Source organism: Palaemon carinicauda, chromosome 5 (genome assembly GCF_036898095.1).
Source record: "Palaemon carinicauda isolate YSFRI2023 chromosome 5, ASM3689809v2, whole genome shotgun sequence".
In the NCBI taxonomy this organism is placed as follows: domain Eukaryota; kingdom Metazoa; phylum Arthropoda; class Malacostraca; order Decapoda; family Palaemonidae; genus Palaemon; species Palaemon carinicauda.
Window position 1 is genome coordinate 113709050 of NC_090729.1, and position 72089 is coordinate 113781138.

Genomic DNA, 72089 nt, shown 5'->3' on the forward strand with positions numbered 1-72089 from the left:
ATTGAGAGAGAGAGAGCAGCTTCTCACTCAATATTGAGAGATAGAGCAGCTTCTCGCTCAATATTGAGAGAGAGAGCAGCTTCTCACTCAAATTGAGAGAGAGCAGCTTCTCACTATTGAGAGAGAGAGAGAGAGCAGCTTCTCACTCAATATTGAGAGAGAGAGAGAGAGGATGAGAGAGAGAGAGCAGCTTCTCACTCAATATATGAGAGAGAGAGAGAGAGAGGGAGAGAGAGAGAAGCAGCAGCTTCTCACTCAATAAATATGAGAGAGAGAGAGAGAGAGAGAGAGAGAGCAGCTTCTCACTCAATATTGCGAGAGAGCAGCTTCTCACTCAGTATTGAGAGAGAGAGAGAGAGAGAGAGAGAGAGAGCGTGCAGCTTCTCACTCAATATTGAGAGAGAGCAGCTTCTCACTCAATATTGAGAGAGAGGAGAGAGCAGCTTCTCACTCAGTATTGAGAGAGAGAGAGAGCAGCTTCTCACTCAATATTGAGAGAGAGGAGAGAGAGAGAGCAGCTTCTCACTCAATATTGAGAGAGAGCGCTTCTCACTCAATATTGAGAGAGAGAGCAGCTTCTCACTCAATATTGAGAGAGAGAGCTTCTCACTCAATATTGAGAGAGAGAAGCTTCTCGCTCAATATTGAGAGAGAGAAGCTTCTCGCTCAATATTGAGAAAGAGAAGCTTCTCGCTCATATTGAGAGAGAGAAAGCTTCTCTCTCAATATTGAGAGGGAGAGAGAGAAGCTTCACACTCAATATTGAGAGGGAGAGAGAGCAGCTTCTCACTCAATATTGAGAGGGAGAGAGAGCAGCTTCTCACTCAATATTGAGAGAGAGAGAGCAGCTTCTCACTCAATATTGAGAGAGAGGAGAGCAGCTTCTCACTCAATATTGAGAGAGAGAGAGCAGCTTCTCACTCAGTATTGAGAGGAGAGGCAGCTTCTCACTCAATATTGAGAGAGAGAAGCTTCTCGCTCAATATTGAGAGAGAGAAGCTTCTCGCTCAATATTGAGAGAGAGAAGCTTCTCTCTCAATATTGAGAGGGAGAGAGAGAAGCTTCACACTCAATATTGAGAGGGAGAGAGAGCAGCTTCTCACTCAATATTGAGAGAGCAGCTTCTCACTCAATATTGAGAGAGCAGCTTCTCACTCAATATTGAGAGAGAGCAGCTTCTCACTCAATATTGAGAGAGAGCAAATATCAAGGCTTTCCTCAATACTGAGAGAGAGAGAGAGAGAGAGAGAGAGAGAGAGAGAGAGAGACTGGTAAAAAAGCCAAAACAGTAAAGAGTTTGAATTGAAATTGAGGATAGGCCTAGTGTTGGTGTACTGTAGGTAGTCTTGGGACCTGCATGTTTTTTTTTTTTCTTTCTTTTTTAATCAATCGGCTATTTTATTTTATTCAGTGGCGAAGGTAAGTGTCACGAATTTGTTACTCTTGTTACAGAATACAGTGTATAGGGACTGTTAACTGTTTTTTTCTTCTGTATACAACTGAAATAGCCTCTGTATCATGGTCTTCTACTGTCTTGGTTTAGAGTTCTCTTGCTTAAGGGTACACTTGGGCACACTATTCTACCTTATTTCTCTTCCTCTTGTTTTGTTCTAATTTTTTTATAGTTTATATAGTAAATATTTATTTTAATATTATTACTATTTCATTTTCCCTTGTGTCCTTTCATCACTGGGCTATTTTCCCTATTGGAACCCCTTGGGCTTATAGCATTCTGCTTTTCCAACTCTGGTTGTAGCTTAGCAAATAATAATAATAAATAATAATAATAATAATAAATAACGCTCTACTCAGAAGTGGCAGTGAAGGAATATAAAATGTTTGCATGACAATATCACTATTGAAAGACTTTTAATATTACATAAATTACGAAAAGTTCTAATTCTTGACCCATAATTTCTTGTAACGGCTAATTTTCTGTCTTTGGTACTTCATTGCAACTGTAAAGCTCTATTTGATAGACAGCCAATATGTAAATATTATAATCCTTCTGACGCCCGTATTGTAACAAGAGCTCGTGGCTGTTTGGGTTTGGTGAGGAAAGATACAGTAAACTGTATCTTCATTTGTTACCGCTGATGGAAGCAAGACGAGCGTCTTGTGCTGTGACCTTTTAGAAGAATATAGTTATGGGCTTAGCATCTTGTCTTCCTCAAGGATGTCTTGCAATCCGGAGTAGTACACCTTGTAAAACTTACAATGAGAGACAACTAGATCATAGGTCTAAATGTTTTTTTTTCCTACTGGGGTTGTATCTTAGCTAGCAAGTACTAATAATTAATAGGAAGGCCATAAGGCTTTCTGTATTGCAAATTTGAAATGCTCAATTAAAGCGTTCTGTAATGGAGTAGTTACAACTAGATCTTAGGTCTAAATGCTTTTTCATTCCAACTAGGGTTGTATCTTAGCTAGCAAGTAATAGTAATATGAAGACCATAAGGCTTTTCTGGATTGCAAATTTGAAATGCAAAATTAATGTGTTCTGTCATAGAACAAAATCCTTCACTCGGTTGATAGAAACTTACATTAATTTATAAAAGAAACCCTTTTATTCCAGTCTAGAATGAAAGTTTTGCAACTAGCGTTGAAAAGATTCATGAAATACAATTTATATATAAGAATCAAACAGTTTGCAAATTCCTTCACGTAATTAATCTGTGTAAAATTGGTGCAACATTTTTTTGCGATGAACGTGAGTTCTAATTTTGATTCAATGAAAAGTATGAGTAATTATGAAATTACCAAGCATTACTTTCATTTAAAGAATGTCATGTAGTTAGTATCGTGTGCTATTTCTTTATCAAATGTAAACTAGAAACTAATTATTATTGAAGACTTATAGCCTACCGTTATTGCCCTAAAAATCTCGCCCGTGAACAATGCAGTATTTTCAGCCACTCATGATATATATACTTCATGAATCCACAAGTTCTGTCAAATTCCTCTCTCGCCACGAAGCCATTGTACTGTAGCACATTCTCTCTCTCTCTCTCTCTCTCTCTCTCTCTCTCTCTCTCTGCGTTATTTATTACTGTAGTCATCTATCGTAATTCGATGAGTATATTCAGGTGCCTATATATTTTAATTTTATCTCTCAAGTCGTTCTAAAATTCTAGTCGGTTTCGACTTCAAAATATGCACATTTTTTTAGGCTCCGTAGACGTATTAATAACAGTAGATTGAAAATATTGATTAAATACAAATTCGATCGACTCTATAGTTTGTGTAAGATTAATCTCATCCTGTCATTATTCATCTAATATTACAATGAAAAATACTTATAGAAAATTTCCTAATTTGTGTTACCATTTAGTACCATTCCAACAATGACTGGTTTTACGGGTAAGCAAAAATTCTCTGCTTAAATAAGTCTTGCCAGCGTCGGTTAATATTTTAGAGATAAAATTCCTTTGGTTTTGGCGTTTTTTTTTTTTTATCTGATAACGACGGAAGTAGAGTTAAGAGATTGTGGCCAAGGATGTTTTGAGTGAAGTAATTTGATTTTAATAATGGTATTATTTTTTTTATTAGTTTTACTTTTTTTTTCGATAGGCCTACCTGTGGTGGATGTTTCCCTTAAATTGTGAGAAATTAAATAGAAAAAAAACTTTCTCCTAACGTAAATTCTTATCGGAATTTTTAATTTACAAAAATAAAATTCTTAATTATTAAGATAAACTTTGTAATTTTGGTATGGAAAGCAAAAGTTTGGAAAAATAGGCTTTAGACTGTTTATTATTTTTACAAATATGGTTTTTATAGATGTATATAGAGACTAAGAGTCCTCTCTCTCTCTCTCCTCTCTCATCTCTCTCTCTCTCTCTCGCCTCTCTCTCTCTCTCTCTCTCTCTCTCTCTCTCTGCGTTATTTTATTACTGTAGTCATCTATCGTAATTCGATGAGTATATTCAGGTGCCTATATATTTTAATTTTATCTCTCAAGTCGTTCTAAAATTCTAGTCGGTTTCGACTTCTGAATATGCTTATGATTCAGGCTCCGTTGACGTATTAAAAACAGTAGAATGAAAATCGATTCTATAGTTTGTGTAAGATTAATCTCATCCTGTCATTATTTATCTGATATTGTCAATGAAAAATACTTCTAGAAGATTTCCTAGTTTGTGTTACCATTTAGTACCATTCCAACAATGACTGGTTTTACGGGTAAGCAAAAAATTCTCTGCTTAAATAAGTCTTGCCAGCGTCGGTTAATATTTTAGAGATAAAATTCCTTTGGTTTGGCGTTTTTTTTATCTGATAACGACGGAAGTAGAGTTAAGAGATTGTGGCCAAAGATGTTTTGAGTGAAGTAATATGATTTTAATATTGGTATTAGTTTTTTTATTAGTTTTACTTTTTTTTCGTTACCTGTGGTGGATGTTTCCATAAATTGTGAGAAATTAAATAGAAAAAAAACTTTCCTAAACGTAAATTCTTATCGGAATTTTTAATTTACAAAATAAAATTCTTAATTATTAAGATAAACTTTGTAATTTTGGTATGGAAAGCTAAAGTTTGGAAAAATAGGCTTTAGACTGTTTATTATTTTTACAAATATGGTTTTTATAGATGTATATAGGACTAAGAGTCTCTCTCTCTCTCTCTCTCTCTCTCTCTCTCTCTCTCTCTCTCGATTGCGCCAATAGTTAAATATGCTTTTGTCTAAAACTTATAAATTACGAAGGGCATAATTTTTATGGATCTATAGTTAACTATGTGTGTATGTACGTATTTCGAAATAACATCCGTAAATGAACGAAACTACACCTATGACCTTTGATAAACTCCACATTAAAGAATAATTAATACACGAGCTATACCAACACCTGGGAAGACGAGAAACCAGCGGCATAAGAAAAAAAAATATATAACAGTTCAATTCCTGGGAATTTGATACCCATGAGAGTTTTCTCATAGCTTCATAAATGCCCAGTTGTTTGGGTCGTTTTATTCATTTAAAACCAAGCACTGTCCGTCACTGAATCCAGTCTTAATTTTTTTCTGTTCTCCGAAAGTTTCGTTCATGGAAAGATAAAAGACCATTATGGCTGTATTAATGTTTTATTTAGTGGTTCGTAGATCTGCCATATATATATATTATATATATATATATTATATATATATATATATATATATATATATGTATGTATGTATATATCAGCCTAAGTCCACTGTAGGACAAAAGCTTGTTAGACCCATGAAAATATGATTCAACTATTGTAAGCCTTGATTAAAATTATAACAAACATGCACAAATCAATTGAATGATCTATTAAACAAAACTATGTACAAACAAACAAACAAGTTATGGAAGAAATTGCGGTAACGGGAGAAAGTTTACACGTAGAAATTGACGGCTTTTTACTGTTCCGTGAAAAGTCATGTGGTCTGCAGCCTTGGGCCTCTGAAGAGATTCCTGATTACTAGACAGATTTATCATATAAGAAAGTCGTGTAGCACGTTGTTTTTATTATTATTATTATTATTATTATTATTATTATTATTATTATTATTATTATTAGCCAAGTTACAACCCTAGCTGGAAAAACAGGATGCTAAACAAGGGGTCCAACAGGGAAAAATAGCCCAGTGAAGAAAGGAAATATGGAGTAAATAAACTATATGAGAAGTAATGAACAATCGAAATATATTAAGAACAGTAACAACTTTAAAATATATATTTTATATATAAAACTATAAGAAGAGACTGACGTCGAGCCGGTTCAACACAAAAACATTTGCTACAAGTCATAATTTTTTTTACATTGTGTCAGCTCAATGCGACATAAAATACATGAAACGGAAGCTGTATTATCAATGTATCTAGAGGAGTAACAGTTCAGGAAAATATCAGTCAATGAAAGCCGTTTCCCGCAACACCAAGATGAGGGTGATCTGTTGACTGGATGACTGACACAGTCGTGCGGTTACCGAAAGGTTTTGCGTCATACTCAGTCTAATAGTCCATTATCGGATTACTGTTGTAAGTATAAGGAGGGGGGGGGGGTAGGATGGAAGTTGACTCACGCAGCTAGTGAATGTGACTGATATAATCGCTCAAAAACGCGAAACTATGGCTTCTTACGATTCATCGTCTATATTTAGTCACGTGGGGCCATAATAGGGTTGAGAGGTTGTTACTTTTATAAGTGTCTTCTCTTTTGTTATGGGAGTTGTATGACTTACATGGCTTCTGAAAATCTCTCGGTGATTTCCTGTGTCGGGTGGCATAAGTAGATGCTGACTTCAGCTCTAGTTTTGGGTCGTATGGTATATTGCAGGTGCAGGGGTGGTGAGAGTTATGAAATTTGTTTAGGCTCGGTTCTGTTCATATATTGGTACATTTCTTGTAGTTTGTCACTTTATTATTGTTATCATCTAGGCTACACATCTAGTTGGAAGATGCAGCATACTACAAGCCCAAGGGCTCCAGCAAGGAAAGGAAATAAATAAACTGTATGTTTGAATGAGTGAAAAATATAAAATACAATATATTACATCTACAAGCGAATTGAAAAAATTAGCGTGTGCAAAAAATTGAATTAAAATAACGTCGAAGTGAATTGTACAAGCAAAGGTATATTTACTCTAACCATCACTGGGTTATTTAAGGCGGGTTTACACAGTCGAACGGTTGGTCGAACGCAATTCGACAGACAAGTGTTTGAAGCAATGTTCGAACGTGTCGGACGGTTTGAAAAGTCTTTTCTAGCATGACTTTTGTGGGCGAGGCTTCATTGTCCACAAACCTCATTCTCAACGAGCCGATTGACAAGCAGGTTCGACAACCGGGTTCGACGAACCATACGACTGTATAAACCACACTCGAACCGTTCTTCAAATATTTTATTTTTTCCTTGTTTCCCTCCTCTCACCGGGCTGTTTTCCCTGTTGGAGCCCCTGGGCTTATAGTATCCCGTTTTTTTTCATCTAGGGTTGTAGCTTAGCAATTAATAATAATAATAATCCTGATGCATTTGTACCAGACTCCACCTCTTCGAACCGTTGGACTATCAGGTTCGTCAACCGGGTTCGACGAACCGTTCGACTGTGTAAACCCAGCTCGAACTGTTTAAACGATCAGGTTCGACAACCGTATTCGACGAACCGTTCAACTGTGTAAACCCAGCTCGAACTGTTTAACGATCAGGTTCGACAAACCGGATACGACGAACCGTTTGACTGTGTAAAACCCCTCTCTCTACTGTTATTGTCAGTGGGTCAAGGAATTTATAATGTTTCTTCCATTGCCGTTATCGATCGTGCCACAAAACTTCAGAAGCCAGACTTGGGTGGGTCATCACCCCTGAAGCTTCGTCAGCCACTTGCTGCTGCTGCACTTGTTCACTTCGTGTGTCTGTCTATTATATTGTTACTTAACATGCTCTCTCAAACGAAGGCCTGTGTGGATGACCTAATATCACAGAGAGTTTTATTCGGATATATATTGTGGATGTTATAGGCAATATTGTATCATATTATACCCTTCCTTTTTTTCTATATATCTACCGTACTTTATTTATTTATTTATTACTATTATTATTATTAAATGCCAAGCTACAACCCTAGTTTGTTAAGCAGGATGCTATAAGCCCAGGGGCCCCGACGGAAAATAGCCCAGTGAGGAAAGGAAACAAGGATAAATGAAATATATTAAGAATATTAACAACATTACAATAAATATTTTCTATATAAACAATAAAAACTTCAACAAAACCAGAGGAAGAGAAACTAGATAAAACAGTGTGTACCCTCAAGCAAGAGAACTCTAACCCAAGACAGTGGAAGACCATGTGTTATTTCATTAACTCGAAATGGCATTTAACCTTCTACATGGATTAGGGTATTTACATATGTGCGTGATTTTACATAAATGCCACATGAGTTAGCCGTTTTTATTACGTTTGACATACTTTTGGTTATGTAAATCGAGTTCCTGAAGACTTAGAAGAAGATAGGTCTAGGAATTTAGAGGTCTGTGTGGTGCATAGCAAAACCCACACAGGCTTCCCATATTAGTAAACTGAATCTTAAACTAATTTTCGATTTGGTTTAAAAGAATGTTGCATTTATAGTTCAATAATTTCTGTTCCCATTCGCTGGATTAGAAATTATATAATTTGTGACTGAGGAAATCAAATATGACTTTTACTTGAACTTGCATTGGGTATGTACATGTATACCGTGTTGCAAAAGCATATTTTATCTGACAAGACTTACTGAATACTGTACATGATTCTTGAAAGTGAATTGTATTTTTACTGATTTTTATTCTTAATTTACCCTCCACTACTCCACAACTGTTGCATGAGTAGGCCTATATCAAAAAGTATATATATATATATATATATATATATATATTAGTGAACTGTGGCCTACCTACCCCAGAAGTTATAACGGTATCGTATTATAGTTAAGAATCTGTTAGTGGATAAGGGTGTGGAGCTTACATGATTATAGGGAACACCAGCTTTGCCCAGCGGTCCTGTTACCTTTTTTTTTTTTTTTTTTTTTTTGACAAGGGAGGGGGGGGGGGGGCCGGGGTATCTTCGCGTGAGAAATCTTACAATATAAAATAAGACCTAAAGTAATAATATTTATAATGGTGTATTATTTTATTACAACTTATTTTCTTTTATAAAATCACATTTCATTAACAAAGCCAGCGTATATCTTTACTAGATCGAACCACGGCCTATGAGATGCCTTCATAACGTCCCTGACTGGTGAACGCCAGACGGGCGTTCGATTCCCGCTCAAACTCGTTAGGTTCTCTGGTAGCTGCAACCTCACCAACCTTGTGAGCTAAGGATGTGGGGTTTTGGGGAGCCTATAGGTCTATTTTCTGAGTCATCAGCAGCCACTGCCTGTTCCTCCTTGGTCCTAGCTTGGATGGAGAGGGGGTTTGGGTGCTCATCATATGTATATATGGTCAGTCTCTAGGGCATTGACCTGCTCTATATGGCAATGGGCACCTGTCCCCTGCCTGTGCCATTCACGAGTGGCCTTTAAACTTAAAACACCGATCTCAGCATACAAGGAAGAGATTGTGGCGAACAACAGACATGTGACTTGTCTTGCATTGCAAATTTGAAGGCTGCAACTTGCCTTGTTTTGCACACGGAGTGCAAAAACACGAATCAAAACATTGTATGTTGATGTAAGTGGTGAAGGTTGTCCCACCCTGAGAAAGGATCACTCCCATACTAATTGATTTAAACTGCCTATTAAATCAGAATGTGTTTAAGATATGTGCAATAACCCATCAAGTTATATCAGTACCGGACGTTCAAAATATCAAAGAGAATTTCTACATATGTAGCCAAAAACGTTTTGACAGGAGAATAGTTGCAGATGGTTTCATATTATTGGAATATAGAATATGTTTACTGTAGTTTCTATAGTTTTCAGATATGCGACACAGACTATACAATAATCTCCCACTAGACGTTCGAAAGACTGAAAGATATCAAGGCTTTCAAGGAGGAAACTGAAGTTTTTTTTTTTTTATTGCTTCGACAATGTGGATTTGATAATCAAGCAATATGCTGTGTGAAATGTTCAATGTCTTGGAATGTATAAGATAAAATTAATTACGAAAGGTCCTGTAGAGAGTAGAGTTCTGCAATATAGGCCCTTAAAAGTAAAAAAAAAAAAAGTCTTAGTGTGGGTTTGTGAAAGCTAAACGCATTTAGACCAACAATTCCGAAATCATGATATGCTATTTCCCTTAAAATATATAGGCCTATAGGCCTATTTTCCTCATCAAAGCGGTTCACCTTCATTATGTTAATAATCTATGTAGTTCTCTAATGCATAGTGCAACTACAAGTGTAAGAAATTAATCTCTTGCAATCCAGCGGAGTTTAGTTTGTCGAAAAAGGTTTTTTTTTCATTGCATTTAGTGCAAACGGAAGTTAACTGTTCCGACTGACTAACTCTCCCAATCGAGATTCGGTTGAGATCGACTGTCACCGAATGCTTTCAATTCGACTCTCCTCTGACACTATTGCAACTTTGAATTTCACATTGTATCGTGTATTCGTAAGAAAAAAATCTCTACGAGAATCAGGTCTTTTTGAAAACTACCAAGAGAAACTCGTGAGGTCTCAAAAAGTCTATTATTTAAGAGAAATTTATGTATTGGTTTGCGCTTTTCTATAATCGGTCCAAGAAGTAAGTGTTGAGTTATTTAATATAAATTTCTTACCTATATAGTTCTAGGAACAGTTAAATTCTTTAGGCTAGACATTCATGTAGACTTTCGTTTTACTGGAATGTCTTTGTAACTGAGAAGTAGAAACTGGATAATATATATATATAATATATATATATATATATATTGTAGATTGTAAAAAATAAATAGTTAAAATTTATTTCGTTTGATGCAGTAGTGTATGTGATTTCCTTTAAACATTATTGATATCATATAATTACAAATTGTATGATGTAGCATGTATAACGCCTTAATATGGAAAGACCTTAATCAAATTTCAAATAATTTCTCTAATTCGATAGAGCAAAACTATGATTTCTGCTATTAGAAAGCACCTTTTAATTTCCACAATTCGACTCAAATTGTGAAACCATAGTCAAATACTACATGATAAAAAAAAAAAACTACTTTTTTTGTAGATGCTTGCTAATTAAAATTATATTAATTTTGTAGACCTATCTTTCAAAAACCAGTTTTGCAGGTTAATAAACTCCATAATCTTTAGGAAACTGGCTACAGCAAAAATGCTAATTCATCTACTGTTTATTGTTAAATTAAATTTTTTTTTATTGTATAATTTTTTTCTTTTATTCTAATGAAACTGAAGAAATTTGACACATTCATTGTTTGTATAGATATATGAAAGATTTATTTTGATGTTGCTACTGTTCTTGAATTATTTTATTTTTTATTGTTAATCAATTCTCTTGTACTTTATTTCCTTATTTCCTTTCCTCACTGGGCTATTGTCCCTGTAGGAGCCCTTGGGCCTTTAGCATCCTGCCTTTCTAACTAGGGTTGTAGCTTAGCAAGTAATAATAATAAATCTTAGTTTTTTAATTATAACCATCTTAGGTGTGGGGTGTTGACATTGTGTATGACACATAAGTGTTCCTTTGTTTGAATAATATAGGCGCTTTGTTTACATAATGAATATGCTCTATTTTTCCGTGGTGCACGGTTAATAAAGACGGGATATTTGAAAGCAAAGGTGTGCCTGTTAAATTGCCTTTAGTTACATCTGACATTATAGCAGAGTTTTGTCTAAAACGGAGGGAAATGTTTATATAATTCGATGAAAATATCTTTGAGTTCTTTAGATTGCCAGTAATTTCTTTCAATAAAATAATCATCTTCATCTCCTCCTCCGTCCATTGACGCATAGACTTTAATTTTTCAAAAGCTTTAAATATCGCCTAACATGCATTTATTACCTGACCTAAGAATAGTGACGCTTGATTCTCAAGCGAGATAAGGAAAGCGCGGGAACTTTTAGAGATACACCTTCTTTCCCTTCTGGCGTAATGGCTGGCAGGAATGTGTGTATGACTCATATTTCCTGCCTTGGGGGATTTTGCCGGGGGAAAAAAGTTACCTACGTCATCGTTTCCCTGTGATGCTGAATATCGAGTAATTCACTTTACCAGATGCTGTTTTTATGTTTATTCTACGTTCTACTTTAGGCTCATGATTTAGTGACTGGGACTAGGATCACTCTTCATTTATGGAGCAACTGATGAAGTAATTATCCAATCCTGCCACGGAATTGAGTAATTGCTATAAGTAGTACCGAGGTGAGAGGCCTCGTTACCTATAATTAAGCCATTGTATTATTAAATTGTTTCTTTTTAAAGTGGGGGCATAAATTATAACTATCTCATGCAGCAAAACTGTCGTGCATGTTGAGGTTTGGTGACGGTGAATCCTACAGGACAGGTTAATAAACCTAATATCGAGCAACACGTGGTTTTATATGCATTGGTAGTACTCTGGGCCCCGTTATTGTAGCGGTAGCAAGTTGATCTGTTTACTGTCAAACCTGATTTCAGCTCGGTAGAATATGGATCTCTCTCTCTCTCTCTCTCTCTCTCTCTCTCTCTCTCTCTCTCAGAGAAGTATCCGGATAATCTTTTAGGTCAAGGTTGTATATCTGAGATTAAGGCCTATATTGAAAATCATACGTCTCAAGATGCTAGCTTACACCTATAGGCCTACGGTTAAATTCCAAAGGATTATTAATCGACATACTTTTATCTTTCTAGGATTTTCAACTCTCTCTCTCTCTCTCTCTCTCTCCTCTCTCTCTCTCTCTCTCTCAAAATTCACCTACATTAGTTGAAGGAAAAACAATTTATATATCCTCTGCGCCCCCGTCGGTACGGTATAGGTTGGGAGCATATCCGTTACTCCTAACTCCTACGGAATATTCCGATCTAGCAGCAGCTAAACGGGGGTGTCATCTGTCAATTGCCCGTCTCGGGCTTGCTTCTCCTTACGCTGGGCCCCTCGACGTCCGCCCACCCAAATGCCACCTCAGAAACACATGTTTTGAGTTTATTGTGCGACTGTGCAACAATGATTGTAGGGCACAACACTGCACATATAATGCAAGAAGCAGGCGAGTCTTGAGACTCTCTCTCTCTCTCTCTCTCTCTCTCTCTCTCTCTCTAGATATGTTTTCTTGAGATTGAAACTCTCTCTCTCTCTCTCTCTCTCTCTCTCTCTCTCTCCAGACATGTTTCTTGATATTGAATCTCTCTCTCTCTCTCTCTCCTCTCTCTCTCTCTCTCTCCAGACATGTTTCTTGAGATTGAATCTCTCTCTCTCTCAAAGTGAATGGAAGCGAAAGTTAGCCAAATTGTAAAGAACGTTTTTTTTTAGTACTGTCTTCACTGTATACGTTTGACCTTGGCATCTTAAGTTCTTTAAGAAGTTACAAATCCACATTATGATATACTTCCTTCCCGTATTATGTATTTAATCGCAAAATTGAGGTACACGAAATAGTGTTCGTCCAGGTGGAAAATGTCACCAAGATTGCATGTCGCCTTGAAAACAATGTCACCAAGATACATGGCTTGAAAACAATCAGTTTCTCCGAAGTGATATTGGTATTGTAATCGAACACTATTATATTACTGCATTTACGTATGACACATTACTGACGTCTAAGTGCAATGACCTTGGTTTCTTGTTAGATTTTCTTATAAATGTTAAAGAAAGATGTTGGAATATATTAATTTTCGTTAAAGTTATTAGATGATACTCTCAAATTACCTATTTCCGCTCATTTAGAGCTTTGTTGGCATCGCTATTGAATCAAAGAAGAAACTATAATATTGGGAACCCTGAAGATAAATAAAATTAGAATAACATTTAAACTATAATTGATTTGTATTATGATAGGATATATTTAGTTCAAAGCATCAATTTAATTTAAAATACGAATTAAATCGTAACACAAAAGTGATGAAAGGTTCGCAGACACTCATTTGACTAGAAACATGACAGCTTAGCTTCAGACGGGCGACACCACTCGGTAAGGCGAGACGTAGTGCTTCTCGTTTGACGTCGAATCACTCGTTTAACAGGTTGACGGACGTGTTGAACCTGTATTAAGTGACATGCAATAAGTGTAGTGGCTCCCTTAGTGCTGTGCTCCAAAGAACAGGGCCCTTTAGTGTACTCTCGTAGGCTGTGGAATGCGAAGTATGTCATTCATGTGCACACAGCTGATTCTATAAGATCCTCCTTTCGTCTGCTGTAGATGAAAGGGATCAGACGGAGGGCGTTTTATTTGTTTGTTTCGACGATGTCATGATGTCTGCTCCAAACGTCGGCGAATACCGCGAGTGTCTCCAGCCTATGGGATGTTTGTAGTTTGGGATTATAACATCGGGGGTCTGATGGAGCGAAGAAATGTGAGGTATTCCGGGGGGGGAAAGTGAGTGTGTGCCAGGTGTGAGAGACGAAGAATACCGATAGTCGACTTGTCCCCCCTGGGGCAAGTCACCACCGCCCAATTTGAGGGGGGGCCGCCTTTAAGGGGGTGAAAATTACAATGACCATTCACCATGTTACGCAGTAATATGTATCTAGTAGGCCTGTTTAGTAGCACTGTTTATGCTAATATTTATAACCATTAGACATTTATGCTATAACCAATAGACTCGTTTATGCTTATAACCAGTAGAACTGTTTGCCAGTTAATGCTATTATAACCAGTAGAGATATTTATGCCATTATTTATAACCATTACACCTGTTTATGCTGTTTATAACCAGCAGGACTATTTTCTCTATTTATGACCAGTATACCTGTTTGTTATTATTCATTATCAGTAAGTCTTTATGCATAATCAGTAGGCCCATTGTCTTAAGTTTTGATTGATTGTCGAGTGATTATAAGGCCTATGGTAGGAAGTGGTCAGTGACACGCAGATTGTAAATTTGTTGAAAAAGTGTTTCATGTCATTATGTGCATTTTAAAACCCTTGATTACATTTTTAATAGATGGGTTTCTCATGCTAGGAGTAATGTTTGATTAAATGGTTGTGGTGGCCGATGTAGTAACGTCCCTTACTGGGGTTTGAGTCCCGCTCATATCTGTTAGTTCCTTTGGTCGCTGCAACCTCACCATCCTTGTGAGCTAAAGATGGGGGTTTTGGGGAGCCTGTAGGTCTATCTGTTGAGTCATTGCCTAGCCCTCCTTGGTCCTAGCTTGGGTGGGGCGCTGACCATATGTATATATGGTCAGTCTCTATTGCGTTCGTCCTGCTCGATATGGCAATGTCACCATTCCCTTGCCTCTGCCATTCAGGAGTGGCCTTTAAACCTTAAAAAAACCACAATGTTAGTTTGCTGCCTTAGACCTTCTCCAGACTGATAAATTGGATTAATCTTCTGTTGGGTTAATTTTTCATTAGTGCATCTTAGGGTAAATTTTCCATCTGTCATAACCCTTAGGTTAATTTAACACCTTTAAATTACACCATAATAAATTTCCTCTAAGGCTAAATTTGATCACCCTAAATATTACCACTGGTGTTAGAACAAGTTATATAGCCTCTAGGTACTAAAGGTTAGCGTAGCCTAGTCTACCTTAGTGCTAGTCCACCATTTTAAAAAATTACCATACTTTAACTCGAAGGGACATAGAAGCTGTGTAGCTCGAATGACTAGCAAATTAATCTTTTAGTAATACTACTTCTTGGGGTTAGCTAGGTTTATTGTTTCATCTTGGATTAACATAGGCCGGATGTTAATCGTATATTATACCATATTCGCAAGAATGTTTTGCCAAAAAGTCCTGTCCCATGTAGGAAATATACTTGGATTAAAACCTACAACTTTCCGAATTTACTTTCACGAAGCCTTTGGGAAAGAATGCTTTGGTGAAGCTATTCTTATGTTGCTCAAATGTCTTTTAACTTGCCAGTTGACCTGTATGCATGTTTAATGCTCTGGCAACGATTAGGTACTCACCAGTGAGGTAGGCGTGGCAACCTGTGTTAGGTTAGTTAAGTCGAGCAATGGTATTTTTAGATGCTATTATTAAAATTCTGTACTGCCAGTTTTTTAATTCAGGGAAAGGTGCATAGATGGCAGCATACAGTACAATGACATATGACTTAGTACTGAATAAGGCACCTTATGTGTTCAAGGTTAATTATGTCTATAATAGTCCACCATCATGGCTTTAAAAAACGAACTTCAAACTACAAAGGTCTTTTGACTCAGGTGAAGTCAAACTGCCATGGTGACCACACCTCAAGGTAAATTAAAAACCAGTAAACCAAATATACTGGATATTATTCTTTTATTGTTTGGAGCAGGATTTTGATAGTGCATCATTGCTTACTCATAACTTCAGGGTTGTGGTGGCCGATGTGGTAGTGACCCCCTACTGGTGAACGCCAGACTGGGGTTCAGTTCCCACTCAAACTCGTTAGTTTCTTTGGTCGCTGTAACCTCGCCATCCTTGTGAGCTAAGGCTGAGGGATTTTGGGCAACCTATAGGTCTATCTGCTGAGTTATCAGTAGCCTTTGCTTGGTCCTCCTTGATCCTAGATTGGGTGGAGAGGGGCTAGGGCACGGATCACATGTATATATGGTCAGTCTCTAGGGCATTGTCCTGCTCGATAGGGCAATGTCACTGTCCCTTGTCCCTGCCATTCATGCGCAGCCTTTAAAACCTTTAACGATAATTTAAAAGTAGAATAAACAATGTAGGTGAATTGTTGAGTCTAATAAGGTTAGACAAAACAGCGCCATGCTTTAATGGTTATTGGCTATACATGGAAATTTCCTCTGTTCATCCTTGCTCTTCTGAGTCATAAACAACTTGGTCAGTAATGAGATATGCAGTATTTATTTGATGTGATCTTCTTGGTGAGAGAAGTGTATATGTGTAAAGTACCATATCCCTCCAGGCATTATAATTTAGTAGGTTAACCATGAAAGAATAAAGCTTCCACTAAGCTGCCTAAGTTAATGGGTGCATTCTTACAGTAGGTGTGCAAAGTTTGATAACAAAAGAATTTCCCCCAAATTAAAGAGGGCAGCATTGTAAACATAGGTGGACAATGACCAATTAAAGTCATAACTATTTTAACTGTCCAAGCTTGGCTCTTGGGAAGGTCATTTAACAATTTTTACATTGGTAGATCTTATACACATTTACAGAACTGTATTAACCTTATGTAGAGTAAAAGATTAGTGCAGCTACAGTGTTTCATACAAATTTTGAATGTGGATAAATTTTTCAACAATATTTATATTTAAAAAATTTAAAGATATATTATGGAGTAAATATCTTGAAGACAATGATGCAAGTAACCTTCCATCGTTTTTGCTTGCATCACGTTCTTAACCCGGTGAATCCTATAAGATGGGGTGGCCGATGTGGTAATGTCCCTGACTGGCGAAAGCCAGGCTGGGGTTTGAGCCCCACTCAAACTCGTTAGTTCCTTTGGTCGCAGCAACCTCACCATCCTTGTGAGCTAAGGATAAGGGGTTTGGGGCAGCTTATAGGTCTATCTGCTGAGCCAATGTCTGGCCCTCCTTGGTCCTAGCTTTGGTGGAGAGGGGACTTCGGCGCTGATCATATGTATATATGGTCAGTCTCTAGATCATTGTCCTGTTTGATAGGGCAATGTTACTGTCTCTTGCCTCTGCCAGTCATGAGCAGCCTTAGAACCTTTAAATGATTAGCATTTTTACATCAGTGATTTTTACCCCCTTCATCCCAATACTGTATTTTACATAAAGGAATTTTCTTTTTTTTTTACAAAATAGTGTAGTATATAAAAAATAAAATATACAATAATTTTGTTTAAAAGGTACTGTGGTACAAAATTCGCTAATTTTTTGTTTTAAAGGTCCTATGGTTTGAGTAATGAATAATTTTTTTTTTTGGGGGGGGGTCAGTGTAGAGGTACAGTGTAAAATAGTAACTGTAAAGTCTATATCATGACAAATGAAAAATCATTGTTAAGCAATTAATTGCTTAAACTACTGTACGGAAGCACAGCTCGAGAAACTCAGTGGTTTAAGAGCATGTGATGCTAGTGCAGGTTATTGCCTTTGGCACACGGGACATTGTGGTTGGTTAATGTTCCTCAGACATACGGTTATTTGATGGTTCATGTAACTTTCTCCCTGGTTGAGCATAATTTTATTATCAGTTGTGCAGTTTTGAGATTTTGTTCGCTAATTGTTAAAAAGTTAGCCTTGGTTAGTCACCTGCTGGTCATAAGTTATTTTATTGTCTGTATACATAATCTTTATGGAAATTTCCTATTAAATGCTAATTTCCCTTTATTGTTATTTGCTTTTTCAATACCAGTCTTATAGTTAGAGAGTGCACTGTGGTGACTCAACTTTTAGAAAATGTGGTCCAATTTTGTATTAAGAATTATCTATAGTTGATAATGATTAAATGCCAAAATGGCTGAGGGCTTCTGATTTAATAGGTAATTATAAAAAAAAACTTCTGCAAAAAAATAAGAAACACTCAATATCGCCTTCCAGTAGTATGTTTTATGCGAGTGTAGGTCCAAATGCTGAATCATTTAATGACTGCTGTATTTAATTTCAGGTGTAAAGAGGATGAAGTGAGAGGAGCTAAAATCAACCAGCCCTTGGAATTACAGTCTACAGATTGTAGTTAACAAAGTGCTCGGTGTGATTTTATTTTGATGACTACTGGCAATACTTTTGTCAAAGAACCTTAAGCTTTAAAAAAAAAAAAAAAGATAAAGGCATCTGTTGCTTACGCACTACCTAATGCGCACGTGTCGTGTGCATGACCCGTCTTTACAAATGCTATGCATATTGACTTCGACTATTAGTAATAAGCCCAAGTAGACTTTAGTGAACAAATCCTCAACCTTTCGTGTGTCGGTGAGATATTCCATTGCAATTGTCCTGGAGAAAGTGAAATGTTTAATGTGTCCTAGCGTTAGTTGCAATCGGAATTATATTATGTGCTGTTCTACCGAGTAATTGACAAAGTCTTTGACATCATTATGGCCACCAACAATGCAAGTATTGAGAAACTCCAAGAGGAAGTGCTGAACTCGCTCCAGTCGCTCATAAGCTCTTGTGGTGGGGAATGTCAGGCTGATACACTTCAAAGTGAGTATAGTATTGTTTTGTAAGAGTTTAATATTTTAGTGATTTCTATTACGGTATTTGAAAATAGTATGTGTATTGCACCCTATATGGTCATGATTCTGAATTTATCAAGACTTGAGCATTAAATATTTTGTAAAAATTATAACTATTATTGATTGCCTGATTGATTCAGAGTTCTCTGGTATCCTTACATCAGAGGTCATTGATGCTGAAATTATTAGCGATTTCAGGGTTGTGACGATAAGTATTGACTCCTTACAAGAACTGACGTTGGATGCTCTTGTTCAAAATTTATAATGAACAGCAGAATGATCTTGTTCAAAATTTGTAATGAAACGCTCATACCAGTAGCACATAATGATGCACATAGTTCTTAATTTACCTAGTTCGTACATTCAAGAAGTTGTAAGTTGAATTTTGTAAAGTTTTGGTTTAGGGTAAGCTTCACCTAACTTAATCCCTATGATTTTCAGCCAGAAAACTTCAAATTAATCAATCAGCAGGGAAAGTCAAGAAATTGTTCAGTTTCATATGGAAAATGTTGTCTTGCTTACTGCATTAGATTAATATTATTTTATTCCAGTATTTCATAATGAACTCGTAATACAATATCTGAAATATATGATTAATGGGATTTGTGTATCTGAATGTTGTAAGTCATGGTCCTTCTTGTATTGATAGGCTGTTCATCTGAATTCATTGATCGGTGGCTGTCCTTTCCATGAATGACATTGAAAAAGAGCATAATTTTTATACACGATTTATTTCTTTAGTTTTTCGTTGTCAGTATGAACTTCCCATTTGCAGTTGGAAACTGGAAGAAAAGAATATAATTATTTGTTTGCTGTTTTAAAGGTGTTAATGCTGTTATTTTGCATTGCAGAGGACTACAGAGATCTGCTGGGTTCAGCTGTCCCAATCAAGAAATTCAGTCATGGAACATTTGCCAGCTTTTTACTTGCCTATCCAAAAGTAAGTTTAGTTATTTCAGTAATTGAGAGTCGAGATCTTTTATTTTCACTACCGATTAGTATAATGATAATAGCCTCTTCAATGGTAATTAATCTTTGTTAAGGGCCAGTCCTTTGACTCCAGGCAATCAGAACAAGAGGCCTATTTTCAGATTTTCTCCTTTCGACTAATGTGCCATTAGTGCACCTCTCATGGTGCACTGTAGGCTTTTACCTTAGTTGTACATTGGTGCTCAATGGACTCGCAGGCCCCTGCACTCGGTTATATAGCCTAATTATATAAATCCAGTCCCTCAATGGTGCTAGGTTATAGGGTAATTACTTGAAGAGCTCTCGCCTGGAGGAGAGAGCGAGATTGTGATATTTATATTGCTTTGTGAAATATTGAGTCCTCATGTAATAACTTTACTCCAAGTTGAGGTGCTATAGGTCTTATTGTAATTACCATTATGTTACTGGGAATCTTGCAAAAACCAGAAATATTGAGGGTCGTCCGTATAGATACGGAATGCAAACAGTTTTAAGAACTTTCATGGTAATTTGTTCCTTTAGGTCTTTGACTTGTTAACCCTTTTACCCCCAGGCTCTTTGGAAATTTCCAACTCTTAACCCCCAAGGGGTTATTTTTCCCCTGCACATTTTGCAGTATATTTTATTAAAATTGCTCTAACAGCCTTAATTTTTGTCATAGAGAGGTCAGGTTGGTCTCATTCTCTTGGAAAATGCCTGATTTTTCTTAAAAAATTATTAAAAATATGAAAAAAAAAAAAATTTATGGCATTTTTTAGCAAGGACGTACCGGTACGTTCATGGGGGTAAAGGGATGAGTTTAGTGAAACGTACCAGTACGTCCTTTGGGGGTAAAAGGGTTAATTATACCCGGACAGTAACAATTTCTCCGTATGCCATATTTCACTATTTTTATCTCTGTCCCTCATTGGTCTTCATTGCTTTGCTCTGTTTATAAACAACAAAATTGCGAGACATGGTTGTTTTTGCTGCCACTGATCCAGGCAAAAATGCTCGTCCACCGAGATTTGCTGTTTAACAACTGAGCCTCAAGGCAAGAAGGTTATTAATGTTTATTGAATAAACCAAAGCAAGTGCTTGGAGGCATATTTTAGCGTTTATCCTGATTATAGAGATTTTAAAATGGCCAGTGATTACTAAAATAGATTAAATCTTTTTCACATAAATGAACAAAAATGACACCATCACAACTTGACTGGATATAATAACATTAAACGTATCGTATCCAAGGGTTAGAAACTTCTACTTAAGATTAACTGCTGCCCATAGTCAATATATGGAACAGATTAACAGCTACTTTAGGACCTAGTACTGTACTGGATATTCTCGTTTTTGAACAATTATATGAACACAATCAACTTCACTTTTTCATTCCTTGAATGTGTCATTGAATAAACTAGTAATAGTAAGTCTTTAAAGCTACTTGCCAACTTCTAATTTAAATTACTTGCAGGTTTTTGTTTGTACGAATAGAGGTGGACAACTGTATGTTAGGTTGAAAGATGACAAAAATGCTTCGCATATCGCCAAATTTGCAAGAGAACAGAAGAAAGCTACACGTAAAATAAAAGGGAAACCAAAGGTGCAGTATCTTTTTAGTGTTATGGTATATCTAGGAAAAACTTGACAATTTTATGTATGCAATGGGTACTATATTATATAGTATTTGTGGTATTACAGAAAGTTTTGTATAAATGAATTTTTTTTTTTTTTTTTGTATAATTAGAGTTAATATTAAACCAATACTTTTTAGCCTGGGAGAAGACCTGTCTTTTCATCATGGATGCCAGCGCATGATATAAGGCAAATTAGTGCAGATATTCATCAAAACTGGCGTGAACCTTTTAAACCTATTCAGACTACTACGAATGGTCCCCGTTCAAGGAACCCCAGGGCCACCATTGAGAGAAAACCGTCTTTTCCTGCTCCACAGAGGCAGTTTGGGAAACCTTTTAGGTCACAGGCCCCACCAAGAAGGCCTGATTATCCTCAGGCTGTTACGAGAAATGCACCGTTAACTAAACCAAGGTTCTCGCAACCAGATAAACCAAAATCACCTCCGCCCGGGAAGCCAAAGTCTCCACCACCAACCGTTACAAAACTGCCAACGACGGGGCCTGTGAAGTCAAAATTGCCACCTACAGTAAATGTTAGATCACCTTTATTGCCCACACCACCAATACCAAAGAACAATCCTTCAGCATTGTATTATAATGATGGCAATTTTAGTTTTCCCAGAGCCATTAGAGATAATCAAGATAAGCAGTATGCTCCTTACTTTGAGGTAAAGTCTCGCGCTCTCGTATATTAGTTACAAATATGCATTATGTGACTTACGTCATTGGGACATTTGAAATACCTGTATTGTACTATATGGTAAGAATATATAATGCCATTTATTTACCATCGTTACCCTTTTATGATTTTAATTTATGAAAAATTGTTCATCAACTTGAAAAAACTGCACAGTAGCAGTTCATCATAGTTTGAATGAAAATAATATATAAATTTGAGTTGTAAATCCAATCCATGAATTTTTGCCTCAATTTCCTTTTGTTGAAAAGTTACTCGACAGGATTCTAAAAGCTGTTGAAGGTGATTTCCAGTTGTTCGCCAAAATAATAAACCTTTCGTTATTTATTATGGATATTTCTTTGGCTGGAAGGTAGCCAGCCTTAGCTGCTGGTTGATATTGTATGCTAACTTTCATGTTTTATTTATATATTCAAATTTAAATATTTTAAGGTCCCTCCACGATTCAAGAAAACTGAGACTAAGCCTGTCGTCAGAACGTTCAAGCAAACTTTGGAGGAAGAGATCAAGCGTAAAGGCATCAAGCAGGACCTGGTATTCCGTTCCATTCCTTGTGGCAAGAAAACACAACATTGGGTATCCGTTGTCAATGTAAGTACTTGGGTTAAGGTGCCTTTGTTTTGCCGATATTTTGAGATGTCAGGATGATCCGCTTGTAGCGTACATTTTATTAAGGTAGTCGATTTGTTTAGAGTGGCATTATTGACATACAAATGTTCTTGTCACTGCTGAGAAAGTAATGGTACTGTTGGTGCAGCTATTCTTCTGTCCGAATCAGCTGCATTTGTAGTTTAAACTAAAGTATTAGATTTACCATGTGTAATTTTTCTTTCATAAATAGTAGTAGGTTTTTTTATAACTGCCTATGATGTAAGGAATTCTTTTTTGATAAATTTCTTTTGCAAAATCAATTTTTGGCAGGTCAATGGTACGTCTGTGAGTAGCTACCCAGGGGAGTTTGTAAACGTTCAAGACGCTGAGGAAGAGGTTGCTCGCAAGGCCCTTGAAATTTTGAAGCAACATGAAGAAACTCAATATCCAGTAACCGGGGACCTCAAGACTTCTATTGATAGGGTTGAGAAGGTATATTTATTAATAAATTTGATTTATAAGATCAGAGGAGGTATTTTTTTTATTAATAAATTTGATTTTCAAGGTCATTGTAAATAATTTTTCTGTTGCAGGTAATAAATAATTAGCTTTTAATGTAATTATCGTATTTAGTTTTTGAAATTTAGTTCTCGATCTCTAATCACATTTTCTAATTAAACCTTCAGATTCTAATAAGTGAGGCGGGTGGCGTAGTATGGTTAGATCTTGTTCAAAACCTTTACAAGGAGAATTACCATGAAGTTTTGCCTGACAACTGGGCGAAGGAGGTGGAAAAATTTAATAAAGATAACAACATCAAGTATGGAGTTGTTGTTGATAACCCTGTATTAGACAGGTGGACTGTTCAGCTAAAACAACAGGTAAGAAATCCTCTCTTCTTCTGCTGTTCTGTTCTTGTATGTTACTGACCTCAACATTAATGAAGAGAAAAAAAATAGAGTTTTGATAATACAGTACTTAAGAATGATAAGATTTGATTATTTCATTAACAGGAAACTACAAACACCACTCCATATTTTGCTCCATCTCAAGAGTCTGAAGCTATGTCTGCTATGTACGAGAATTTCCGGCAGCAGTATATCGAAAACCCAGGTGAAACGTACACTCAAGAAACTGGACAAGAATTCAATGGCATTCATTACCAATTAAAAGACAAGTAGGTGTTTTATTTGTGTGTCAATATAGTTTTACCTTTTAGTAATTGTCTGAATTTTCCCCGTCTTATTCTGAATTCCCATACACTTTTTCCCATGATTTTCAGTTACCGGATACTGCGTTAATCTTCCACATCATTGCATCCATTTCTGTGTATCTACCATGAAACTTCTCCCAAATTTAGGAGGTAGCTAACATAAAAAAAAAAAAAAACGAAAAGGTATTTTTTCCTTCATCGTTCCTCTTTGCCTGATGAAGGACCCTCTCCTGTCTTCCATCACAAATGAAGCTTCTTCATTTACTGACTTCCCTACTGCTGTTACCTCAGCTGTCACCAAGGTGACCTGAGGTAGCAACAGGGTCTATCGGAATTACCTCGCAATTGCTTGCCGTTAATTTCTATTCCTATCATGCTCTTTTGCCTCTCTCACATTATTCTCCTGTCAGCTAGGGCTTTCTTCACTTCATCCATCCACCTAAACCTTGGCCTTCCTCTTACACTTCTCCCATCAACTTGCATTCTTCACTTCCTTCAGCAGACAACTATTTTCCTTCCTCTCTACATGCCCAAAACCACCTCAGCACATTCATAAATTCATAAACTCTAGCTGCTAACTTATTTCTCATACCCATTCTCATACTCACTACTCAAGTTCCTAACTCTTATCTAGTCAAGATACACCAGCCATACACTTCATCTTGAACACATTCCATCTCTGTCTGTCACTTTCATTCTCTATAACTTGGATCTGTACATTGCAGTAGGTACAATCACCTTCAGACAGAATGCTCTTTACATTCATTCCTAACTTTCTGTTCTTTACCATACCCTTCACTGCCCCGAACACTTTACATCCTTCATTCACTTTCTGATGTGCATCGGCTTCTACTTAATTTGCAGTCCTCAACCAAGCACATGAGCATTCTCATCTCTACAGCCCCATGGCAACATCACAAGTCTGTGTCTCAACTCCACTTTCACTGGAAACCACTCGCTTCATTCCCTATCCTAACACCATTTACTGCTCAAGCATAAACTCTTCACTGCTTACAGCAACGTTCCACCAATTCCATATGACCTCATCACATTCCACATCGCATCTCTTTCATATAAGCTTTTTCCAGATCCATAAGTGCAAAAGTTATGCCTCTTTAGTTTTTGCTAAATATTTCTTGCAAATCACCCTGACTGATCATACATCCCCTACCTCTTCTAAAGCCACCCTGCGCTCTAAGATTGTATCCTCTGTTTTATCCTTAATCTTATTAGTTAACACTACCATACACTTTTCCAACCACACTTAACAAATAATACCCCTAGAATTGCAGTACTCATGCACATTTCCCTTTTTTTTTTTTGTATAGTGGAACAATATTGTACACACTCACACCCAGTCCTGTGGTATTGTTGACATGTCTCTACTAATGTACTTTCTAGTGAAAATATTACGTTTTTTTTTATTGTCTTCAAAATATCTACGGTAATTATATTCATATCAATCACCCATTATATTTGTCAAATTTTTATGATTCACATATATTGTGCATTCGAGTTTTATAGTTTAAGGAAAATCAGTGGGGAGATAGATGTAGCTACTGTATTCTTTAGAAATCAGTCTGAAGACAGGCTTCAAAACTAATTAGAAATTGTTGCACCAGGGGCAGGTGTTCTCTCGCCTACTGTGAGGAAGATTCAAATTACAATTTATGTTCTATTGCAGTTGCAGTTTTATTTAATTAAATTTGATTAGGAGACCTTTTTTAAGAGAATTAAATGGGAAATGTATGGCTACAGTATGCAGTACTGTGTTTACATAATTGTTGCTAAAAGTGACGTTGCATATCTCTATCTTTTCAGTATGAACTTGGTTAACGGTATTAGCGAGATGAACATTTTGGAAACTGAACAAAATGAAGAATCACAACTGCTGCCAAGTTTGGAATTGCCAATGACCAACTATTGGGATATTTACGTCACCTACATAGAGGACCTCAGCAGAGTTAATTTCCGTCTGATTGGAGAAAATTACAGTGTGAGTACAAGCGTAGTCCAAAGATTATTGGAGGTGTGATTTTGACGAGTATAATGATCACATGTATTGTATGTTTTTCTCTTGGTATTTAAATGAATTTTGTATGTTTTGCTTTATGTTCCTCAGGGTGCTTATGAAGACATGATTACTGAAATGGAATTGTATTACATGGAGGATAAGAACAAATCTCAAGTAACTGAACCCAAGAAGGGCCATATCTATGCTGCTTCTCATGATGATTCTTGGTGCAGGGTGAAGGTCCTAAAAGTTTCAGGTAACCTATGATAATTGTTTATGTATGTGGCCGCGGGGGCTTAAAACAATTAGAATAGCGCCAACGTTATCCCTGCGTTGCGTGTCGTAAGAGGCGACTAAAAGGGACGTGATGAGGGGGCTGGGAACCCCCTCTCCTGTATAAAAAATCCTGTGAGACAGCAACAAAGAGATGGGGGGAGAGTGACTGCTCCCCGCACTCTAGTTTTGGGGTGTCTGAATGTGCGTGGATGTAGTACGATAGAGAGTAAAAGATGTGAGATTCGAAGTATGTTTAGAAGTAGAAGGATGGATGTATTGGCCTAGTGTGAGACAAAGATGAAAGGAAAGGGTGAAGTGATGTTTGGTGAAATGTCTGGTAGAGTGTCTGGGATTGAAAGGGGAAGAGCGAGAGAGGGTGTGGCTTTATTGCTGAGTGAATGGATGACAGGTAAAGTAGTGGAATGGAAGGAGATGTCATCTAGGTTAATGTGGGTAAGGGTTAGGTTGGGTAGGGAATGTTGGGCGTTTGTCAGTGCGTATGGGCCAGGTAGTGAGAAAAGTGAAGAAGAGCGGAATGAGTTCTGGAATGAACTAACTAGGTGTGTAGAAGGACTGGGTAGAAGGAATTATGTAGTTGTTATGGGTGACTTAAATGCTAGAGTGGGCGCTGGAGAGGTAGAAGGTGTCATTGGGAAGTATGGCGTACCAGGTGAAAATGAGAGTGGTGAGAGACTGGTAGATATGTGTGTTGAACAAGAGATGGTAATAAGTGCTTGCTTTTTTAAAAAGAAAGATAAAAATAAGTATACATGGGTAAGAGTGGCAAATGGAAGAGTAGTAAAAAGGGCATTAATGGATTATGTGTTGATAACTAAAAGAATGTTTGGAAGGTTGAAAGACGTGCACGTGTTTAGGGGTATGGCTAATGGTATATCTGATCATTTTTTGGTGGAAGGAAAATTAGTTGTAGCAAAAGAGTGGGGGAATAGAGTAGGTGGATGTAAAAGGGAGCTAGTGAGGGTTGAAAAGCTAATAAAACCGGGGGTAAAAAGTAAATATCAGGAAAGGTTGAAAATGGTATATGACGAGGGGAGAGTAAGAGAAACTGGTAATTTAGAGGAGGAGTGGAAGTTAGTAAAAGAAAATTTTGTTGGGATTGCAAGTGATGTATGTGGCAAGAAGGTTGTTGGAGGCAGCATGAGAAAGGGCAGTGAATGGTGGAATGAAGGAGTGAAGGTAAAAGTGGAAGAGAAAAAGAGGGCTTTTGAAGAATGGCTGCAGAGTAATAGTATAGAGAAGTATGAAAAATAGAGAGAAAAAGGTGGAAGTAAAGCGCAAGGTACGTGAGGCAAAGAGGGCAGCTGACCTGAGGTGGGGTCAGGGACTGGGTCAGTCATATGAAGAGAATAAGAAGAAGTTTTGGAAAGAAGTGAAGAGAGTAAGGAAGGCCGGCGCAAGAATTGAAGAGACAGTGAAAGATGGAAATGGAAGGTTGTTAAAAGGAGAGGAGGCAAGGAAAAGGTGGGCAGAATATTTTGAAAGTTTGCTGAATGTTGAGGATGATAGGGAGGCAGATATAATTGCTGTTCCTGGTGTTGAGGTGCCAGTGATGGGAGATGAGAATGAGAGAGAGATTACAATAGAGGAAGTGAGGAGAGCACTAGATGAAACGAGAGTAGGAAAAGCTTCTGGTATGGATGGTGTGAAAGCTGTGATGTTGAAGGAAGGGGGTGTGACTGTACTTGAATGGTTGGTGAGATTGTTTAATGTGTGTTTTGTGTTGTCAATGGTACCAGCAGATTGGGTCTGTGCATGTATTGTACCACTATATAAGGGTAAGGGAGATGTGCATGAGTGTTGTAATTCAAGAGGTATTAGTTTGTTGAGTGTAGTTGGAAAAGTGTATGGTAGAGTACTGATTAATAGGATTAAGGATAAAACAAAGAATGCAATCTTGGAAGTACAGGGTGGTTTTAGAAGAGGTAGGGGTTGTATGAATCAGATTTTTACAGTTAGGCCGATATGCAAGAAATATTTAGCAAAAGGTAAGGAGGTGTATGTTGCGTTTATGGATCTGGAGAAAGCATATGATACAGTTGATAGGGAAGCAATGTCGAATGTGATGAGGTTATATGGAGTTGGTGGAAGGTTGTTGCAAGCAGTGAAAAGTTTCTACAAAGGTAGTAAAGCATGTGTTAGAATAGGAAATGAAGTGATCGATTGGTTTCCGGTGAGAGTGGGGCTGAGACAGGGATGTGTGATGTCGCCGTGGTTGTTTAACTTGTATGTTGATGGAGTGGTGAGAGAGGTGAATGCTCGAGTGCTTGGACGAGGATTAAAACTGGTAGGTGAGAATGACCATGAATGGGAGGTAAATCAGTTGTTGTTTGCGGATGATACTGTACTGATAGCAGACACAGAAGAGAAGCTTGACCGACTAGTGACAGAATTTGGAAGGGTGTGTGAGAGAAGGAAGTTGAGAGTTAATGTGGGTAAGAGTAAGGTTATGAGATGTACGAGAAGGGAAGGTGGTGCAAGGTTGAATGTCATGTTGAATGGAGAGTTACTTGAGGAGGTGGATCAGTTTAAGTACTTGGGGTCTGTTGTTGCAGCAAATGGTGGAGTGGAAGCAGATGTACGTCAGAGTCAATGAAGGTTGCAAAGTGTTGGGGGCAGTTAAGGGAGTAGTAAAAAATAGAGGGTTGGGCATGAATGTAAAGAGAGTTCTATATGAGAAAGTGATTGTACCAACTGTGATGTATGGATCGGAGTTGTGGGGAATGAAAGTGATGGAGAGACAGAAATTGAATGTGTTTGAGATGAAGTGTCTGAGGAGTATGGCTGGTGTATCTCGAGTAGATAGGGTTAGGAAGGAAGTGGTGAGGGTGAGAACGGGTGTAAGAAATGAGTTAGCGGCTAGAGTGGATATGAATGTGTTGAGGTGGTTTGGCCATGTTGGGAGAATGGAAAATGGCTGTCTGCTAAAGAAGGTGATGAATGCAAGAGTTGATGGGAGAAGTACAAGAGGAAGGCCAAGGTTTGGGTGGATGGACGGTGTGAAGAAAGCTCTGGGTGATAGGAGGATAGATGTGAGAGAGGCAAGAGAGCGTGCTAGAAATAGGAATGAATGGCGAGCGATTGTGACGCAGTTCCGGTAGGCCCTGCTGCTTCCTCCGGTGCCTTAGATGACCGCGGAGGTAGCAGCAGTAGGGGACTCAGCAGTATGAAGCTTCATCTGTGGTGGAAATGTGGGAGGTTGGGCTGTGGCACCCTAGCAGTACCAGCTGAACTCGGCTGAGTCCCTGGTTAGGCTGGAGGAACGTAGAGAGTAGAGGTCCCCTTTTTTGTTTTGTTTCTTGTTGATGTCGGCTACCCCTCAAAATTGGGGGAAGTGCCTTTGGTATATGTATGTATGTATGTGTATGTATGTATAACTAAATCTTTATAGACAATCTTATGTAATGATTATGAAGTGTAGGAGCTGCAAGAAAAACCTAAATTTCAATGACTATCAAATATTCGTTTTGGAAGAGTCGGCTTTGACGACGCAGTGTGTTTTATGACTAGCCTTATTTGTTTGCCTTGTTGGAAGTGCCTTTGTTATATGTATGTATGTGTATGTATGTATAACTAAATCTTTATAGACAATCTTATGTAATGATTATGAAGTGTAGGAGCTGCAAGAAAAACCTAAATTTCAATGACTATCAAATATTCGTTTTGGAAGGGTCGGCTTTGACGACGCAGTGTGTTTTATGAGTAGCCTTATTTGTTTGCCTTGTTAGAGTACTGTATGGTTTGACTTACTTTCATTGAATCCTACCACATAACTACACAGGAAATACTTAGTCACGCTATTAGTAATGTTTTCCTTGCGCCACTTGGCTAGTTATATAAATACGTGACATTCTTGAAGCTTTAGCTTCCTAAGTATCTAGCAAATTGAGTACTGTGTAGGTATTGGAATAATAAATTCAGTGTTACAGTACAGTCTGTTTTAATATTGAGGTCTTTAGCTCAGTCCATGTGTATCAGTTTGTTTTTATTAAGTACTGTACTATATATGTAAAGGAGAATGTACATTAGGTTAAAATACTGTTTAATTTAGGTTAAAAAGACTTAAATGTTAACTCCCAAAGGTCTTATTCTTAAATGAAGGTAATCTGTTGTACTGTAAGTAGAATTTTGCTTTTGAATTAACTTTTTAACTAATTCATTAAATTTGCATCACACAGGAAATGAAGCTACCGTTTGTTTCTTTGACCATGGAGACGAAGAAGACCTAAATACATCGCAGCTCTACGAACTTCATGAAAAGTTCATGGAGCTACCAGCTCAGGTAAAGTGTTTTTTAATGTTATTACTACAGAGTGAAAATCATATCTAATGTTTTAGCTCCATTATAATACAATGAATGAAACTTTTTATGAATATGCTACGATGGAACATGTTTACTTTTGAAATGCATGAGTATCTTTGTTTTCAAATCTTGTCATTTTAGTTTATAAATATTACTTGTCAATCATTTTATAATGACATATAGTGTAGTTTATAAAAACGGGTATATGCTTGATGATAAGGTCTAATTGTTTCAACAAATTTTGTTTGAAATTGATTACATATTGAGGGTTTTCAAGTTTTTATTTGTAGGCTTTTTTATTTTGTTTATACATAATTCATATTCAAAATTTTGTGCCTCTTGTCTTTTGCAGGCGGTGTGCTGTTCTTTGGCCGGCTTGGAATTTGGCGGAAAAGATCAGAGTTCGCTGACCCTTCTGCAGAACCTGGCATTGGGACAAACCCTGGTGGCACAAGTGATGTCTCGTGGAAATACTATATCATTAGTATTGTATAATACGACCACTGAGGATGATGTCAACATAAATGAAAAGGTTTCGGAACAAATGGATCTTAGCTTTGTGGAACCTACTCTTCCAGCGGTAAGTGTTTAAACATTGGAAAAAAAATCTCCCCTCCATTGTTTATTTTAGTCAATAGCAAACTTACTCCATTACTTTTATTGCCAGTTATTTGTTAGATTCAAGAACTCCGGTTTTGGGTCTATCAATGTTTGAAGTGTTGCTTTAATTGATTCCATATACATGGCTAGAATGTCAACTTTCTCAGTGAGGTCGGTAGTCTGGGTGGAATTTGCTGCGTCTGCGCTAAGGTCTGAAAGTTTTTTTTCCAAGACAACTATTTTCGCATCTTGTTCATTCAGGGCCAGATCTGTCACGTTCACATCTTCCTTTAATTTTGATTTGTTCCAACACGAATACTTACCTCGAACTACTTTCTTAGGAGTTACTGGTAATCTCCTCTCTACCGACCAGAGTTTTGCGTAGATTACCCCCCACCCCGCTTTCTAAGGAGGCCTACCCCCGGCATTAAGGAATGTGCCCTGAGGGTAGGCTTATCGTAGGTCGCTGCCCGGCTGGGTCAGCTCATCAGTAAGTTCTCTGGTCGCGACGTGTGAACACCTCGCTCTCGTTCTCTATCGATCCTTTGTGTGCGTTCTAGTGCCCCACGTGTTCCCCGCGTGGTAACTTGCGTTTTCCAGTGTACTTTTCCCGGGTGTTCCTGTGCGTTCACCTTCCACCCGTGTGCTTACCCAGTGTTTTCATTGATTCCCTTCGTGCTTGTGGCTTGCGTTGTGTGCATTATGGAGCAAATCTGCCGTTGTCCGGGGCCTAGAGCCGGTAAATCGTGTGGAGCGTTCCTCTCCAAGCCTGAAGTGGATCCTCACTCCCTTTGCTCCTCCTGTAGGGGAAGGGTTTGTTCGTCAGCAGATACGTGCCCCGAGTGTGTAGACTGGAGCGATATCCAGTGGGTACGGTACGGTACCAAAAAGAGGAAATCAGCGAAACGTTCCCCCAGGAAAGCTAGTGTTTCTTCGCCGCTACCATCACCCAGTGAGCGGTCCGACGGGGCCTCGGTTTCGCCGTCCCCTACACAAGAGTAGGGGACGAGGTAAGTCTGGTGTAGAAAATGAACAAGGCGTCCTTTCCCAGGAGCCCAGTGTAAGTGCAGTGCCGATTGCGGGCCATTCTAGGGCTAGTGAAGGACCCAGTAGTGCATCCGGAGAGTCGGCCCTTGTGCTCGGGGGGCACGCATCCTCCGATGACCCCTTGTGGGGTAGTAACGCGGTTTTGGTATCTCCGCCGCCCTCGTGGGCCTGTGCTTCTGGATCGTCGTTAGGTGGAGACAACCAGAAGAAAGTTCGACCTTCGGGTAACGATGCCTTCGGTTGGAGGCTCCCGAAGACGCCGGGTAGGTCACCCCTAAGGATGGATGTGGCCCTGGACCCCTGGCTCCCTGGCATGGAACGTTTTGAGTCGTTCCCGGCCCCCCTCACGGAAGTCCCCGAAGACTTTCTCCAGCCCTCGACCTCTGGCGTTCAACGCCCGAAGAAGTCCCCTGCAGTCCCCGCTACCGGCCGACATGCGATAAACACAGTGTCGTCGGGTTCATCGGACGTCTATTCCTCGTCAGAGGAAGAGGTCAGGGTAAAACACCGCCGTCGGAGGGAGCGGTCCAGGAGCGAACGTTCCCATTCGAGGTCACGTTCCCGGTATAGCAGCAAGCGCTCCCGCTCCCCAGGGCGTAAGTATAGGAGGAGTTGATCTCCCGGTGGCGCCTGGATCTACGTATCTCGGGACTCAAAGGTGCTTTGTTCCCCGGACCGCCGGTCCAGAGAGCGGTCGCCAAGGCTGCCGTCCTCTAAGCACAACCTTGACCCTCGCGTCCTAGCTCGCAGGAAAGACCTCTCTAGAAGGCATAAGTCCTCGAAGCCTCCGGTTCACCCCGCCCAGCAGGGGGAAACGCGCTTCTTGTCAGACGGCCTGGCCGAACCAGCCCAGCTGGTGCGGCCTTCGGGTCGGAAGGAACGGTTCCCGCTGTCGGGTCAGTCCACGGGAACAGCGTCCTCGGCACCTAGAGCCCTAGGGCGAACGAGAGTCCCCGCTGAACCTGCGATGCCTGCGTTAACCCAGGCCCCTGGTGCGGACATACCCGCGGATGAGATCCAGTACCTCGGCAGGACGACGCCCCTGGCACCAAGAGCTAGACGTACAGTCGGCGTGCCCGGTAACCCAGCTCCCCGGCCCCAAGCCGAGACCTCGGCTGACGGAGGGGAGGGTTCCCCGACGGAGGACTCCGCCTATAGGAGAGTGGTTGGCCTTATCAGAAGGCACCGCAAAATAGAGGAACCTACGGCTACGGACGAGGATTACTGAAGGTCAAGCCTTTTGAGGATCATGCAGACTCCCACCCAACCTAAGACATCCCTAGCACTTCCTCTAGCCCGAGATCTAGTCCTAGGGCAGGAGTATGTCGACAAGGTAGTGGCCAGCAATGCCGAGGCCCCCAAAACCCAGAGTTCCTCGAAATTGCTCCAGGGCCTCAGAACCCAAGGCAAAGTCTATGTGCCAGCAGGACGACGCCCAGGCCCCTGTAAGGTGGAGTCGGCCGTCGACATCCTGAGTCAGGGCGTCTCAGACGATAGAGCCTCTTCGTCCCCAGTCTGTTTCTCGCCAGCAGAAGCCTCCATGATGGAGGAAATGTCGAGGGACTTGGTGAACGTCTCCTCTTGGCTGGACTGCTGGGCTTCCACTTTGGTAGGGGTACAAGCCTCCTTCGACCCCGAGGACCCTGACCAGCAAGGCCTCCTGAGAGACCTCATTACCTCCGGGGGTAAAACCCTCAAGTTTTTGACGTATCAGTCGCTCGCACTGACGGCTAACTGGGTGCTCCGTAAGAGAGACACTGTACTGGCGAAGGTGTCTCGGAAGGTACCCGACAGGGAGGCGCGGGCCATTCGGAGCTTACCCTTGTGGGGAGAGTCTTTGTTTCCCCTGAAGGAACTATAGGCCATCATGGAGGTCTCGAAGAAGAAGGAGGCTAGCATCCCCAGACCTACGACTTCTAGGAGACCGCCCTACAAGAGATCCGTCTCGGATAGTGCCGCGACGCCCCAAGCCTCTACCAGCATTACGAGGAGAGAGGCCCCCTCTCCCTCCTGGTCCGCAACGCCTCAGCCCCCCCCCGCAGGGGAGCTCCAGCGCCTTCAAGCTCCTTCAGGTCGGGTTACTCCGCCTCTAGGAGAGGCAGATCAGGCCGCTCCTCCAGAAGAAGATAGAGTGGGAGGCCCCCTATCCCCGCCCAAGCCTCGGGTTGGGGGATGCCTCAGACGTCATTGGCAAGCATGGAAGGCTCAAGGAGCAGAGCCTTGGACAGTGTCTGTACTAAAGGAGGGCTACAGACTTCCGTTCTTAACGGAACCACCCCCTCTTATTCCGGCCAGCCGGACGGAATGGCTAGCTCCCAAAGAACCGTTAAAGAGGACCGCCCTTCAAGAGGAGGTATCCTCCATGTTAGAGAAGGGCGCCATGGAAGAAGTTCTTCTCCCAGGGCCAGGTTTCTACAGTCCCTGTTCCTGGTAGAGAAAGCGACCGGGGGGTGGAGACCGGTTATAGATCTGTCAGCTCTCAACAAGTTCATCAAGAAGACGGACTTCAAAATGGACACTCCGAAGTCAGTCCTGCTGTCCTTGAGGGAGAAAGATTATATGATGACCATAGACCTCAAGGACGCATACTTCCAAATTCTGGTCCACCCCTCGAGTCGAAAGTTCCTCTGGGTGAAATGGGGTTCCCAGATCCTGCAATTCAGGACCCTTTGCTTCGGTCTGTCAACAGCGCCCCAGGTGTTCACGAGAGTCTTCACGACTGTCTCAGTGTGGGCTCACGAACGAGGCATTCGCCTTATCAGATACCTGGACGACTGGTTGCTTCTTTCCGCCTCTAAGGTCCTCTTGGAGGAACAAGGGAGAAGTCTCCTCCAGTTTTGCTAGGATCTGGGAATCGTAATCAACCCGAAGAAGTCAAATCTATCCCCATCCACCAGAATGAACTACTTGGGAATGACATTAGACACTATTCGGGGAAAAGCTTTCCCTTCAGAGGACAGGATAAGAAACCTCAGGCACATCATTCAGCCGTTCCTGTCAGAGCACCCCAGGAGGGCGAAAGACTGGCAGAGGCTGATAGGTCACCTGGTCTCATTGCAGAAACTAATTCCCCAAGGGAGGGTAAGGCTCAGATCCATACAATGGAATCTGAAGAACCTCTGGTGCCAGCTGGACTTGCAACAGGTGCTAATCCCAGTCCTACCAAACGCTAGACCCTCCCTGGAATGGTGGCATTGCCAGTCGAACTCACTCAAGGGGATGCCCTTCGGGACCGGCCCTCCCGAGTTACTACTGTTCACAGACGCCTCCAACCAGGGATGGGGAGCCCATCTCCTCGACGAAACGGCACGAGGGACCTGGTTGGATGGGGAGAGGGAACTCCACATCAATGTCCTGGAGTTGAAAGCAGTCCAGAAGGCTTGCCTACACTTCGCAAGTCTACTAAAGGGAAACACCGTGGCGTTGATGTGCGACAACGCCATGGTAGTGGCATACATAAAGAAACAGGGAGGCTTGAAATCGAAGGAGTTATGCGATCTCACCATAGAAATTCTAGACTGGGCGGAGGAAAATCAAGTGGTGATGTTAGCAAGGTTCATTCCCGGAAAGAAAAACGTTCTGGCCGACGGCCTCAGCAGAATGGGCCAGATAGTAGGGACAGAATGGTCCCTTCTCCCAGAAGTAGCCAAGCTCATCATCCAACGCTGGGGTTCCCCGGTGATGGACCTCTTTGCAACAAAACTCAACGCCCAACTCCCAGTCTATTGCTCTCCTGTACCAGACCCGAAAGCAGCCTTAGAAGATGCCTTTCAGCACAAGTGGGACAATCTGGATGTGTATGCTTTTCCCCCTTTCACGTTGATAAGACAAGTGCTAAACAGTAAGGACACCCCGAAACCTAAAGATGACTTTGGTAGCACCCTGGTGGCCGGAGAGAGAGTGGTTCGCGGACCTAAAAGACCTGTCGAGTCAACCGCCGTGGCCTCTGTCCGTCAGGTCAGATCTTCTGCATCAGCCTCATTTTCTCAGGCTCCACGACAACCCACTCTCCCTACGTCTTCACGCCTGGAGACTATCGAGCGGCTCCTGAAGAAAGAAGGTTATTCTTCCTCCACGGCTAAGAGAATGTCTCTATACCTGAGAAAGTCGTCAGCCGCGGTCTACCAGGCAAAATGGGCCTCCTTCACGAAGTGGTGCTCTGAGAGGCACATTAGACCACTTAAGGCCTCTGTCCCAGACATAGCAGATTTTCTGGTATTTCTTAGGGACAAGATGGGAATGTCAATTCCAGCCATAAAAGGAGTTCGGGCCGCCTTAGGCCAAGTCTTCCTCCTGAAGGGCATCAACCTGGGGGCCTCGAGACATATAGCGATGCTTGTCAAGAGTTTCGAGCAGTCCTGCCCCCCACAGCCGAGTAGGGTGCCCCAGTGGGACTTAGCCAAGGTCCTGAAGATGCTGTGTCGTCCCCCCTTTGAACCCTTGAAGGATATCGTAGACAGAGATCTCACCCTCAAGGCCGTCTTTTTGCTGGCCTTGGCGTCCGCTAAGAGAGTGGGAGAGATCCATGGTCTGTCATACGACGTTTCTCATTCGAAGGGGTGGAAAGAAGTATCCTTCAAGTTCGTGCCTTCTTTTGTGGCCAAGATTCAGAACCCAGCAGTCTGGGATCCGAAGTTCGAGGGTTTCTCAATTCCTGCCATCCCTAAGACAAGTAATGCAGAACATTTAAAATTATGCCCTGTACGAACAATTAGAAAATACCTGGAAAGAACAGCTCATCTCCGACCAGGCATCAAGAGCCTCTTCGTTTCCACAGGTATTAATAAGAAACAAGTTTCCAAACACATCATTTCCTTCTGGTTGAGACAAGTTATTGCCAGAGCCTACAAGGAAGATGGCATAGCAGTGCCAGGCACCCCCCGGCCTCATGACATCAGGGGCCTGAGCATCTCCTTAGCCTTTGAGAAAAACATGTCAGTGGGGCAGATCCTGCGAGCAGGGACTTGGTCGAACCAGTCAACCTTTACTGCCCATTACCTCAAGGACTACTCGAGGAAGTCCTTAGACGGGTTCTCCATTGGAACAGTCATCTCCGCCCTCCAAGCGGTGTAACGGTAAAAGCCCCAGGCGCGATCAAGGCTAGCAACTGGTAGGCACAAGTGCGGTTTCCTACCTCCTACCCAGTTGCTTCCTTACCTCTTCGGGGAATACCGACTGATACCATTGGATAACACTTCTTCACGACTACGCTACTGGAAGGAACGTCAGGAGAAGTTTTTCAAAGGGTGAGTACTTAAGACACTAACGTGAACTTTTGTGTAGTTACCCTCGCATCCGCTTTCTTGTAGGTCCCGTTATCCCTGGGCCTCTTGGCCTCCACGTCCCGGGTCAGGGGGTCAGAATAGCACTCCCGCCTCCTAAAGTGTAAGTCTCCTAAGAAAGTAGTTCGAGGTAAGTATTCGTGTTGGAACAAATTAAAAATTTTAAGTAATTTTTATTTTTCCTAACATACTTACCCAACATACTTACCAAGAACTACTTTCGGGTAATGGCCCTCCCTCCCTTCCTTCCCAGAGTGCCTCTCTTCCCTTCCTAGCATTGTGCTAATCCAATAGAACTTACTGATGAGCTGACCCAGCCGGGCAGCGACCTACGATAAGCCTACCCTCGGGGCACATTCCTTAATGCCGGGGGTAGGCCTCCTTAGAAAGCGGGGTGGGGGTAATCTACGCAAAACTCTGGTCGGTATAGAGGAGATTACCAGTAACTCCTAAGAAAGTAGTTCTCGGTAAGTATGTTAGGAAAAATGAAAATTACTTAAAATTTTTGATATTACTAAATTTTTTTGTCTGGCTTCACCTACGCAGTGTGGGCATAACCAATCTAGGTTATTTCATTCATTATCAGTGATGGCTGTCACTATATGCACACTTATCTTATGGTAGAGTCTATTACATTCACATACTATTCATTATTTCCGTTCTCCCTCCATGTTATTACATATGAAGTAGACCTAGTGTAATGTTTCTTATCACTTAGGTTTCTCCATAAGAATCTTTTCAATGATATTCCAAGCGAGAAACACAAAGCTAAACACGAATCAGGGCATGTATAACAGAGCTCTACACAACACATCCACAGAATGAGTGCAATTTACGATTGCATGCACTACAGTCATTCGCAGCTCTACATCTATCCTGCTGAAGACTTTAGAATGAGATTTTAGATTGCCTAGCCATGTTGTGGCTGTCATTTGGACCAGTATTGATTACTTGTTTGCTTCTTGAAATAAACCTATTACATTGGAACTATTAGAGGATTTCTCCAGTTTTTAACCTTAAACTATTGTTTCTCTTTAGGTTGGTGGTGTAGCTGAGGTGTATTTAATTCATACAACTTCTACTGGGGATGTATACGTCCAGGTAGAAACGGAGACCTATAAAGTACTTCAGTCTTTATTAGAAATTGCACGAAGTAAGTGTGTACACTTTTACTCTTGATTCAGTAGTTGATTTATATTTCACCAATAATATTATTTTTGCCTACAAATTTAATAAGCAATTTGATGACAACTGTTGAATATGTACGTGTTCATGTTTGAAATATATACCTAATTAATCACCCCTTTACCATTTAAAGCTAACTAGGTGTTTCTTTAGTTTTTTACATAATTAGCATCTCATAATATTTATTTTGAGATTGTTAAAGTGAGTAACGTGATAGCAAGAGATACTACTTCAACCTTGGGTGTCTTTCTAGGCCGAACTGCAGAGATTCTTGGCGAAGATGCTAAGATTGACCTCACTCGGCTCTATTTGGCTCGCTACTCGGAAGACGGAGAGTGGTACAGAGCTGCTCCAAGGGCAAATGTTGATCCCAACGGCAAGGTATGTGGCCTGCTTAGCGTATGAATGTGCAATAACCAGAGTTACTAAGCTATGCATGTTGTTTATATGAATAGATGGAATATTTTATGGTGGCTTGTTTCATGTTTTAAAGCAATTCCCATTTATGTCATACAGTTAGAATCCCTTTTTATGCTAGCCAGACCCTCATATGCAGAATATTACCTATTAATTCTGAATTGTCATTGACCCATGCATGTTTTTGTTTGTGGAATGTATATATATATTTTTGTTATAATGTAATGTTTCTACAATTAATTTACATGGATGTGAACAAATGCATTTGCCTAGATGCCTCCATAGACTAGTGAAAGGCTCTCTTAGGGCAGTCAAATTCAAAAGAATCTGCTGTTGTATGAACTATTAATGTCATCAGCATACCACTTACCTCAGTGTACTAAACACTCATAGTCTTTCGTGACTTTTACTCTGCCAAATGGCGAATTTGGATCTTTATGAAGTCTTGAGGATTTTTATGTCTTATCGCTTTTTGTCGTAAATTCATAGTTTTCATTACATTGAATATTTTTTTCTCTAGTTACCAACCTGATGATAAAGATATTGCAGTATTTTGGTTATACTTAGTATGAAAAATGGTTTTTGTTTCATTTGGTATTTTAGTAGTTCAAGTTTAAATAACTTAAACTTATACCATAAGCTTTATATTTCCTTTTAAGGTATGAACTGTGACTAGTTTAGGGATGATATGTACAGTATACTCTCAGGTAGAAGAATATAGGAAGTGCATAAGGCAATCCAAATGGTGAAGACATATTGGTGGGTTACTGTATTTAATTTCTTGGATAATCGGGTAAAGTTAGGGCCCTGCTAAGAATTTCTGTCGGCTTATAATTTTTTGAACAATTATATCAGATTTTATGTTTACCATATCTTTACGATACTATTTTGAAAGGAAATCTATTAGATAGTCCTAGTAATGTTCTTCAATTATACCTCTTCCGTTTTAATGTACATTGATTAGAAATTACTCCACATTTTATTTGATAGCTGTTTGGACATCACAGGGAATGGATATATGATTTCATTTCTAGTTATTTGTAACCTTTAGCAAAAGGAGTGCAACTCTTAGGTGTACATGGTTTTATGGCTGCTACATATAGTATGGAAAGCAAATTGCATTTAGTTTATATTTTATTTTTAGACCAGCTTATTTAAGGATCTATATCCCGTACAACAGCAGATTTTACAAATCCAGTGAGGACTAGTGGTGTGGTTTGCTTGTGCTCGTCTGACTAACCCCCCTTAACCCCTTAACTAACAGGTTCTGATGTGGTTTGTGGATTTTGGTAACTATGACCAAGTGCCGGCAACCAGCATAAGGCCACTGGAGATGAATGACAAGCTAACCAAAATACCACACCAGGTAAACTTTTGAGTTGAAAAGTAGTAAACTTTAATTGATCAAATATTTCTTTATTTTGGCTGTATCAAGTCAGGAGCTGATATTGATGGAATGGCTGTCTGTATTAGCTTTTGAAGTTGCATGGTATAGGTGTGCCAATGATTTTATGCATTTTGTATGGCAGATACAGTATGCCATTGGAGTGTTCAGATATTACCTACCGTACACAATTTGAGTCCTGGACGGTGAAGTAGGTTTGGTCATAAATTGATGGATTCCTTTTGCAATGAATATATCTGTTTACTTGGTATTTTGTAGAATTTTGAAAAAAATAATGCAGGTGACTGGTTCTTAACTTTGTAATATGGTTTTTTTTTTCTAATTATTTAGAATTAGGGCTAATAAACAGGTTCTTTCTGAAAATTCTGTAGATACAATTAAAACTTGTGTACTGCCATAATTTATATAAGGCAACAACCCACAAACCAGAGAATTAACCCTTGATTTCCTTATCTTCACTAAATCTTTCTTTGTCAGGTAATAACTTGTATATATGTTTCAAATTTCTTTTTGTCTGTAGAGTATACAATATTTGCTGTGTTTTTTGTAAGGTGTCCTAGAATTTTGGGGATATGTAAGGTTTTTTAGAATTTTGGTTTTGTGTACGGTGGTTTAGAATTTTTGGTTTTTGTAAGGGACCTTTGGTGTTTGGATTTTTGTTGACATTCTCTTTACTAGATCTACTAATTTTCAGACTACCAATGCAAGCGTCATGGCGAGTCATCAGCTTTCGTCAAGTCTTGCTTTTCTGACTTTGTAATAAAAAAAAAAATCAATGAAAGTGAGCAAGTGTAAGCACACTAGAATTTCTAAGACAACCATAATAAATATATTGATTTTTACTTGACCAAGTTGAAACTAAATCCTTCTATACACATTAGAAATGTTTAATAATGATTTGTACTTTTTTGCTTTGGAAAGTAAAAGTATAGAAAAGAAATACAATGGAATATGTCCCTGTATAGATCCAAAGGTAACACATTCATAATGCCCCTCACACTACTTGCACATGCAGGAGAATCTCTATGCCTGTTACCTTTTTGGCTGGTCAAAAATGTTCAAAAAATTAAGTTTGATTTATATTCCTTATTTTATATTCAATTGAATTTAATAGCCCAATTGTATCCAGATCTACTAGTATCCCTTATGTTTAAAAGGGGTAATTAACAATATGAATATTTAGTAATGTTCATCCAATAATCATTTAATTTGATATACTGTATGCTCAATGTTTGAAATACCCTTTTACCTTCCAGCAATTTAATGGACTCGATACCAAAAATAATCAAACCGGAAAATTGATGCTGGTACAGTTAAAAGTATTGACTTTAGTGAATCGGCTTCATATGCTAGGTTTAGTTGTTTACAGTGATGAAGATGATGTTAATGCAACTTTTATATATTCATTATAAAATCTTGGTTAATGCTTTAATTTTTGTTCTAAAGGAAAAAATCATGATTTAAATTGCCTGTAAGCACCCCATTTGAAGGGAATTTTGTTAATGTTACCTGAAATAATCAAGCAAATCAAAAAGTTTTGAAAGTTTTGCATGTTACTGTAGATTGTAACTTAGTTAGCTTACGTACTTGGAAAAGCTGCAGGAAAATTGTATTTATTCAACTTTATTTTTCATCAAATACTGTAGATCATTATTAAGAGGATGAAGTTTTCAATTTTGTTAATGCCGCACACTAACATGGTTTGGTAACTTAGGCCTTGCTCTGTCGTCTCCACAACGTACCCCCTTCGGAAGGTCTCCAATGGACTAGCCGCGCATGTCAACGAATCATTGAACTTATTCCTGAGGATTCTCCACTTCTTCTCAAGGTGAGTGGTATTGGTCCATCAGTATGTGTTTTTCAAGAATTACTTAGTATATTTTGATATCTAGAGGAATTTTTTTTTCATTATTAGCGATTGTTAGGCCCTATCCCCCATGCTACCAGTTTTATATTTGTGTGATTTACATTATACCCTTTGTGAATTAACTACCAAAATTGTATACATGTGAATTAGCTACCAGAATTGTATACACAGAATTGTATACAATGTATGGATATAAGCAGGGCAGTAAATTCTTGACACTAATGTAGCTGTTCCCACTGTTAAAAATTAGAGAAAAATACATAAAGTCCCAAAAGCTGGTGTGGTTGAATTTAAGGTAAGGAGATTTAGAGGTTAGGTTAGGTTTGGAATTTGGCAAACAGATTGAAGGTGGTAGATGTAATTTGGAAATGGGAGTAAGGGATGTTTAACCTTAGGATTGAGATTTTGTAAATGGTAATATTGGCTTTGTAAATAAGATTACTTTAATAAAATTTTGATTAAATTATCTATATTTTTTTTTCTCCCCCTTCAGGTACATGCCACGGGCTGTAATGGAGGACCTACCGAAGTGGAGCTCTTCAAGAGGTTACCTGCAACTAATGAACTAGTTTCAATTAATGCCACACTGAGTATGGATGAATCCTTGTTTAGGTAAGTTGCTCATATCCATAGAAACTTTTCGATATATTCCATATTGAATGCATTTGGATAGTTGTGAAATATACCTTGTAATACGACTAATATTTGTAATTATTTTTTTTTTTAAAGTGCGTCCGGTGACAGCAATAACAACAGCCTGAGAAAAGAGATTGTATTATCTCCCACGCGCATGAAGAGCAGATGTGGTTCCTCTACCAGTATTACCTCAGGCAGCTCAGGTGAGGTCCTTTGATTTTGTAATATTTTTCTTAACTGTACTGTTTACTTTAGTGCAAAGCAGTTTTGTATTACTGATTAATTTTGAATCATATTCTGCATAGTAGACTATCTAATTGATTACACCAGTTGCTTTGTGTTTTTATTTATGTGCATTTTATCATATTTAATTTTGGATGGAAATGACAGGATATTTTTCTATTAATTGTTCAGAGATGGAAGCAATTAAAGGGAGTATTCAGTTTGAAAGTAAGTGTCCTAATGGTCTCAGGAATTAAGTACAATAAAGGCATTTAGCTGTTTTTTTGTTCTATTTACAAATGTAGAGACTTGTTGTGCTGTGCACCCTCTCATGACCTTTACGAAAGGTTGGTTACTTTCAGATGACATATTTATCTCCAGCTTGCTTAAAAAAAACTACATATCAGATTAAGTACCATTCTGTACCTTTGGTTACATAGGTCTGTATTTTGTAGCAAAGGTATATTTGTTTTTGAATTAAGAGTTTTTTAAGTAATTAACTTTGATATAACAAAATTGGTTATTACAGGTATGAATTCAGGACCCTCATCCATGAGTAGCCAACACGAACAAAATTCACGTGCATCGTCTCCTTTGGAAATGAGCAAGAGGTTTCTACAGCCTGGGTCCTTATTGCCAATGGACTTACCAGCTATTGGAGAATTTTTTGATGTGTACATCACCTATGCAGCTAGTCCCTCAAACTTTGCTGTAAGTTGTAAATTGATTTACAAAGTTATAATCATTAATTTAATTTGCATTTCCCCAAGCAATTATATATAGGTTTACTGTTAGAAAGGCAGACTGCAATTGCTCAGTATGTTTGTTCTTACACAGATACAAACTTTTGAGTCATTTACATGGGTGTACCCCTAGGTAGTTTTGCTACGACCATAAAGGAAGAAGTAAAACTTTATGGCGCGCTAATACCTCTTAGAGGCGACTCACTTTCTGTGTGCGTAGAGGACAGATCTCCCATTCTCTACGATCATAATTCTGAGGTGGATTTTCTTCCCTTTCCAGTACTTTTTCTTTCAGTGCGAGTCGAGATCAGTGATTTTTTCAGGTAGTAGGGGGACTTGCTCTAGCTTTGAAGGCCACCCTTGTGGAACCTTCATAAGTTGGGTAAAGGTTGATCTGCTCCTTTATGGCCAAACTGCTGTGGTAAGTTGTCTTCGATTAATTCACCTTGTGAATTTTGCAGAGTGGTTACTCTCCCAGGGGGAGAAGTGTTGTGCACATTGCAAGAAGAGAGCTAGAGGGATAGGTCGCCTCCACAATTTTTTTTTTTTTTTTTTTAACCATCTCCACTATTAGAGGCAACTGATAATTTGAATAATCTGTTACTCTGTTCTGTAAGGGCAGTCAGGAAATGCCTTAAAATCCTTGGAAGTTTTCTTTTTTCAAGTTGTGTGGTAATCTTGCTCCTTTTCATTCAGGGATTCACAGTCCTGTGTATGTCCCATCATATAGAACTGAAATAATTCTGAAGACATTAATTTATCTACAAAAATTATTTACTGTATAATTATTTGGTAGAGCTACCAGAGACCCTGCCATCTCTTGTAACATGTTAGAAATCTTGAACCTGAAGGACATGATTTGTCTAATCAACAAATAGCAGTACTATCTCGACAGGTGACTGGTCCCCTTCCAGTCACCTGTTAAGATAGTACCGCTAGAGAGTTACTGGGTCCCTTGACTGGCTAGACAGTACTACATTGGATCCCTCTCTGGTTACAGCTCATTTTTCCTTTGCCTATACCTATACCGAATAGTCTGGCCTATTCTTTCCACATTCTCCTTTGTCCTCATATACCTCCTACTATCTGGACGGGTGACTGGTGCCCTTCCAGTCACCTGTTAAGATAGTACTGCTAGAGAGTGTTATTGGGTCCTTTGACTGGCTAGTCAGTACTACATTGGATCCCTCTCTGGTTACAGCTCATTTTTCCTTTCCTACACCTATATGGAATAGTCTGGCCTATTCTTTCCATATTCTCTTTGTCCTCCTACACCTGACAACACTTGAGATTATCTGCGCTTCAGGGGTGAACTACTGTACTGCACTGTAGTTGTTCAGTTGCTACTTAGATCATGTATTTCCTTGTTTCCTTCACCTAGCTGTTTTTCCCTGTTTGGGCCTTTGGCCTTGGGCTTATAGCATCCTGCTTCTCTAACTAGGTTGTAGCTTTAGTTTGTATGAACCTCTAATGTGATTCATTTACAAGAGGCATGTGTCTATTGAAAGGAAAGAGGGGAAAGTTTCCTTAATTTTATTGGTAAATGTTGATACAGTAAACTAAGCTTCTACAGAAAAATTAGTATTAACATCGTTTGAGTATAGAAATAAAATGTTATTATTAAAATTAAATACTTTATTGTTGGTCTATTTCTAATAGTCCATATGTATGCTTCCTAAGTCTTTTGAGTGAATTCTAATAAAAACTGACAATATAAAAGTAATAATATAGATTTGATTTTTCCTTCTCGTAGGTGCAACCATGGAAAATGTCACGCAAAGTCACTGACCTAATGAATGAAATGCAGAGATATTATGCATTGGAAACAAATTTAAAATCTGATACAGTTATTAAAGTTGGAGGTTATTTTGCTGTTAAGCACATCGACAATAATTGGTACAGGTAAGTAATGATATTGAATTTATGGATAATTTTCTTCTAAAATATTAGCATGACATATGGAGTAGCATATTAAATTGTCTAACGAAGAAATTGTTAAAGAATTCTAGTATTGGATACGTAGGCTTGAGATTAAATCATCACTGTGAAACTTCAATCAGCTTTTATATTGTGGAAAATATGTTTGACTACTTATTTTAGTTATAAAAGAATACAAGAACACACTTTTAAAACTTCATGACAGTTTAATTTATTATATCCTGATCAAGTGATGAGATTACACTTTCTAACTTACTTATGATATAAATAATAATTGGAATATGCTTTACATATGTAGAAGCTATGAATATTTTTTATATACAAAATTCGTAATGTTTTTTCAGAGCAATGAACGTTTGCATAATTTTAGTTATTCATTTAATTAAAATATGAAAAAAGGTTTGGAAAAGTTGTGTGAATTTGTACAATTGTCTTTTATCTAGATAATTTGTTTTCTTTAGTATAAATATAAAATTTTTATATTACTCTTATTTACTTGAACATTTCAGAGCCTATCTCACAATGGCTAACGAAGGTATTGTCAGTGGTCTGTTTGTAGACTTTGGAGATTGTTTTGTAGTCACACAAGATTGTGTTCAGCCATTACCCCCTGTCTTCCGTTGTCTTCCTTGCCAAGCAATTAAAGCTAAATTAGCAGGTGAGTTCAATATACTGTATATTGAGTATGTAAGAATCCTTGGATGAGATTGTAATGCTTAAAGGAAATAGATTAAATTATGGGTACTCTTATATGTGGCTTTGGTGTTACTGTTTACAAAGATTCAATTGATGATACTGTTTTTAGAAACAATTGTTAATACAATTTTACCAATTTGGCAAAACATCTTTCCAGAATAAGCTATGAAAAATTAGTTTAAAAGCAGATATTTCACTTACGATGAAAATCTGATTTTTAATCTTTATGGTATAAGTCTCTTTTTCATCCACCATGCAGTCTTCTGCATGCAATAATTCCCTTTCTTTTAAGATCACGTTATATTCAGCACAGCATGAAATTAATGATGTTAACAGGATTCTCCCCTCTATTGCCATATATCAACAGCCTGCTTTCCAACCCCACCCCTCTTTCTCTCAAAAGTAGTGCATTTAAATATTAGAGGTTACCAAAGTAGGGATAATCCGCTCTGATATTTAGTTTGAAAATTTTCAATACATTTGCGAGTCATCGAAGCCAGTAACAGGTTCAGTACGAACCCTTTCCCTCATTCTTTTGTCTTGACTACTACTTTTGAGGGTGGCAATTGTTCACTTTGTAGATGACTCCTATAGCATGGTTGTGAATGTGGCCACATGGTGAGGTTAAAGAAAGGGGAAAGGTCAATAGAGAAAATATATGTGTGTGTAAAAGCAAGGTCTAGCATTTGAATGTGGGATGGCTTTCGCTCAGGTACCTTTAGCGTTGTGGAACAGCGTTGGAATAATTTCACTCTGATCATAGCATTGCCAAACATATGACACTTTTATTTCTCCTTGTCCCTTGGACAGGGTGGGGAGAGGAGTAGTCATACACTGGTGAGACGGTGACCTCGAGAGGTCCACTCGGGAACCATAATCGTGTGCGTGCACATCTAAAAGTTTAGCCGTTACTTTTGACAGGTCGCAAATACTAGTTTATTTAGAAAGAGAGAAAGAGAAGGAATTTAACTTTGTTCATAATTCTTGTCACTTCTTGTGACTTTGCCATCACTTCCTTTCAACAGTGATCCTTTTGTTTTAGCTGAAGATTTTCCCTTTGCTATTGAACCGTCTAGTGTCTAAGGAGTAGGATAAGTATATTTAAAAAAGAAAGAGGCTCTTGTTCGGTGTCGGAATATAATGTATTTCCATGGTGGCTGGAACAATATGGACAATTTTTAATTTACATTTCAAAAATGGTAATTTGCTAGTGGATGTGTAGTTCTCCGGCTTGATTTCTATCCTTTTCAACAATGTTGGAGGTTACCTACATTGCCTTCAACATTTGACAACCTGTGAAAGTTGTGGTTTTGAAGTCACTTTCGTGACCGCCAAGAAAGCACACTGCTTTCCAGAAGATACGGAGGCTGTGCACTATACAAAATAAGTAAATAGGTATTTTGCTTTATGCAGTATATTTATAAATATACACCATGAATTTAATAATGGCTGTCTTCTGAAAAATTTAATTATGCATAATTTAAGGTATGTACTTGTATCCTCTCTTGAAACCAAGTGAATGAGTTACTTTACCTGTCCAAAAATGTTCTTCTTAAAACTGCCAGATTCTCAATAGGTCTAACTTCTCCTTGATATTCATCTTCAGTCTATAGTGGTGCTTAGCTTCCGAAGACAGAGATTATGAATCGCTGATTGCAAAGAATTTGTTATCCTGGACAGTATATACAATTCTGTTCCAGAGACAGGCAGGAGAAATTTAGTATTAATTGTTTGACAAGTCTTCTGTTAATCATTACTAATTTTAAGATTTTTCTCTATTATTCTAAAGATAGGTAATCAAAAAATATCCTATACTTAGCTTGTTTTCAAACCTGTTTATTCATTCCAGGAGTTGCTGCAGCAAATCTCGATTGGCGACCTGAAGATTCTTATCGGTTTAAAGAACTGGTAGAATACTGTGAACTGGTTTCAATAATCACCAATATTGAACAAGACAAAGAAACATTAGAATACATTCTTTCCCTTCGACTGGTTGATACTTCTGATCCGAAGTTGGATGTGTATATTGATGAAATCTTAATAGCTGAAAAAAGAGCAATAAAAAGTGAATAATATTGTATTAAGGTATTTTATACTAAAGAAGACAATACATTGTTAAATTACTACTCAGTATTTTATGTATGGTTCTGTTTGGTTACCCCTACGCTTAGATATATACTTTATTACAGAATATATTATATATATTTATACTCCTCAGTGGTAACTTACGGCTGCTGTAGTTTAAAGTGAAACTGACAATAAGGTAGCTTTATTTGCAATTTTATATAGGATTTTTATTTTTTATAATCAATACTTTAAGGCGTAAATTCGTGTTCCAGTTGCTGCATAAGGGTCTGCTGCTTTGATGTAGTGAATCTCTGTGTTTTGTAAGTGATAGTTACTATAGTTTCATTACTGCAACACACTGGATGTAATATTTGACAGCTTGGTGCTCTGATGCAAGAAAGATTGAGAGCTGGATTTATTTCTCTTCATCTGTGGAACCCTAAAATGGTAAAGGACAAAAGTTGTTAGTGAACACATCTAAGCGAAACTGCTTAATCTACATTTACAGAAGAGGTCATTGTCATTTTAACTACTTGGGCTCCTTATTTTCGTTGGCATATACGATAATCTGCCTTATGTATAAAACAGTTATTGCATGTAAAAATATAAAAAAAAATGGCATAATTTAAAAGGTAAATTACAGCAACATATATTAACATTCACAACTTACTTATTGTATACTGTAATTTTTCTTTACCAGTATGACAAGTTTAGCCTAGTCATGTAACATTATTTCAAGGGAATTTTGCAAGTTTTTTTTTTTTCTGTATTTCATGTTTGAAATATTTATTTCATTTTCAAGCTGGATTTTGATTGTAAATCTCTTCGCCAAAGACTAAGTTTTTTTTTATCTCAGGTCTAGGTTGAAATACTTAATTTTTTACCTCTTGTGTCATTTCTCCATTCAGTTTATTTATAAACTGAAGAGTCAGTGCACTGGTTTTCTTTGAGCTGCAGTTATTTCATCCTTTTAAGAAAATGAAATTAAATGTTGTGCTATATATTAATCCTCGTTTATTTCCTTTAAGAATGGCAGGTTATTCTTCTTTTTCATAAGATGAGTTTTTGTTATTTAAAACCTTTTGAGATATATTTTGTAACCTGTTTATTCATTCTAATCATTTTGAAAGTAACTCTGTCAATGATAACATTTCATCATAGACCAGTGCTGCATCAGTTAATTGCTTTATTCACTGCATGCTGAAGTTAACTTTAATATGCACAAAATACATGGTTTATATATACAGTATAACTGGTATGTAATCAAAATCCTAACATTTACCAGTCCCATATACTTAGCTTTATTAAAATTACCAGTGGCAGATACCAGTGTTTCTTCCCGTATTCACAAGTAACACATCATGTGTGTTGAGAATAGTAACCTTGGTAAATGGTTTGAATATGAAAGTCCAAATATTTCTGTTTACTTACACGTGTTACATAACCAAAACATTATTTGTGATACGTTTGCTAACAAGTTTTACCAAATAAAATGGAATAAAAATAGCATAAACTATATATTTTTTCTTTTATTACCCATGCTTTGTTATATATGGTGATTTTATTAATTTTGTCGACTGTTAAATAATTATTTTATAAAAAAAATTCATGTCTTGTACTAAAGAAATTACGAAGATCTCGCTTATGAAATTTTGGTATATAATTACAACCAACCTATCTGTTTTCTAATATTATTACTATTATTATTTGCTAAGCTACAACCCTAGTTGGAAAGGCAGGATGCTATAAGCCCTGGGGCTCTAACAGGGAAAATAGTTCAGTGAGGAAAGAAAACAAGGAAAAGTAGAATATTTTAAAAACCATAATATTAGAATGATTATTTCTTAAATAAACTAAAATTATAACGAAACAAGAAATAGAGAAATAAGATAGAATAGTGTGCCCGAGTGTACCCTAAAGCAAGAGAACTCTAACCCAAGACAATGGAAGGCTATGGCACTACCCACAAAGCTTTTATTTTTTAGTATCCTCTTCCTAGAAGAGCTCCTTACCATAGCTAAATAGTCTCTTCTACCCTTACTTAGAGGAAAGAGGCCACTGAACAATTACAGTACAGTAGTTAACCCTTTGAAAGAAGAATTGCTTGGTAATCTCAGTGTTGTCAAGTGTATGAGGACAGGAAAATGTGGAAAGCATAGACCAGACAATGTGGTGTAAGGTGTTGGCAAAATTTATTCAGCCACCAACCACTTTTTATATCTTGCTTAACCTTCATTCCTATTCCTACCTCCTTGCTGACCAACATTTTCAAGTTCACCCAATTGTACCCCGAATGGCCTCCTAGACCCAAATACGGGGATATTGGATGAGTGGCGGAGATGAGAATGTTGAGATGGATGTGTGAGGTGACAAGAAGAGATAAGATACGGAATGAGGTAATTAGGGGTACCACATTAGTTAGAAAACTATCAGATAAGATCCAAGAAAGTAGACTGAGGTGGTATAGTCATGTCCTGAGAAGAGATAAACAGTATATTGGGAGGAGAGTAATGAAAATGGAGGTACAGGGAACGAGAAGGAGAGGGAGACCAAAGCGAAGGTGGGTGGACTGTATCAAGGATGACCTTCGATCACTGGGATTAACCGGTGATGAGGTGTAGATGGAGAAAGCTGACCAAAAACATCGACCCCACACAGAAGCGGGAAAAGATGCAGGCAAAGAAGAAGAGGAGTGAGAAGGCCTCATTGTTCCCCTTGTGGACAAGTACCGGGTATGTTTCTATGGTTGTCAACAGGTTAAGTTTGAAAAGAAAAGGAAGTTTACAACATCCAAGGAAGACTAGGCAATTTTTGAAAATGGGAATGATAACGATAATGACACTGGCCTAGTACTCCACAGTTTCGATAGCAATCTGTTTCATAAGCTTATAACTTTTGTCTATCATAGGCCAGTGAGTTTTTTGGTCAAAGGCAGTAATTCCAAACTATTCTGCCCTATCTTGAATCCTAACCTGACTTAAATTTGATTAGTTATTCGAGTGCCTCATTCAGTAAGGGTTCTGATGGTGCACAAAGCATTATATTTTTGAGATCCTCTCATTGAGGCTCTAGTTCCCACAATCCAAGCTGATCTTTTAGACAACTAGATTGGTAGGCAGATGATACTGTAGATGACATAATGTTTCAGATAGCACAGCACATCATACACTTGCAAGCTTCGTCACTAGGTCATCGTGTTTGATGTAACTGGAGGCTTTATTTTAGGGGTAAACAATGAGTGTGTAAATAGATGATCTTATAAAAAAATTCAGTTTTTCATAAACTTTTATTTGTGCCATTAAACAAGATATTTACAAGTTATTAACAAAAACCAAAGAACTGAAAATATAAGGTCCCTGCCTTCAATAAAACATTCCAAATCTAAAAGAATTGTGAGAAATCTCTACATATCCTTCATTAAAAGAAAATGCAAGTTCTATTAAATATTGTTTGTTCCGACACAGAGACTTACCTAGAAACAATTTCTAGGAGATTACTGGTAACTCCTCTCCGATGACCAGAGTTTTACGTAGTTTCCCCTACTTCCATGTTCTATACTGTCCTGAATAACGGGAGATAACATGACCTGGGGGCATTGCCCGATGAAGGTAGCGCGTCTTTGAGAAGCAATCTCCAGTAAGTTTTCTGGTCGGTTCGTGAGCACACGTGCTTCACGACGCTCCTCATACTCCGTGCGATTCCCTTTGTGTTTGGTTCCACGTGCTTCCCACGTGATCGGAATCTATTAGTGTGTGTTTAGTGCCTTACCTACGTGCTTTTGATTTCGCTCCCTTGTGCTTTCCTAGTGTTTTAGTGCTTTCCCTTTTTGGCTTGCTTGTGTCTACGGTCCTTTGTGTTGCGTTATGGAGCACGTTCGCCGTTGTCCTGGGCCTAGAGCCGGTAGATCGTGCGGGGCTTTTCTGTCCAAGCCCGATATTGACCCGCATACGTTGTGTACCTCGTGTAGGGATAAAGCTTGTTCGCCGTCGGACAAGTGTTCCGAATGTGCCGATTGGCCCGAGGTCCAGTGGATAAAATTCCGTACCAAAAAGAAGGCATCGAAGAAGTCCCCTAGGAAGACTAGCATTTCTTCCCCTGCGACTTCAGCAGGAGAAGGGTCAGGTAGGGTACAGCCGTCTTCCCCTACCCAAAGTAAGGGGCGAGGTAAGTCCAGGGAGAACAGGCAGTTGACTCCGCTTTCCCAAGAGAGGGAATTTGTGGGCGGTCCTTCGTTGGCCAAGGCAGTTCAGGCGCCCGTAAGTGAGTGTAGTGGGGGTCCGGGGGACGTGGCTCTCTCTCATAGGTGCCACGTCTCGTCAGGGGACCCCATGTGGTCTAATAGTGTCCCTTTTTCTTCGTCAGGTTCCTGGGTGGAAGTTCCAGGGGCATCAGCGACGGAGGGCGGCGTCGGCAGAGAGGAGTCCCCGCAAGAAGATCCATTGGCTTGGGACGTACCGAGGACTCTGATGAGGTCCCCACTGGACATGGAGGAAGGCCTGGGCGAGGCCTTCCCCGGTTTGGCGGGCCCGTCGGGATGGTTGCCGCCAAAGACTTCGCTACAGGAGAGTCTCCCCATTCCTTCTACGTCAGGGGTACGGCGTAGCCCCAAGAAAACGCAGTCAGGACATGACTCTTCGGATTCGTCAAGCAGTGAACGGAAGAGACGACAGAGGAGGAAACGAGATCGGTCGGTGCGGAGGAACTCCCCTTTGCGGTCTCCCACAAGATCTTGGGACAGGGTGAGTCCCAGTTCCCCTCCTCCCAAAAGCAGGAGACCAGCCTCCCCGGTAGGGACGTGGAAACGAGATCGGTCTGTGCGGAGGAACTCCCCTTCGCGGTCTCCCACAGGATCTCGGGACAGGATGAGTCCCCGTTCCCCTACACCCAAAAGCAGGAGACCAGTCTCTCCGAAAGGGACGTGGGTGTTTGTCCCAGGGAACAACTTTAAAGACTTTTCCAGGTCTATTAGTTCGACACCTGAGCGGGCAGGAGACTGTCCTCCTAGAAGGGCCTCCACGTGCCGCGCCAGGGAATCACCAGATGAGCGGAGGGCTACATCTTGCAGGCCTAAGACCCGTCCTGGAGACGCTTATTCCGCCCAGCGGAGGGGGCCGTCGTCTAGGCCGGGCAGCCTCGACAGGTCCCCCCATCAAGAACCCAGAAGGGGAAGGACACCTCCGTCGAACTATCTCACGGAGGACACCGTTTCACCGAAAAAGGCCTCGAAGAGGAGAGAGACGGCGGACGTCGAAGGTAAAGGGAACCGTGGACCCCGCCATCACGGCGGAGACCGAGATCACGATTCGCCCCATCGGTCGGAAGGAGGGGAGGGCGAGTCGTCGGTGACGGAGGACTACGCGTACAGGAGAGTCCTTGCCTTAATTAGGGGTTATAACAACCTTATAGAACCCGCCACTCAAGAGTAAAGAACCCTGGACTTCAGGCCTGAACAAGTTCATAGCCGTCCCCGCCCAGAAAAAGTCCTCTCTCTCCCTTCCCGAGGCCAGTAACATGGGGATTGGAAGGACTCACATCGATAAGGTCATATCCCGCAATAGCGACTCCTGCAGGGGTCACAGCTCAGCAAAGCTCCTACAGGGTTTGAAGTCGCAAACGAAATACTACTCTTTGGAAAATAGGCCGACCAGTGCTTGCAAGACCGAGGAAACCCTAGACATCCTGTGCCAGGGCATCTCCGACGGGAGGGCATCGGCAGCATCTACCTTCTTCTCCCCTTCCGAGTCGGCAATGATGGAGGAGATGTCTAAGGACTTGGTTAATGTGGCCTCCTGGCTGGATTGGTGGGCCACCACCCTAGTAGGCACCCAGATTCCTACAGACTCCATGGAGCCTGCAAAACGGGAGGCTCTGAATGAGTTGCTGGGGTCAGGTAGCCACGCCCTTAAATTCCTGACCTTTCAGTCTTTGGCTCTCTCCGCAAACTGGATTCTCCGGAGAAGAGACGCCCTAGTCAAGAACCTTCCCATTAAGATGCCCGACAGGGAAGCGAAAGCCTTGAAGACCTGCTCCGTCTGGGGGAGCAGCTTATTCCTACGAAGAAGGCGGAAGAGGTCGTGGAGAAGTTGGCCAAAAAGAGGGAGCTACCTGCCATGAAGCCACAGACGGCGCGCCGCCCCGTCTTTAGGAGGCCAGTGACAGAAGCACCCATGGCCGCGCGTACCGCACCAACTCAAGGAAGGAGGGAACCCTCGTCAGGACAGTGGCCTTCCTCTGTGGTTCCCCCCCCCGAAGAGGTTCATCCTCTAACCCCCCAACGTATAGGTCTTCTTTCTACTCCTCCAGGAGGGGGCGAGCAGGCCGTTCCTCCCGTAGGAGATAAGATGGGAGGCCCCCCCTCCCCTGCCCAAGCCTCAGGTAGGGGGATGCCTCAGACTCACTTGGCAAGCATGGAATCTCCACGGAGCAGATCCGTGGACAGTAACAGTACTAAAAGAGGGCTACAGGATCCCCTTCATGGAAGAGACACCCCCTCTGGTTCCAGCAACACAGGCGGACTGGTTGGTGCCCAAGGACCTGGCGAAGAGGGCAGCGTTGGACGAAGAAGTCACGACGTTGCTGCAGAAGGGAGCCTAAGAAACAGTGACATTCCCGGGTCCGGGGTTCTACAGCCGCCTGTTCCTAGTGGAAAAAGCGACAGGAGGGTGGAGACCTGTAATAGACCTGTCAGCCCTCAACAGGTTTCTCAGGAAAGTAACCTTCAAAATGGACTCTCCAAGAACGGTCATGGCATCCTTGAGAGAGGGCGACTTTATGATTTCTATAGACCTCAATGACGCCTACTTCCAAGTGCCCATTCATCCGTCGAGCAGGAAGTTTCTCCGGGTCAAGTGGGGTGCCCAGGTGTTACAATTCAAGGCCCTGTGCTTCGGTCTTTCAACAGCCCCCCAGGTATTCACGAGGGTCTTTACGACGGTCTCCATATGGGCCCACGAACGGGGCATTCGACTCATCAGATACCTGGTCGACTGGTTACTCCTTTCATCCTCAAAGGAAGACTTGAAACAACAGGGCGAAGATCTTCTTCAATTGTGCAAGACCCTGGGCATCGTGGTCAACTTGGAGAAATCGCAGCTAACCCCATCCAACAGGAGGACGTACCTGGGAATGGTCCTGGATTCATTACAGGTCAAGGCATTCCCAGCCACGGAAAGGCTGGACAACCTGGATCGAGTGCTCCGGCCCTTCCTTCTGGGTCGCCCCAGAAGAGCGAAGGATTGGCAAAGGTTGGTAGGGCACCTGGTGTCCCTAGAGAAGCTGGTACCTCACGGGAGACAGAACCTAAGGGTGGTTCAATGGAACTTAAAAGAACACTGGAACCAGAAAAGTTCCCCGGACATTGTGATGCCTCTCCTTCAGGAGTCCAGGAAGGCCTTGGAATGGTGGCAGGATCGGTCGAACACCCTAAGGGGGATGCCACTGTCCTCCCAACCTCCGGAGGTCCTTCTCTTCACGGACGCATCGAAGGACGGGTGGGGAGCCCATCTCCGGGAAAAGACAGCAAAGGGGACGTGGTCAGAGGGGGAGAAGTCCCTGCACATAAATATCCTGGAAATGAGAGCGGTCCAAGAAGCCTGCAACCGCTTCGAGGAGGACATGAGAGGGCATTCGGTGGCCCTAATGTCAGACAATGCAACGGTGGTGGCTTACGTGAAGAAGGAGGGGGGACTGAGATCAAAGGAGTTGTGCGAACTAGCCCTTCAAATCCTGAAATGGGCGGGACAGAAGGACGTCATCCTGACGGCAAGGTTCATTCCGGGGAAGAACAACGTCCTAGCAGACGGCCTCAGCAGAGTGGGGCAAGTGGTAGCGACAGAATGGTCCCTACACCCACAAGTGGCAAGCTACATTATACAGATGTGGGGATCCCCGGTAATGGATCTGTTTGCAACAAGGTTGGACACTCAACTCCCCGTATTTTGTTCTCCCGTCCCAGATCCGAAGGCGGCAATAGAAGACGCCTTTCAGCACAGGTGGGACGGTCTGGACGTGTACGCCTTCCCCCCCCTTCTCCCTGATAAGACAGGTCCTCAACAGAGTAAGGGCAGCAACCAACCTAAGGATGACTTTGGTAGCGCCTTGGTGGCCGGAGAAAGAATGGTTCGCGGACCTAAGGAACCTCACCGTCCTACCTCTTTGGCCTCTACCCGACAGGTCAGACCTATTAAAACAGCCACACTTTCAGCGGTTTCACAGAAACCCGCAAGCCCTTCGTCTTCACGCCTGGAGATTATCCAGCGGCTCCTGAAGAAGCAAGGGTACTCCGGCAAGACAGCCAGGAGGATGTCGCTGTACCTGAGGAAATCATCCACAGCTGTCTACCAGTCTAAGTGGGCGGTATTCGTGAAGTGGTGCAGGGACAAGAAGATAGAGCCCTTTGAAGCGTCAGTGCCCGTGATAGCCGACTTCATGGTTCATCTCAGGGACAAGTTAGCCATGTCAGTCCCAGCGATCAATGGAGTTCGGGCGGCCCTGGGTCAAGTCTTTCTTCTCAAGGGCATAGATCTCGGCTCCTCCAGGCATATCTCCATGCTTATCAGAGCGTTCGAACAATCATGCCCCCCTTCCGCCCCTAGAATCCCGAGTTGGGACTTAGCGCGAGTCCTAGATATGTTACGGAAACCACCATTTGAGCCCTTAAAGGACATTGATGACAAGAATCTCACGCTCAAGGCGGTCTTCTTGCTAGCACTAGCCTCAGCTAAGAGGGTGGGCGAGCTACACAGACTGTCATTCGAGGTGGAACACACTAGGGGATGGAAGGAGGTAACCTTAAGTTTGTCACATCCTTCGTCGCCAAGACTCAGAACCCCTCGGTGTGGGATCCGAGGTTTGAGAGCTTTTCTATTCCTGCAATCCTGAATAAAGGAAACTCGGAGGACCTAAAATTATGCCCGGTCAGGATTATTAAGAAATACCGTAAGAGAACGGCAAACCTCCGCCCGTCTATCAAGAATCTCTTCGTCTCATGGGGAAAAACAAAGAAAACCATATCCAAAAATACGGTTTCGTTCTGGCTCAGGAAAGTGATCACGCAAGCCTACTTAAAACAAGGTCTTCCTACACTGGGGAAACCCAGGGCTCACGATGTTCGGGGCATTAGCACCTCTCTAACGTTCGAAAAGAACATGTCAGTAGCGCAGGTTCTTCGAGCGGGAACTTGGTCCAACCAGTCGACCTTCACTGCACATTATCTCAAGGACTGTACGAGAAAGTCCCTAGACGGGTTTTCTATCGGGCCGGTCATCTCAGCCCTTCATTCGGTTTGACGGCTCAAGCCCCAGGCTCAATCGCGAAACATAAAGTATCTAGACACAAGGAGCCGAGTTCTATTTTCCCCCCTTTTCTAACTTTCTCGTACCGTCAGTCGTCATCAAGAAATATCGCTCATTACACAAGACGGAAATTCACCATATCAAGCACAACGAAGATATTGCAGAAGGGTAAGTGTTATATCACACTTAATGAGTCTCTTACGTAGTTTTCCCTCCTGTCCATCGGGGTCAGGGGTTAAGGGCACTCCCTCCTCCCAAGGTGTAAGTCTCCTAGAAAGTGTTTCAAGGTAAGTCTCTGTGTCGGAACAAATCACAAATTTTAAGTAATTTGTATTTTTCCTAACAATACTTACCGAGAAACACTTTCGAGTTATGGCCCCCCCCCCCCCAACCGTCCCTGCAGTGCCCCACTGACCTCGTGGTATTGTTCCTTACATAAAACTTACTGGCGATTGCTTCTCAAAGACGCGCTACCTTCATCGGGCAATGCCCCCAGGTCATGTTATTTCCCGTTATTCAAGACAGTATAGAACATGGAAGTAGGGGAAACTACGTAAAACTCTGGTCGTCGGAGAGGAGTTACCAGTAATCTCCTATAAAGTGTTTCTCGGTAAGTATTGTTAGGAAAAATACAAATTACTTAAAATTTGTGATTTATAGACTTTTTTATCAAATAAAATCTAATCTTTACTTATATTCAATTCGTTAATATGTTTATATTCAAGAATATGAATATCTACATTAGATATTTATAAATTTATATTTTTTATGCATATTTATCATGATGAAGCTGAACATGTGGTCCAGAATAAGGTCATTCTCCTAAGATAGATGAATTATGGTAAATCCAATCCAATATCATACGATGATATATGATTCAATAAATTCCATAAATTTTAAGAATCGAACAATAATAGAAAAAATAGAACATTAAAGAACACTTACATTAACCCTGTAGGAGGAAAGTGTAGACCAAGCATCTGAAAAATGGAAACCACATCAATTTCAATAACATTTAAAGTAAAATGTTTGAAATTGCTCATACTAGGACAATTCTCAATAACGAGAAAGTTTGAAAGTTAACTTTCAGAAATAGGCATTAAAAAATGTATGCCTACATTAAAAGACAGCATGTACAGGAAATAGAAAAATATAACTGCCAAAAATAGCAAGTAAAAAACAGCTTGCAAACAAAAACTGTTTAAAAATACAAATTTATTAATTTGAACATAAATTCAATATATAGCAAAGATATGTATTTTGAAATAGTCATTGCAAATATGATCATGGAGACATTAGTTGTTTTTTTGGGCTCAAGCCATGGCGTCCTGATGGAAGGTTCCTTTTTGGTAGCTTCCTTGGGTAAATAACTACTAAGATATTCCCAGAGAATTTAACCACAGGTTATCACAGAATTCTAACTTCTGGAGCGAGTATCCTAAAGGTTTCCCTTTAAGACATCGTATATCAACAGGGGACGCATGTATTAACGCGCCACATAGCTATCTGCACCCCACATATAGTTAACACTTTGATGTGGAGGGGCGGAGAATAGCTGGGGAGCCGTTCCACAGCTATACTCGTCCGTGGCTACTTTTGGTACTCGAAACGTAAACAAACGGGCGCCATTGCTAAATGACGTCACGTCCGTCCTCATCCTTCTACTAGAAGCTTGCCTTACTAAGACGGATTTTCCCTTGTGCTATTTTCATCGGCTTGCATCTTCGTTATGTCGCTATCCTCGGCCTCGCCTTCTTCTGGAAAGTTGAGTACCAGGTTCCAGTATTGTTTAAATAAGCTCTGACCGTAAAGTAACTTTTATTTTTCGAGATATTTTATGTTTTCTGGCAGAGCTGTGCTGCTACCGGACACGCCATTTTATGGCGTCGCTGTTACACTGCATGTGTTATTTAGCTAGCCTGAACAGCTTATTCCGGCCTTATTAACTAATTGATACTATTAGTTATTTAGTCTTCATAGCTAGGAACTTCATATATCGTGTTTTGACGCTTTTTTATCGGTCATCGCCTGACCCCATACTAGATCGCTAGCTTAGCCCCTAGGCCAGAGCGCCTATCACCAGTGTTCATGCATGATATATTACAGTGATCCTAGGTTAAGTTATGAAGATAGTGGCATTATTTTATGATACTGTTTACTGTGATGCAAGTGTTTTCGCCTTCAGGGACCATATAGGGGATAGGTTTGATAGTGTGCCTTTCTAACCTAACCTAAATGTAGAACCCCTATATGCTCCCTTCACCCCCTGCCTTAGGGCATTCCCTCTGTGTAGCCTTGCTCCCCCTACCATGTAAGGGGATCAAGTTCATACCAGAGTACCTATCGCTTCTCTGTCCTCCCTAAGGGAATGATCCCCCCTTAGGGTAACGTCCGAGAATGAGGAACGGCCTGCCCTTCCTCAATTGATGAGGTTAGGTTACCTGACCTTCCTTGCAATTGCGATAGATCTTCCAGCCTTCCTAGCTTAGGGTGTAACATCCCTGCTCTAGGTTAGGCCTTGGGGGGAGTTAGTTCTGTGCCTTGCTTGAAACGGTACCCATGCACCGTTCTCAGCCAGGCTGCCTACCTTAGGCTAGGGAGCGTCCTCCCTTCCTTGGTGGCCGCTTTGGTACAGAGCCTCCCCTATGGAAGACCCTGCTTCTTCTCCCCTCCCCACCTATCCCTTGTATGGCCTAGCCTATACTTAGGTTAGCCTATACCCACCTGTCCCCTGTCCTACAACTCCTCCTTAGGGTGGAGTGACAGGGCTATCTTGAGTCCCTGTGTGCAGTCCGCTCTGGTACATTTACCCTTCATAGTGTCCTATGGGGTTAGCCACTGGATGCGTTTTGTCCGCAGGGGTTCTCCCCCCTCTTGGGTGTTCCCTAGCCCTCCCTTGGGCTACTCTGGCTCCCGGCCGCCTGCGGCCCCCTGCCATTAGGTGATAGGGCTAGCCTCTATCATGGGTACACCCATTCAGGTGGGATGCTTTGGGGTTCGTGTCCTTACCCCTCCATCCCTCCTTTTGTCTCTTTTAACTGTCCTGGTGCTGGTCCCTTGCCGCCTCTGCTGCCGGCGATACCGCCCTCCCCCTTGGTGACACATTCGTTGTTCCCCCCTGGCCGACAGTCCTCCGTGTGCCGGAGGGCTGCTGCCTCCCGTCGGTGTACAGCCGATGGCCTACCCTCATACCTCCTAGTTTCGGTCGTCCGTCCATCGGGCCGGCCCCCGCCGTGCCGGAATCCATTGCCGGCGGTCCAGTTTTGCTATAGCCTATCCTTTGTCCCTGTCACCAAGCGCCGCCGGCGTGCCGCCGCTTTGCCGGCGGCCGCCATCCTGGCATTACTCCTGACTTCTCTATATGTCTTCCCTAATGCCAGAAACTCTGCGGGAGCGGCCTCCGGCGTGCCGCCAGTCTGCCGGCGCCTTCCGGAGACGCCAAGAGACTTGCACCCCTTCTCCCAGCTATCAACACCATGCTGATAGCCCTACACTGCAATCAGATGGCTTGGCTACATAAATAGATAGGTATTGTCTTACCGTTCTATTAGTAGCCGTGCTGTCTTCTTGCATATCACAATTTTCCAGCATGCTGTGTGTATCTTAGCACGTCTGGTTGCCGGAAACCGTTACCCTATGGGGTCTTCTACACCCCCATTTTAATGGACTGAGTGGTCTCAGTCCCAGATTTATATCTTGGGCAATTCCTGCTAGAATTCCCTTTGCCTCCCAGGCAATCTATGAAGAATTCTGCCTTGTGTCCTCGGCCACAAACAAATTGCCTATGGATAAGGTTACGGTAACCAGCCGGGCGGGATACACGGAGTATGTGTCTATCTACTTCATTTCCCGCTCCACTCTCTAACATCACAATGTTATTAATTACTTAAGAGTAAGTTAAAATTAACCTTTTAATATTTAACTTTAGAATAATATAAGTCATTGGTATGACTTCCATATACTCATGTTCTCTTTCTCTTACAGGAGGAGTACGTGAAGTGTGACCACAACTTCTGTGGAGTGAAGCGCCCGCACTTCTACGGGCACACGGCGTGTAGGACCCACGCCCCTTGCGCCAACAAGAAAGGCGATCTGAAGTTTTGGGACCCGCAGAACTGTACAGTCTGCAAGGACCGCCTGGTCGAGGCGTTCAACAATCCTCCTTCAGCGGAGAGAAGCTACGCAAGTGGGTGCGTGGCTTCCAAAAGAACGCCACCGGACCATACCTTGCCACCGAAGACTTGAGGGCCTTGCTTTTCCCGAAGGCATCCCCAGACTCTGTGGTCCCCAAGAATCAGATCCCCACCGTCCAGATAACGGTGGAACCGGACGTAGTCATGGCTCAGTCCATGCACGAGTGCCGTTTGGATGCCGACAACGCGGAACGAATGTCGGAAGTGTCGGAGAATACGGAGAGGAACCTCATGGGCGACGAATTGGACTATGAGGAAGACCAGGTGGAATACCCTGAGTCGGAGCAGGAGGTCGCTCCACCTTCCACCCCCACACCGACTCCTACACTGACGGATGTATCACTTCCGTCTACATCTGCTACCCCGGATCCCACCCCATCCAACACCCAGGAGATCATCAAAATGCTTGAGGCTCTCATGGATAAGAAACTCCGCGAGACGCATGAGTTCTTCAGGACCAACATGGGAAGTTTGAAGCAGCCGAAAAGGATTTCGGTTAAGGACCTCCCCGCATGCTCAGATACCAACCCCTGGAGGTATGTCGAGCACATGCCAATTACAACGGGCAAGATCTTCATAAGCGAAAAGATCGGCTCGATTGTGCTGGAAGAAGTGGAATTCTTCCCGAACTTTGAGGCTTATCCGGACTGTTACGTCCGACTTCGATCCGAACCTGCCTCTAAAGAAGAGACCGAACCAAAGGAGGTGATAGTGTTCAATCCCGCGAAGGCCCAGGCTATGCAGGCCAATACAGTGAAAAGTAGGGGCTTCACCTGCTCAAAACTTCCGGCGCTTAGCAAGAAGCACCCTACCTATGTCGCACCAGACGATGCGACCCTCCCCTTCTTGGAAAAGGCCTTCACTGCAGTACATAAGGCAGTGGAAGAAGGAAAACCTTGCCCTGCACTGGAGGAGTGCAGACCCTTCTCCCTGACTACTCCCCCTGATGTTAGACACTGGAAAGATGTCCAGTCAACATTTGTGGTGGGAAAACTAGAACCTGACGTCGCTGGCCGTCAGTTTAACGAAGACCTCCCGAAACTTAATGACCATCTCCTTCGTCAGGAACATGACACGAAGGAAAGGCTCGCCACATCCATGTCCCTCCAGGTACAGCTCGAAGTCATGGCTGGTGACACTAGGGTCCCTGACTACTACATGGTTCTTGCCAAAACACATTTGTCGACCGTAGTAAAAGATCTGTACAGCTTCACGAAGGCTCGTAGAGCCTGTCGTGAATTCGTGTTCTCCAGTGCCACAGTGAGACACGAACCCCGGAGGCTGATTTCCTCCAACATCTGGGGTAGCACCTCTTTCCCTCCTCCCTTGTGAAAGAGATCACCGACAAGGCCGCCACGGAGAACAGGAACCTTCTCCACAAGTGGGGCATGTCGAAGAAAAGGAAATCCTCTCAGGACGATAGCCCTCAACCTAAGAGGAAACCCACAAAACCAAAACCCCAGCAACGTCAACAGAGACGGCAGTTTCCGGGATCCGCTACTCCCCAAGTGGCAGCTCAGCCACAACAGACCTTTCAGCTGGTCACCCAACCGGTCTTGTCACAGTCGCCGGTTTTCACCCCTGCTTTCGAGCAACAGTCAACTACCTTTCATCCCAAAGGTAGAGGCTCAAACAGAGGTGCAGGCAGAGACGCATCTCGCCGTCCCTCCAGAGGCAGAGGAGGAAAGGGAGCTAGCGGCCGAGGTAGTAAACCCTCAGGAAACCAGAAGCAATGAAGTGCTTCCGGTGGGAGGAAGACTCCGCCAATTCCAGGATCGTTGGACCTTCGATCCCTGGGCACACAGCATCGTCAAGAAGGGTCTAGGCTGGAACTGGACTCAACCACCCCCAACCTTCCAGCAGTTCTTCCAACAGTCAACCCCCCTTCTGGAAGAATATGTCCTAGATCTCTTGAACAAGAAGGTGATAAGGAGGGTAAAGTCAACCAGGTTCCAAGGGAGACTGTTTTGCGTCCCCAAGAAGGACTCCGACAAACTCAGTCATTCTAGACTTATCCCCCCTCAACAAGTTCATAGCGAACAACAAGTTCAAGATGCTGACTCTTCAACAGATAAGGACCCTTCTGCCTCAAGGTTCCTACAAGGTCTCCATAGACCTGGCGGATGCCTACTGGCACGTTCCAGTGAACCAACACGCTTCCTCCTACCTAGGATTTTGACTCCAAAGGTAAAGCTACGCTTTCAGGGCCATGCCCTTCGGCCTCAATGTGGCCCCACGGATCTTCACAAAGCTGGCAGACGCCATCGTTCAACAGCTTCGCCTCCGCGGCGTCCAGGTGATGGCCTACCTCGACGACTGGCTGGTCTGGGCTCCATCGCCCGAAGATTGTCTAAGATCCTGCAACAAAGTCACCCAGTTTCTGGAACACCTGGGATTCAAGATAAACACAAAGAAATCTCGCCTCTCTCCAGCTCAGAAGGTCCAATGGTTAGGAATCCAGTGGAATCTTCAGTCACACCGCCTTTCCATTCCCCAGAAGAAAAGGAAGGAAATAGCATGGCCTGTCAAAAGACTGCTGAAATCCAAACGGATCTCAAGACGTCAGCAGGAACGAGTTCTAGGCTCTCTACAGTTCGCCTCAGTGACAAACCCAGTGCTATGTGCACAGCTAAAGGATGCCGCGGGAGTCTGGAGACGTTCCGCATCCATCGCTCGAAGAGACCTCAAGAGACGGCTCCCAAACAGACTTCGGTTACTCCTAAAGCCGTGGTCAGAAGCAAAGGCCCTGAAAAGGTCCATCCCTCTTCAACACCCACCTCCATCACTCAACATCCACACGGACGCTTCGCTGGAGGGTTGGGGAGGTCACTCCCACCAAAAACAGGCTCAAGGAACCTGGTCTCCCCTATTCAAGACGTTTCACATCAACATCTTGGAGGCCATGGCGGTCCTTCTAACTCTGAAGAAACTCTCCCCGCCTCCCTCGATCCATATTCGTCTAACCCTGGACAACTCGGTGGTAGTTCGATGTCTCAATCGCCAAGGCTCAAGATCGCCCCAGATAAATCAGGTGCTTCTCCCAATCTTCCGTCTGGCAGAGAAGAAGAAATGGCACCTGTCTGCAGTTCATCTACAAAGATTCCGCAACGTGATGGCGGACGCTCTATCTCGGACAAGGCCGATAGAGTCGGAATGGTCTCTAGACGCAAGATCCTTCTCCTTCATCTCTCACCAAGTCCCAGAACTTCAGATCAATCTCTTCGCAACGAGCGATAACAATCAACTTCCTCGATATGTGGCCCCGTACGAGGACCCCAAGGCAGAAGCAGTGGACGCCATGTCACTGGATTGGAACAGATGGTCCAGGATCTACCTGTTCCCTCCCACCAACCTTCTGCTAAAAGTCCTCTCCAAATTGAGAACCTTCAAAGGAACAGCGGCCCTAGTGGCTCCCAAGTGGCCCCGGAGCAACTGGTACCCCCCTAGTCCTGGAGCTACAACCCACGCTGATCCCTCTCCCGGGCCCAGTTCTCTCCCAGCAAGTACAGAAGTCGACTGTCTTCGCTTCATCATCGAAAGTCAGGGACCTTCATCTCATGATTTTCTCTCCCTAGCCGCGAAGAAAAGGTTTGGGATCTCGAAGAAAAGTCTAGACTTCCTCGAGGAATACAAGACCGAATCCACACGACGGCAATACGAATCATCCTGGAAAAAATGGGTCTCATTCGTCAAGGCAAAAAATCCTACGGAAATCACCATTGATTTTTGCATGTCCTTCTTCATTCACCTTCATGGACAGGGCTTAGCAGCCAACACGATTTCTACCTGCAAATCGGCCTTGACTAGACCACTACTGTACGCCTTTCAGATTGATCTGTCCAGCGACATCTTCAATAAACTGCCGAAGGCATGCGCTCGTCTACGCCCAGCACCCCCACCAAAACCTATCTCCTGGTCCCTGGACAAGGTGCTCCATTTTGCCTCCAACTTGGACAACGATTCGTGCCCTCTCAAGGATCTGACTCAAAAAGTTATATTTCTTTTTGCTCTTGCCTCAGGAGCCCGAGTCAGCGAAATAGTGGCATTATCCAGGGACGAGGGTCACATCCTGTTTACAGACTCAGGAGACCTAACCCTCTTCCCGGATCCGACGTTTCTCGCTAAAAACGAACTACCCACCAAAAGATGGGGCCCTTGGAGAATTTGCCCCCTGAAAGAAGATGCCTCTCTATGTCCAGTAGAGAGCCTCAAGGTCTATCTTCGTAGAACTTCTGACTTTGGTGGAGGACAACTCTTCAAAGGAGAAACATCGGGTAGCAACCTGTCACTGAAACAACTAAGAGCGAAAATCACCTACTTCATTCGCAGAGCGGATCCTGACAGTACACCCGCAGGTCATGATCCTAGAAAAGTCGCATCGTCTCTGAATTTCTTTCAGAGCATGAATTTCGAAAGCCTCAAGAGTTTCACAGGCTGGAAATCCTCGCATGTTTTCTTCAAGCATTACGCGAAACAAGTGCATGAAGCTAAACATTTCGTGGTAGCCGCAGGTAGTGTTATGAAACCTGCACCTAACTCTGCATAGAACAGTGAGTTACTTGGGACTTTAACTCCTCGGGTGCCTATGTTGACCCTCGTGTGATACGTAGTGAATTCAGAGACACTTAGTGTTTTTTCATAGACTGTTCTTTTTCAAGGTGAAATGTCATAGTCGTCACACGAGTGCCGCATGCCTAGAGCATGATGTGTTTTTTCCTTATTAAAGACTGACGTTCCTCTGGAACCTGTGCCTTCTAATAATTTGAAATTTTCTTTCAGATTCAAGAGCGAAGTCTTTCATTACTATGTAAATTATAATTCATGGTAAATTACTTTTACATCCCTTATTGCATTTATTTACCATATTCTGCAATTGTGAAGTAAAATATGTTATTTTCATTAGTAAAATAAATTTTTGAATATACTTACCCGATGATCATGTAGCTGTCAACTCCGTTGCCCGACAGAAATCTACGGTCGGGATACGCCAGCGATCGCTATCCAGGTGGGGGTGTACACAACAGCGCCATCTGTGGTCAGGTACTCAAGTACTTCTTGTCAACACCACCTCAATTTTCTCCTCGGTCCACTGGTTCTCTATGGGGAGGAAGGGCGGGTCCTTTAAATCATGATCATCGGGTAAGTATATTCAAAAATTTATTTTACTAATGAAAATAACATTTTTCAATATTAATCTTACCCGATGATCATGTAGCTGATTCACACCCAGGGTGGTGGGTGGAGACCAGCATACATGTTAACAAAGAAGCTAAGTATCCCGTATTTCATTTTATTAGTTATTCAAAATAACAATATAAAATAAATAAGTACAGTACCTGGTAAGGAAGTCGAATTTAACCATTACTCTGCCTTTATTAAGTACGTCTTCCTTACTGAGCGTAGCGGTCCTCTTAGGATGCTGAACGACTCTTAGGTGCTGAAGTATAAAGGGCTGCAACCCATACTAAAGGACCTCATCACAACCTCTAACCTAGGCGCTTCTCAAGAAAGAATTGACCACCCGCCAAATCAACCAGGATGCGGAAGGCTTCTTAGCCGACCGTACAACCCAAAACAACAATAAAAAGTATTCAAGAGAAAGGTTAAAAAGGTTATGGGATTATGGGAATGTAGTGGCTGAGCCCTCACCTACTACTGCACTCGCTGCCACGAATGGTCCCAGGGTGTAGCAGTTCTCGTAAAGAGACTGGACATCTTTGAGATAGAATGATGCGAACACTGACTTGCTTCTCCAATAGGTTGCATCCATAACACTCTGCAGAGAACGGTTCTGTTTGAAGGCCACTGAAGTAGCCACAGCTCTCACTTCATGTGTCCTTACCTTCAGCAAAGCAAGGTCTTCTTCCTTCATATGAGAATGAGCTTCTCTAATCAGAAGCCTGATGTAGTAAGAAACTGCGTTCTTAGACATTGGTAGCGAAGGCTTCTTAACAGCACACCATAAGGCTTCTGATTGTCCTCGTAAGGGTTTTGACCTTTTTAGATAGTACCTAAGAGCTCTGACTGGGCAAAGTACTCTCTCCAGTTCGTTATCCACCAAGTTGGACAGGCTAGGGATCTCGAACGATTTAGGCCAAGGACGTGAAGGAAGCTCGTTTTTAGCCAAAAAACCGAGCTGCAAGGAACATGTAGCCGTTTCCGATGTGAAACCTATGTTCCTGCTGAAGGCGTGGATCTCACTTACTCTTTTAGCTGTTGCTAGGCATACGAGGAAAAGAGTTTTTAATGTGAGGTCCTTAAAAGAGGCTGATTGGAGCGGTTCAAATCTAGATGACATAAGGAACCTTAGGACCACGTCTAGATTCCAGCCTGGAGTGGACAACCGACGTTCCTTTGAGGTCTCAAAAGACCTAAGGAGGTCCTGTAGATCTTTGTTGGTGGAAAGATCCAAGCCTCTGTGGCGGAAAACCGCTGCCAACATACTTCTGTAACCCTTGATCGTAGGAGCTGATAGGGATCTAACGTTCCTTAGATGTAACAGGAAGTCAGCAATCTGGGTTACAGTGGTACTGGTTGAGGAAACTGCATTGGCCTTGCACCAGCTTTGGAAGACTTCCCATTTGGATTGATAGACTCTGAGAGTGGATGTCCTCCTTGCTCTGGCAATCGCTCTGGCTGCCTCCTTCGAAAAGCCTCTAGCTCTTGAGAGTCTTTCGATAGTCTGAAGGCAGTCAGACGAAGAGCGTGGAGGTTTGGGTGTACCTTCTTTACGTGAGGCTGACGCAGAAGGTCCACTCTTAGAGGGAGAGTCCTGGGAACGTTGACCAGCCATTGCAGTACCTCTGTGAACCATTCTCTCGCGGGCCAGAGGGGAGCAACCAACGTCAGCCGTGTCCCTTTGTGAGAGGCGAACTTCTGAAGTACCCTGTTGACAATCTTGAACGGCGGGAATGCATACAGGTCGAGATGGGACCAATCCAGCAGAAAGGCATCCACGTGAACTGCTGCTGGGTCTGGAATCAGAGAACAATACAATGGGAGCCTCTTGGTCATCGAGGTAGCGAACAGATCTATGGTTGGCTGACCCCACAGGGCCCAAAGTCTGCTGCAAACATTCTTGTGAAGGGTCCACTCTGTGGGGATGACCTGACCCTTCCGGCTGAGGCGATCTGCCATGACATTCATATCGCCCTGAATGAACCTCGTTACCAGCGTGAGCCTTCGATCTTTTGACCAAATGAGGAGGTCCCTTGCGATCTCGAACAACTTCCTCGAATGAGTCCCCCCCTGCTTGGAGATGTAAGCCAAGGCTGTGGTGTTGTCGGAGTTCACCTCCACCACCTTGTTTAGCTGGAGGGACTTGAAGTTTATTAAGGCCAGATGAACCGCCAACAACTCCTTGCAATTGATGTGAAGTGTCCTTTGCTCCTGATTCCATGTTCCCGAGCATTCCTGTCCGTCCAATGTCACACCCCAGCCCGAGTCTGATGCGTCCGAGAAGAGACGGTGGTCGGGGGTCTGAACAGCTAACGAAAGACCTTCCTTGAGAAGAATGCTGTTCTTCCACCACGTTAGAGTAGACCTCATCTCTTCGGAAACAGGAACTGAGACCGTCTCTAGCGTCATGTCCTTTATCCAGTGAGCAGCTAGATGATACTGAAGGGGGCGGAGGTGGAGTCTCCCTAACTCGATGAACAGGGCCAGCGATGAAAGTGTCCCTGTTAGACTCATCCACTGCCTGACTGAGCATCGGTTCCTTCTCAGCATGCTCAGGATGCACTCTAGGGCTTGGTTGATCCTTGGGGCCGACGGAAAAGCCCGAAAAGCTCGACTCTGAATCTCCATACCCAGGTAAACAATGGTCTGGGATGGGACGAGCTGGGACTTCTCTAAATTGACCAGGAGGCCCAGTTCCTTGGTCAGATCCATAGTCCATCTGAGATTCTCCAGACAGCGACGACTTGTGGGAGCTCTTAAAAGCCAGTCGTCTAAATAGAGGGAGGCTCTGATGTCTGCCAAGTGAAGGAATTTCGCAATATTCCTCATCAGTCTCGTAAACACAAGAGGTGCCGTGCTTAGGCCAAAGCACAGGGCTTGGAACTGGTACACAACCTTTCCAAAGACGAATCTTAGGAAAGGTTGGGAGTCTGGATGGATGGGGACGTGAAAGTATGCGTCTTTCAGGTCTAACGAGACCATCCAGTCCTCCTGCCTGACCGCTGCTAGGACCAACTTCGTCGTCTCCATCGTGAACGTCTGCTTGGTGACATAAGCATTGAGAGCACTGACGTCCAGCACCGGTCTCCAACCTCCTGTCTTCTTGGCTACAAGGAAGAGACGGTTGTAAAAGCCCGGAGATTGATGATCCCGGACTATGACCACTGCTTCCTTTTGTAGAAAGAGCGACACCTCTTGTTGCAACGCTAGCCTCTTGTCCTTCTCCTTGTAGTTGGGAGAGAGGTTGATGGGAGATGTAGCTAGAGGGGGATTGAGGCAGAACGGAATTCTGTATCCCTCCCTTAGCCACTTCACAGACTGAGCGTCTGCACCTCTGCTCTCCCAAGCTTGCCAGAAGGTCTTGAGTCTGGCTCCTACTGCTGTCTGGAGAGGAAGGCAGTCAAAACTTGCCTTTTGCGGACTTGGAACCCTTCTTGGACTTGCCACGGTGACTGTCTGCACGGGTACCTCCTCTGCTGGAGGTTCTGCCACGAAAGGGCGGGATGAACCTAGAAGCAGGTGTATCAACTGCTAAAGGGCGGAAGGGTCTAGGCACGGAAGGTAAAGTTTTAGCCTTACGTGCAGAAGAAGCCATGAGGTCATGTGTATCCTTCTGGATAAGAGAGGCAGCCATCCCCTTAATCAACTCCTCCGGAAACAGACACTTGGAGAGAGGAGCAAACAGCAACTCTGACTTCTGGCAAGGAGTGATACCAGCAGATAAGAAGGAGCACAGATGTTCTCTCTTCTTGAGGACCCCTGATACATATGAAGCCACAAGTTCACCAGACCCATCCCGTATTGCCTTGTCCATGCTGGACATGATCAGCATGGCCGAGTCCTTGTCAGAAGGGGAAGTCTTCCTGCTTAAGGCTCCCAAACACCAATCGAGGAAGTTGAATATCTCGAAGGCACGAAAGACTCCCTTCAACATATGATCAAGATCGGAAAAGGACCAGCAGATCTTCGAACGTCTCATAGCCAACCTGCGGGGAGAGTCAACCAGACTTGAGAAGTCGGCCTGGGCAGAGGCAGGAACCCCCCAAGCCAGGTTCCTCTCCCGTGGCATACCAGACGCTCGACTTAGAAGCCAGCTTGGGAGGAGGAAACACAAAAGAGGTCCTTCCCAGTTGCTTCTTGGAATGCAACCAGTCCCCCATAACCCTCAAAGCTCTCCTTGATGATCTGGCGAGAACAAGCTTGGTGAAGGCAGGCGCAGCAGACTGCATGCCCAGAGCAAACTCGGAGGGAGGAGAACGAGGGGTTGCAGACACAAAGTGTTCAGGATACAATTCTCTGAACAAAGCAAGGACTTTGCGAAAGTCTAAGGAGGGTGGCGAAGACTTGTGTCCTTCAACATCAGAGTGAGGATCATCCAAATGAGCAGCTTCATCCTCCGATACATCCTCATCCGAAAGTTGAGTTGTGAGTGGCAAAGGCAGAGCAGCAAGCTGAACGGCTGAATCCTGCAGAACGGGTGCATGCGTACCTGCGGATCCATCATCATGCCTCTGCTGGACAGACTGTGAGCTGGCAACAACAAAAGCAGAGGGCCGGTGTGTGGGAGGGTCTGCGGTGGGCTGAGGAGCATGCGGTATGGTATGCAGAGCATGCTGTAAGGCATGCGGCTCATGCTGCATGGTATGCGGCTCATGCTGCATGGTATGCGGAGCATGCTGTAAGGTCTGCAGAGCATGCTGCATGGGCTGAGGAGAATGCCGCATAGTGCTGGAACCCGGCAACTCCTGATGCGGCAGCTCACGCATGTTAGCAGATGGTGCAGCAAGAACATGCGTCTGGCAGTGAGGACTGCGCATCGGTGGAGGAGCTCTCACAGGTGGGGTGTGGGAGCAGGCAGCCGCAGTATCTGCTGAGCGCACAACCTCTGCGGGTTGTAGGTTAACAGGAGAGGTGTTAACCTTCTCGGCATGATACTCCTG

General features: G+C 41.9%; 1 protein-coding gene across 3 annotated transcripts; it reads left to right on the forward strand.

The window, feature by feature from the left end:
* Window positions 1-18112: 18112 nt before the first annotated feature.
* On the forward strand, window positions 18113-50003 carry tapas. 3 transcript variants are annotated; one of them, XM_068373929.1, is made up of 23 exons: window positions 18113-18424; window positions 18491-18651; window positions 19535-19623; window positions 21106-21234; window positions 21406-21936; window positions 22398-22556; window positions 22887-23048; window positions 23243-23437; window positions 23570-23733; window positions 25591-25765; window positions 25892-26039; window positions 30256-30359; window positions 30733-30960; window positions 38348-38462; window positions 38748-38875; window positions 40176-40277; window positions 42031-42144; window positions 42677-42795; window positions 42913-43022; window positions 43571-43752; window positions 45538-45686; window positions 46232-46380; window positions 48268-50003. In XM_068373929.1, the coding sequence occupies exons 2-23, from the start codon at window positions 18543-18545 to the stop codon at window positions 48489-48491; spliced, it is 3585 nt and encodes a 1194-aa protein (XP_068230030.1). In that variant the 5' UTR covers window positions 18113-18424; window positions 18491-18542; the 3' UTR covers window positions 48492-50003. The 3 variants fall into 3 exon arrangements, with proteins under 3 accessions (XP_068230030.1, XP_068230029.1, XP_068230031.1); XM_068373928.1 differs by having other exon boundaries at window positions 18113-18651; XM_068373930.1 differs by lacking the exon at window positions 40176-40277 and having other exon boundaries at window positions 18113-18651.
* The last annotated feature ends 22086 nt before the right edge of the window (window positions 50004-72089 follow it).

Coding starts and splice junctions, on each gene's coding strand:
- tapas (XM_068373928.1), top strand. CDS start 18,543: ATGGCCACCAACAATGCAAGTATTGAGAAACTCCAAGAGGAAGTGCTG. Junction 30,360..30,732: donor TCATGGAGCTACCAGCTCAG/GTAAAGTGTTTT, acceptor TGTCTTTTGCAG/GCGGTGTGCTGTTCTTTGGC. Junction 38,463..38,747: donor TTTATTAGAAATTGCACGAA/GTAAGTGTGTAC, acceptor GTGTCTTTCTAG/GCCGAACTGCAGAGATTCTT.